At 40.2% G+C, this 72,089-nt stretch overlaps 2 protein-coding genes, 2 long non-coding RNA genes and 1 pseudogene across 10 annotated transcripts; 1 reads left to right on the top strand and 4 right to left on the bottom strand.

Annotated features, from left to right (window-relative positions):
* Positions 1-11,906: 11,906 nt before the first annotated feature.
* Positions 11,907-16,493, bottom strand: LOC148936787 (uncharacterized). Its single transcript, XM_089076440.1, has one exon. The coding sequence runs from the start codon at positions 13,649-13,651 to the stop codon at positions 12,812-12,814; it is 840 nt and encodes a 279-aa protein (XP_088932566.1). The 5' UTR covers positions 13,652-16,493; the 3' UTR covers positions 11,907-12,811.
* A 9,799-nt stretch (positions 16,494-26,292) lies between these two features.
* On the bottom strand, positions 26,293-29,149 carry LOC148936786 (uncharacterized). Its single transcript, XM_089076176.1, has 5 exons — positions 28,799-29,149; positions 28,473-28,614; positions 28,148-28,360; positions 27,435-27,580; positions 26,293-27,261 (listed from the first exon to the last, which is right to left on the bottom strand). The coding sequence occupies exons 1-5, from the start codon at positions 29,147-29,149 to the stop codon at positions 26,989-26,991; spliced, it is 1,125 nt and encodes a 374-aa protein (XP_088932302.1). The 3' UTR covers positions 26,293-26,988.
* A 13,455-nt stretch (positions 29,150-42,604) lies between these two features.
* On the top strand, positions 42,605-45,569 carry LOC105422733 (uncharacterized). Of its 6 annotated transcripts, none has more exons than XR_016139059.1 (5): positions 42,605-42,726; positions 43,397-43,621; positions 43,690-43,901; positions 44,006-44,204; positions 44,299-44,419. It is a non-coding gene; the product is annotated as an uncharacterized LOC105422733 (long non-coding RNA). The 6 variants fall into 6 exon arrangements; XR_967293.2 differs by having other exon boundaries at positions 42,639-43,191; positions 44,323-44,419; XR_016139056.1 differs by having other exon boundaries at positions 42,639-43,191.
* A 6,878-nt stretch (positions 45,570-52,447) lies between these two features.
* LOC105422745 (uncharacterized) lies at positions 52,448-52,924 on the bottom strand. Its single transcript, XR_016139054.1, has 2 exons — positions 52,838-52,924; positions 52,448-52,678 (listed from the first exon to the last, which is right to left on the bottom strand). It is a non-coding gene; the product is annotated as an uncharacterized LOC105422745 (long non-coding RNA).
* An 89-nt stretch (positions 52,925-53,013) lies between these two features.
* On the bottom strand, positions 53,014-56,717 carry LOC148936785 (uncharacterized; annotated as a pseudogene). The gene is made up of 6 exons (XR_016139053.1): positions 55,930-56,717; positions 55,516-55,715; positions 54,398-54,464; positions 53,922-53,994; positions 53,268-53,503; positions 53,014-53,153 (listed from the first exon to the last, which is right to left on the bottom strand). The product of XR_016139053.1 is annotated as an uncharacterized LOC148936785 (transcript).
* Positions 56,718-72,089: the final 15,372 nt, after the last annotated feature.

Raw genomic sequence — 72,089 nt, 5'->3', positions numbered from 1 at the left:
GTTAATAGAAAATCATAATATATTCTCGCAACAAAAAAATACAAGCGCTATCGGGACTGTGTTTGGGTCCCGCCAGAATAACGCGTGGGCGAGTCTGTCGCGTTTGTTTCTGCGCGTGCGCGCGCGAATTCTTGGAGCCGCTCTCTTCGCCTCTCACGAGCCCCGGCTCCTCCTCGGCGCGGGGGGTGAGTGTCGGTGGCGCGACCTGGGCCGGCGGCAGTCCTTCGGTCTGCGAGGCGGCTTCCGCGTAGAAGCGGCGAGTGTCGCAGCGCGACGGCTGATGCTGGACGTGGCTCTATGGCGCAAAGGCGCCACGGCCTGTCCTGTTGGGTGCTGAGCTCCAAACAGCGGCCAGGAGTCGGTGGTCGCTCGGGTGCTGTCGAGTTCGGGGAGGTCGAAGACCTCGGCATATCCTCCTCGTGCAGAGTCGGCGGCCAGGGCAGGCTATCCTCCGAGGAGGAAGCTGACCCAAACAGGTCCAGGAGCCGTTGCTTGAAGCGGCCGGACGGATGCCTGGATCGTCCGGAAGCTCGTTCCTTCTCGTCGGTACGCGGCGAAGGAGGTGCGCGCCCAGGCGGCGGCGTAGATGGCCGCGAAGTCGGCGGCGGCGAGCGTCGTGATGCTGGTGACTGCCGGATGATAGGCACCGTCGATCATCCCGGAGACGACGAGTCGTCGTGGGCGGCTCCTACAGAGGATGCACGCCGGCGGAGATCCTCATGCTGCGCAGCGTCTCCCCGAGTCGGTTGACGATCGGCGCGCGGAGACCGCGGCCTGGAGCAGGTCGCCCGAATACGGGCGGATTGGGCGGCGTCGCTGGCCGCGAGAGCCCTTCCCGGACGTGGTGGGTCTGCGACGTTCACGGCTGACAGGAGCACGTCCGTAGGAAAAGCCAGATGGATATGGCGACGTTCATGGCCATCAGATGTAAGGCCGGAAGGATATGGCGGCGTTCACGGCCGTCAGAGGTAAAGCCGGATGGATATGGCGGCGTTCACGGCCGTCAGAGGTAAGGCCGGATGACGGCGGTCACGGCCGTCAGAGGTAGGCCGAATGGATTGCCGCGGCGTTAACTGCCGCGGGGAGTACGACCGAAGGCTGGTCGGTAATTTCCAGCAGGGAAAACTGCCGTGTACAATAGCAATGAGGCCAGGGTTGGCCTCCAGAGGGCGTCATAGTGCAGCTCGGAGCCTTGATTGGCTGGAGGCGACTGAGGTCAAGAGCAGTGGTGGGCGCCGCTCTTATATAGTCCCGATGGGGCGTTTCGCACACGAGAGGATGATTCCCGGACTCGCCATATAGTGGCGCGAACCATTGTGCTGCGCGGGACCGTGCGCTAATGTGTGTCGTGGTGTGATCGTGTGGCAGCGACCGCCACACCCTAATGAAGCTACACACAATATAATTGAAAATCGATTGATAGAGTTAAGTAATTTAAAATAATTATACTTACCACTGAAGAGCTAAGCCATACATAATGTTGAAAAATGAATAAGACAGGAAACGTATCATCGAATGAAATTACAAAAAATAAAGTCAAATTTATAAAAGATATTACAAAAACGCCAAGTATTCTAGTCAAAATACCGTCCAAGTATACAGTGTATATAAGTGATAAACAAAACAAGTTATTTGATCGGAATAATATTTAAAAACATAAACAAGGTTAATAAAAATTACAATTTGTCGAGAACAGAGACGTACAAATGATGAAGGCATTCCGTATCTATCTGATTTAGTGTGTTATCTTTTTGTAATTTGATGAACAGCATTTCCGAAATCAAGCGTTTTTCGCAATCACGTTTCGTATCAAGTATTTTAATTCTGTCCCAAGAAAAATCGTGATTGGAGTCCAATCTATGATCTGTAATGACGGATTTAGTATTAGTATTCCTACGAATGTGACTACGATGTTCGCTCAATCTAGTCTTCAATTGTCTCTTGGTCTGCCCCACATAACATTATCCTCTCCAATCTATTCAAGCTAAAGAAGAACACTTTAGTACCGTGATTATTACTAATAGCTTGGACTTTCCTTACGATGACTGAGTTGAATGGCAACGTGAGTCATTTAGTTTTCTTGTCATTGTCCTTAGATTCATTGTCAATGTTTAGTATATCATCTTTCCTATGCAATAGAGTTTTTAACCTCCGAGCTATGCAGTTGAATATAAACTTGAGAGGATCGTTACTCAGCAATGTGGAAACTACAGATTCTAAATTTTTTTGTTGATATTGAGGGTGCAGCAAGGAGAAGGCTCTATCTACCTAAGCCGTAACTATGTCTCTCTTCTGGGATAAGATATGATAGATAGCTCAAATATCTCCCAGAAAAGGCTTATGGTACCAATCGAAGTGCATAACTCCATTTACAACTTGCATGGTAATCTCCAAAAAACCCAACTCCCTCCACCAATCTCACAAGTAAATTGTAGACGCGGGTGGGAAGAATTGAATGTCCCGAGAATATTTTTGATTTTATCATGAGGGACGGCTATATCATCAATCAAAGCTATATCATCAACATAGCGATAGTAAAAAGGTAAATCAATATCTGTGCTCCCAACCGCCTTCTCCTCGAGATCCCTCATCACTAAATCCGCTATAATTCAGAGATTAAAAACTGTATTGCATAGGAAAGATGATATACTAAACATTGACAATGAATCTAAGGACAATGACAAGAAAACTAAATGGCTCACGTTGCCATTCAACTCAATCATCGTAAGGAAAGTCCAAGCTATTAGTAATAATCACGGTACTAAAGTGTCCTTCTTTAGCTTGAATAGATTGGAGAGGATAATCCGAGCTCAGAAAGACAAGAACCTCTTGGAAACATGTAAAAATGTTATTTATAAAATCGAATGCGACAATTGCGAAAAATGTTATGTGGGGCAAACCAAGAGACAATTGAAGACTAGATTGAGCGAATATCGTAGTCACATTCGCAGGAATACTAATACTGAATCCATTACAGATCATAGATTGGACTCCAATCACGATTTTTCTTGAGACAGAGTTAAAATACTTGATACGGAACGTGACTGCAAAAAGTGCTTGATTTCGAAAATGCTGTTCATCAAATTACAAAAAAATAACACACTAAATCAGATAGATACGGAATGCCTTCATCATTCGTACGTCTCTGTTCTCGACAAATTGTAATTTTTATTCATCTTGTTTATATTTTTAATTATTGTTCCGATCAAATAACTTGTTTTGTTTACCATTTATATACACTGTTGGACGATCTTTTGACTAGCACACTTGGCGTTTTCGTAATAACTTTTATAAATTTGACTTTATTTTTTGTAATTTCATTCGACGATACGTTTCCTGTCTTATTCACTTTTCAACATTATGTATGGCTTAGCTCTTCAGTGAGTGTAACTATTTTAAATTACTTAACTCTATCGGTCGATTTTCAATTATATTGTGTGTGGCTTCATTAGGGATATGTAAAGTTTCCCTCACACGACATGGCAACCGGCGTGGGCGACACACCATTTACCTTACCACATTAGAGTGCAGTCTTAATCGATTGTTGTTCACTGAAAATGGCTCAAACTTGAGCCGAAACATTTGAAGATTCATTGAATAAAAATTATACAATTAATTGCGCACTTCTTACCCTCCTCATTGTCCCTTTGTTTTTATTATTTAATTTCGTGTAATTTAGTACTTTGTAATTTATTATTCGTGAATATTTCGATTTATTGATCACGTGCGTAAATCCGTAAAAGTGTTGATATGTGTTTATAAATAATTGATTATTGTGATTATGCATAATGTGTTTTTTTTCATTAAGTATTCTCATTCGCTGAATGATTAACTGATAGTGATTATTACTGATGAATCGATTCATTCATAAAGGCCTTATTTTATCGATCGAATGCGTCAGTAAACGTGTTAATAATGTGATACAATTTATAAGAAAAAGAAAATTTCTAATTTCTCTAATTGTATGTAATGTGCTGTTTAATTCGAGTAATTCTAAGTCACCAAATAATTAATCGGTAGCGGTTAATAGTGATGGACCGATAGATTTGGATTTTTATAAATCAATCAAGTGCGTGAGTATTGATAATTCAAGAAAGAAAAACTTTGATTTATTTGTGTGGATTCGTCGCATGGAAAAGAGTTGCTATCACGGCGAGTGAAATTATCTGTCCGTTTTTTGCAAGGTACGAAGACATCGAATGTTTATAAGTATGTGTATGCGTGTGCGTGTGCGTGCGTGTATGTATGTATGTATGCATACGTGCGAGTGCGAATGTGTTTGTGTATCGTAGCAAAACAGCTGATCGCAGCGTGCGCCCCGCGTAATCACCCGCGTCAGATGGTGAGTTGCGCCGTCCCTGCCTACCTTCTATACTCAGCCCTAATTGATAAAGTATTTCTGCTTATAATTTAAAAATTAAGCTTCGAATAAAATTTTGGTAAAGGAAAAATTGTCTTAGAATAAAGTCAAGAATACGCTTCTTTAAGGACAAACGATTATTCTGAATCACCCTGTATAATCTTCAAAGACATTACTATTTCACAACTTTTGAAGTTATACTTACATAATGATTTTAGATTTACTGACAGATTGGGGAAGTCCCAGTTGCGCACAGAATAAATGGACATAGTAAGTTGAATGGATCGAACACAGATCCAAACAGACATAATAAAGAACGGACACAAGGTGGTTGAAATCGGACACAGTGAAAATTGGACACAATGGCAATCGGACACAGTGGCAATCGGACACAGTGGCAATCGGACACAGTGGCAATCGGACACAGTGCCAATCGGACACAGTGCCAATCAGACACAGAAATGGATGCATGGATAGTTAAATAGATAAAAGAATCTGACAAAAAAATGCGGCGATTTGCCTAGCGAATCAAGATATTAAGCGTTAAAGTTGACTTTTTTGATTAGGAAATCTGTCAGTGACGTAATGCAGCAAACTGAGCATGCATGACTCTGTACGCATGATAGGGGGGGTTCGGGGGGCGAAGCCCCCTGGTCGGAGTCCAGGAGACGAAGCTCCTGGTGGGGGAGTTGGGGGGACTTCGTCCCCCCCACACTATCACAAAACTAATTACGAAAACAATACAAAATTATATTTGTAACAAAAAAGATCAGCGAAAACTTCACACTCAATCCTTGCGTTGGAGTCTTTGCCAATCTTTCTAGAATCTATCATTTTAGTATATGATAAACTCATTAATTTAATAAGGCGAAAGATTACGTCTTCACCTCCAAACCTTGCGTAGGAATCTTTGTCAATCTTTCTAGGATCGATCATTTTAGTAAGGCGAAAGATTGCATCTTGCACTTCGAATATAATAACACTTTTTTAAGAAAATTGTTACGATTGCAACTATCCGTGCATCCATTTCCTACTGTGTCCGATTGGCACTGTATCCGATTGCCACTGTGTCCGATTGCCACTGTGTCCGATTGCCACTGTGTCCGATTGCCACTGTGTCAGATTGCCACTGTGTCCGATTGTCATTGTTTCCGATTGTTACTGTGTCTGATTTCAACCATCTTGTGTCCATTCCTTATTGTGTCCGTTTAGACCTATGTCCGTTCCTTATTATGTCTGTTTGAATCTGTGTCCGATCCATTCAACCTGCTGTGTCCGATTTATTCTGTGCGCAACTGGGACTCACTCGACAGATTTAGTGTTGGAATTGCATGCGGTTGAAGTCTATTTCTTAAATTGTTTAAGAACATTGATGGCATGAAATGTTTATTGCAAATTCTGTAATCTTTATATTGTTGTTCTGTGTCTATAGAGCTTGTGACGCGGTCACCTCGCTCGACGCTCGGATCGGCTCGTCGGTGTCCGGGTTCGAGAGGAGGGGAGACTCAGGCGTACGCGACCACAAGTGGCGGCGTGAAAAAGATAGTTTATTTAGCGAAAGATAGATACAGTGTGCAGGGCCAGGAGATGTCGCAGTGTCGCTGGTAGCAAAGCGGAGACGCAATTGGTTGGCGCAAGGCGATGAGATGCGCAGGACAGGTGCGGTGTGCGGCAACGGTCGATTTACACGGCGTGATTATCACTAGGGGTCTTAGGATTACGGACTTATAACTAGCGTCCTTAATCTCTATCGCATGCACTTACTAGCTAGTGTCAGGCGGGACGGTTAGGTATTGCGGGCAGGGTCGAGTGCCACGTCGAGCCCTGCCTTCGCAACGGAAACCGGTGACACCCGGTGGAGCTGAGTGAAACCTCAGCCCGAGGAGCGGTGGCAGGAGTCGGAGAAACCCGACAGAGCTGAGTGAAACCTCAGCCCGTGGAGCGGTGACAGGAGTCGGTGAAACCCGACAGAGCTGAGTGAAACCTCAGCCCGTGGAGCGGTGACAGGAGTCGGTGAAACCCGACAGAGCTGAGTGAAACCTCAGCCCGTGGAGCGGTGACAGGAGTCGGTGAAACCCGACAGAGCTGAGTGAAACCTCAGCCCGTGGAGCGGTGACAGGAGTCGGTGAAACCCGACAGAGCTGAGTGAAACCTCAGCCCGTGGAGCGGTGACAGGAGTCGGTGAAACCCGACAGAGCTGAGTGAAACCTCAGCCCGTGGAGCGGTGACAGGAGTCGGTGAAACCCGACAGAGCCAAGCGAAACCTTGGCCCCGAGAGGTAGTAGGTACTGGTTAGGTATCAGGAGTCGGATCGCAGGATAGGATCTGGTCCCGATGTCTCGGCCGGCCGGGCTTATATACCCGGCCGACGTTCCCCCACTGCGCGCCGTCGGTCCAGTGGCGGGGAGTCGGTATCGCGTGGGGACATCGCGAGCGAGATAGCGTGAGCGAGACGGCGCGTGCGCCTTGCAGGCAAGCGAATGCGATAGCGCGAGTGGTGCACGTGCAAGCGGGATGGATAGTGCAGGATAGTAAGCCAAGCGTTTCTCTGTTATGTATATATGTATGTGTATATATATTTGCGTATGTATATATGTACATTCGTAACGGCCCTGCCGTTACAAGCTATTACAAAATTTCAATCATAACTTAGCTTTAAAGAGAAAAATGTGAAAATTATTATTTTTTAATTAAGATGTTTAGAAATAAAATATAGATATTGTAACTTAATCACATGTATTGTAATAAACATATGTAAAATACATACACATAATAAAACATACATGATATGTATACATAATGATACACACACACACACACACACACACACACACACACACACACACACACACACACACATATACAAGGTGTCCCATAACTCTTAATTAATATTTCAGGAATAAAAGAGGAATTTTGAATTAAAAATTTCTTTTCCAATTTTGGTTCAGACCATTATTTACTAAGTTATTAACGATTAGAGTTGATCAATCAGATTGCGCCCAGTCGGAGTACGCAGAAGCGTAGCGTGCTGTGAGGCCCCTCGTGTTTTTTGTACATTCTCCCGATTAACATTTTTTTTCTAATTTTTTATATTAATTAATAAATAAATGAAATGAAAAATTAATTAATCAATAAATGAGTAAATAAATAAATAATCTGGTTGAGCGCAATCTGATTGATCAACTTTAATCATTAATAACTGGATAAATAATGGTCTAAGTCAAAATTGGGAAAGGAGCTTTTTTAGTTCAAAATTCCATTTTCTTTCACTCCTTAAAATATTAATTAAGAGTTATGAGACACCCTGTATATATAATATTAATAAATTCTACCTTGCAAAATCTTTTAGAAATTTGAAAAAACTAATTCCCTTATTTTTAGTTGTATTATTTTTGTAACTTTTTACAGCGCATGTATGTCCACCCATTTTAATAATTCAGATATTTTTTTTTGATTGTTAATAAACAATCGCTATATCACAGTTAAACTGCGGTCATATTGTGGATTTCTCGTGTATGCGCACTGGAATTTTATAGCATTTCGGCTACTGTCGTAACTGGTTAAACTGATCATCATTGTGTCATTGATCCGGATTAATCTAGAGAAATTTAGAGAGTCTATTGATTGAGTGCCACTACTTTGTCCGATCAGAGATTTGATCATTTGTCGTAAACATCTTAGGACTGCGTTAGGATTAAGGGTCGGAGACAGCGTGGAGACTTCTCGCGACCGGCTGTAAATTACGAATTCGCTAATACATTATTATGGCTAAAATACAGAGAGAATTATAAAAAAAATCGTGATATTCGTAATCAGTAGAATCATTAGCAGGTCGCGACAGAGCCACTTTTTGGAAAAAAGATTAAAATAAAATTTTAAGTAACGTGCAGATCGTGTAGCTCCTCGCGGGTCAAATGCAGTTAGCCTATTTTGTTTATTATAAATTTTTGAAAGTCAAAATGCAAAATCTGGCTCTGTCGCGCCCTGCATAATTGTAAGGAATATATAAGGAATATATAAAAAAAAATTTCATGAGATAATATAGCTTCTTCAAAAAGAAAAAATGTTTTAGCGGATATTACTAGATTTATATATATAAGGATATTTCAGTGGTAACATACTGATAGCTTGACAAAGAAAGTTGCCAGTTTTGATGATGTTTTTATTTCGCATACACTTTGTATATGTATAATGTCCATGTAGCTACAAATAATATACCCCGCACATGGATATGACTATTGAAAGAAAATGTGAGACAAGAGGTTCATGTATGATAGAAGAACAAGGATAGCAATAGTTATTATCTGACATCTCTCAACAATCGTACACATAGTATGCACATAGTGCATTATAAATTATCAAATAAGATGTATATAAACATATTAGAATAAACATGTCTTGTATACAGGATGAGGCAGCTAACTTGCAGACTTCTAAGAACTTGTAAATTATATAAAAAATTGTTATATATTGTTACGTCCGAGCTCCGGAGGAAAGGAAAGGTCAATTTGTTTAAAAGAAAGAGTGAGCTCGCATGAGTGGACGCATGGAACTGCCTTTGTTCTCTCAGATCGTCGCTGAGATATGTGAGTCGAGCGCGCCTTTTGAGCACAAGGTAACGTCGATGACGCTATAACTCATGTCTGCGCTAGCCCGGTCGGTGGTCCGTTTTTGGGTCAGAGAATCGAATTTCTTTAATCCGGGACAGGACCTCACGCAATCCTTGGAGCGGGGGAATGGTCGAGATTTTATTCTAAATGAAATATACGAATTTTAATTTTAACATTAAATTTAATGTAACATAATAAACAAGTGTATCATAATCAATTAAAAATTACATTCGAGTAAACAAATATATCGTAATCAAAATAAAAATTACATTCGGGTAAAGATGATTATAAAAATAACTTATACATTCAATAATGCCATGATTTTTACATATCACGTTTCGATGTGTGTGTGTGTGTGTGTGTGTGTGTGTGTGTGTGTGTGTGTGTGTGTGTGTGTGTCCGGTGGGAGGAAGATCCCGTGGGATTATTAGTGGAGTTCGCGGATTCTTATGGTTGAGGGCGGGAAAATTCTATAGAAATATTGGACTAAATACGGGGACTAAATAGAGATAAAGAACTCCGGGGTATATGTGAGGATGATGTTATCAGGACGGTTGCGAGTTACATGATTCCGAAGTGCGATGAGGTTGATGGATTCGAGGCCTATTGTAAATGTCTCCCGGGGAAGAGTCTCAGTGGAGATAGGGAACTGTGCGAGGATATCGCGGAATGTAAATTCCTTTTTAAAGAGTACCGGCGGAACATCGCCAACGTATTCCACGCTCGACGTGGAACTAATGAAGAGGGAGTTTGTGGGCGAGATGGCAACGGAACGCGAAGCGTCGAGGTCCGCGAAATTGAAGGAGAGGAGACAGGTGATGGAGCACGAGACGTTGAGACTCGCGAGGGTGAAGGGGAGGTTCGGCAGAAAACGGGGGATGGAGTGCGAGGCATTGAAACTCGCGGCGGTGGTGTGTGAGATCTGTTCTCCGTTGGTGAAGCTCCGACGCGGTTGGTGGATTGGAGGAATTCCCGATAGGCCTCATCCAACAGGCTTCGCGCTCGGAATCTAGCTTCCCGCCGTTGCGGTCTAGTCGTCTTTCGATTAATTTTTTCCGTTGTTTACTATTAAGTGAATATAAGTTATGGATGTTAAGATATAATTTGGGTTGCGAAGATATGCTCGGAGGGAAACCGCAAGGAAATAAACAGTTCCACTTACTTTTGAATATGGTGACAGCTCAGATGCTGGAGATCCTGGCCCGTCGGAACACACTCACTCGGATTAACAAACACGAAGAACTTGTCTTCATTTCAAGAACTTGTCACTAGAAAGCTTCCGCGGTGAGGATCTTGGATGACAGAAACCTTGCAGTTGTCAAGATTGGAGAGCATAGGATGGTTACAGTAGATAGAGAGGTAGCAGAACCCAAAGACAGAGTGCACAGAGATAGAGGTTCCACAGAGGTTGCACAGAGACAGAGTGGTTGAGAGTCAGCGAGAGCGAGCCGCGGTCGATGTCGCGGCTTATGTAGGATCTTGGAAATACAAAGGAGGTTCTAGGGCGTGTTCCTTACGTCTAAGTGAAATTTTGGATTTTTGGGTTTAACGACTTTTCGGCGTATTAAATTTAACTTATCAACTAAGAGGGTACATATCTCGAAAAATATCTTTCGGCTTTTCCCGGTCAAGTTGAGTTTCCGCTCCCGACTTTTGGAAAAGGCGAAATAGAAATATATAAAAAAAAAGATTTCCGTTACGTGATGGAATTTCAACTGTTTATTACCCCGTTTTATGGGTCCGTTAGGAAAATTTCTTTTATTAGGTTTTCCCGTTCTGTTAGCGCCGAGACTATTTCAAGAAAGAGAAAAAAACGTTTAGTGGGCAATATAACTTTCGTCGAGAAACGAATTTTTCGAGATATTTCGAAGCTCTTCGCAATTGTTCGAAAAGAAGGAGAAATTGTGGAATACGCAGGACGTAACACCCCCCCGCCTTAGACAAATGTTGTGCAACATTTGCTATGAGATATTCTTATGAAAGTAAGTAATTCCTTCCTTTCGACTCACAATTGGTTTTATTTTACCATTAAGTTTAACGTTTGGATCTCTTTTTCCGCCATGTGATTGAAATTCTCTAAGGAAGAGGAAGGGAGAAGGGTTATCTTTCTTCGTCCTTCTTTTTATAACTTAGTTGTTTACGCGAAGAAAGGAAAACGGTTTTAAGAATTTTAGCGAATAGGTTTGTGATTTTTAATTGCGGAGCACTGAGGGGAAAAAAATCAATTGTTGGCATAGTAAATATGGAAGAGTGAATTAAAATAATCAATACGATATACCACGTGAATACCATCGGTTACGTATCGCTTGATCTATGGTTTAGATCTCTATTTTTTCGCACCCTTTGATAGTCTTTACTGTCAGAAAATGTTTTTCTCCCCTTTTTTTTTAATACGTCGGCCGTACTATAGCCACTAAATGCCACGCGTCATGACGCGTTAAATTGTCTCCTGTTTCGCCTCACCCCTTGCGACTCGTCTTTCTATGTGAGGTCCTTCCTTTTTTGTTAGGTTTGGTAGGCGACCATCGTTTACAGTTGTTCGGGCGGACAAGGGTTTGCAGTGTTATAACTCTCTGATATTTGTGAGAATTTTTTATATATCATTGCTGATTAGGGTGCCTGCAGTTGAATGAAAATATCAAAGCAATTCCGTATCGGAACAGGCACTCAGGTAGTATCAGTGTGGTAGAGAATAGATTGACGTTTTACTTTCTTTCCCCCATTGCCATGCTTAAAAAGAGGCTCTCTTTTTGGTTTGTATCAAAATAAAGGAAATTAATTAGAATTGTCAATGGTTAAACTTAAGACAGGAATTTATTACATAAAAGAGAAAAATAAAACATAAAAGAATATGGTAGGTATAAAATCGTAACGCTAAGTTAGTACAAAAAGAATAAGACGCAGTTAACTAAAACTAAATGTAAAAACGGGGGAATAATACATAGATTATATAATAAAAAAAAGAAAGAGGAAAAAAGACAATGGTTTCCAATTAGTAAACAAAATGAAGTAAAAAAAATTATTATATTATTACTTATTAACTAAAGGCTGATTATTAACCTTACTAATATTGTTATTATTACTATTACCTAAACGGCCGGAAAGGTATCTACCGTGACCTTTTCTTCGACGCGCGCATGACCCAGTCTCACGAGTGCGTCTCGCAGATTTATCGTTCCGAACCCGTTTTCGCGTCTTAATTTTAGTTTAATGAGTGCGACTTCGGCTCTTAGGTGATGGATGGTGTTGATCCATTCAATCTGTCTCTCCGCCAAGATTCGGCTTAAGGCCTTGGTTTTTGCTGGCCACATCTTTGCCGGTTTGGCAGGCCCGGTGTATGCCAGACCGCAAATCAGCGCCTGCCAATTCAGCATCCTGAATCTGTCCTCTAGGCGGTAGATGTCCCGGAATGGGCGCCAGATGAGGCGCCCCTCATCTCGGAGGGCGATTCGCGCCCACTTCTTTTGGTTCACCGTCGTGACAAGGCCCCGCTGCCATACCCCATAGTCCTCCACAGCGATGGGCTCGTCCTCTTTAATTAAGTGAGGCCAACAAATCAATTCCCGGGACTTCGGTCGCATTCGGAAGTTCAGTTCTTCTCGTAGATCTTGCAGGACCGGCTTTCCGGTTTTCAATCCCAAAATAACGGGGATACCCACCCATAAAACCTTGCATTTCAACGAGCTTCAAATAAGCTGGTTTGTATTAATACTTCTCAGCTCCATTTCTTCTTTTCTTTCTTCACTTCTATAAAATTGCAATGTCTATTAGATAATTGGATAATTAATAACAAGAAAAGGTTGGAGATAGCAAGGAGGAGTTGCACATTTTTTTTATTCCTTTAATTCAAATGAAAAAGTTGATTTTCCTTCGGGTGGAAGGGATAAACTTGATTTAATTCCTGTGTTGTAGTGGTTTGATTTTCGGGGATTTTATTATGCAGGTCAGGCTCTGGTGCACTGGCCTGTTCGGTCTTTTGAAATTTTTGTGTACCCAGATGTAATAAAAGATGAGTGATGGAATAGATAGCGCTTAGTAAGTGTAAAGACCATCCGTATACGGTGTGCAAGGCATAATCATGCACTACCGTGTCTATTATTAATTTGATGATCCTCCCGGTGAGATATATTCCAATTACTCCGGCGCTGATATTGCCGAAGATTAAGAATTTATTCCAGAATTTTTCCCATGTCGATATTGCTATTTTTGTTATGGATGCTTCATCTAATAAATTTGAGAAAAATCCTCCATTTAATGTGGTTGGATGCGCCATCATTCCTCTGGCAACCGTATTGAGTATTGCCGGTCGCTCAGCAGGAAACATTATGTGATCTCGCAGATCTTCGAGATCATTCTCGGTGTATATTCCGCTCGTGGCGAGCGATCCTGGGCTGATGTATTTCCACATGAGTTTAGTAGTAGGTTTCATAATGGTAATGTCTACTGATTTAGGCATAAGTCTGTACCACGAGTCTCTTAGGAGATACATAGTGGGTGCAAATGAATTACATGCTATTTGCGTTCTCTGTCGTAAAAGAACGTGGGTTTGAGGCGTTAAATAATAGGTATCGTTTTCTCTGGTTACAGGTAATTGTTCGTAACAATCGTCTATTCGGGTAAGTTTCACTTCGACAGGTACGCATTTTACAATATGAATAACTTCTCTGGCTAATAAAGCCATATATCCTAGCCCTTTTATTAAATGATAGGCGAAAATATTGGGTGATTGAGTGGCTATGGCCAAGGCGTTTTATAACATTTTTTGCTCTAATTCACATTGTTGTAAAAGAATATTTCTATATAGTTGATTTATTTGTGTGCGGATGTATTTTTCGACGTATACAAATTTTAAATTCGTGTAAGTGAAGATATCGAGATTTGAAACACGTGTTTGCTTTTTGAAGATTGCTATGCCGGGTGACGTTTCAAAAATTATTAATTTAGGATGTTCAATTCGGGTAAGTATGTAGCCGCATGTTGCATAATTTCCTTTGCTAGTTAAAGCAAAAGAGTATCTTAATGAGTAGACTACTGAGCGTTGTTCATTTGCGTTATCTATTATTTTATCTACATATCCGCTGTATAATATTCCGTAGTTATTGAATTTACAAGTGTCAGCGGGTACTGGATCCCAAAATTACCTCCCTCTATGCTGTGCAATGAGAGGTGCCAAGTTCGCAAGCCACCTCTGATCTAAGTTGCATCCGATTAGTGTTAATTTGTACGTCGGCTATATAATCTTGTAGAGAAATTTTTAAAGCGAGCACGATCACGTCTGACTATGTGCCGTACGGATCCGAATATACGCCTCCTTTACATGCACCGTTCTTTACATGTCCACGTGACTCTGATACTGGGCGAGTTGAAGTTTGATTAGCTCTTAATTTGGTAATATAAGTATCGCGTAACTGATAAGTTCCGTAGGCGTGCATATGTTGACATATTTCGCGTGTCGTTTCCTCTATATAGGAATATCTGCCGTTAAAAACGTCCATAATGTGAGAGAACATTCCGCATTTTCTAATTACTCTGTCAATTTCGATCTTGCATTGAATGACTTTTACTGCTTCGAATTCGTTTATTTGAAGGAGTTGTATATATGTTCTGCTTGAATTTACATTTTGCGGTGGAATATCGCATTCTTCAATATTTAATAGAGATAGTGTTGTTAAATTTGCTGACGGTGAACCACAATCGTACCCTATTATCCCATTAATTTTGTGTAACCAGGTTGTTAAAATTGCTATTATAATTATCCAACAACTTCGAAAATCCATCTGAAAATAGTTATATTTTTTTTTATTTTCTTAATTATTCGAGGCTAGTTTAATATGAGAAATTCGTAAGCGGTTGGGATGTACGATTCAACTATTTTTCTTTATTCTAATTTTTACGTTGTTTTTATTTAATATTTCTAAAACTTCGTGAGGTAATAAGAATATATAGTCTCCAGATTTAAAGACTTGAGGATTAATTCTTTCTTTTGTCGTAACGTTTTTTAGATTTGTGTTTTGCGTCGATGATGTTTTCACGTGCATTTCCTTGAATTTTGTAGAGTTGAGTGACTAAGTTTATTAAATAGTCGTCATAGCTGGCCAATTTGTCTTCTGATACTAAAAATTTATCTGAAGGTATTCTTGCAATTTTGTCAAATATTAATTTATACGGAGTATATTTTGTCGCTTCATGCACGCTGGTGTTAATTGAACATTGCTAAACCGACCCATCGGTCCCAATGTTTGCATATTGTTTAAGATATTCTCCTAGTGCGTGATGCCATCTCTCTAGCGATCCGTTAGATTGAAGATGAAAGGCGATTATATGAAATTTACGAATTCTGAAAAGTTTTGCAATTTTTCTCATCAAATCACTAATGAAATTCCTTCCTTGATCGATTAATATTGCTTTGGGTGCTCCGAATATATAAATGAATATATAAATGAATATATATGAATATAAATGAAATGAAAGCTTCTGCTTCGTTTCAGAAGTTTGATTCGGGAATTCCCATACTGAATTTGGTTAGTTGATCTTGTAATGTTAGTATATATTCGTTTCCTGATTCGGTTTTGGACAGAAGCCATGATATCCATTTCTACCTTGTCAAAGACAGATCCAGGAGTATCAGTAATCATCATAGGTTGCTTAGTTTTTACTCTAACTAATTTTTTCAATTGACATTGTAGACATTGCTGAATGTATCGTTGAACGTCAGGTTTTAAATTTTCCCAGTAATAATTATGTTTTATTTGATGATAAGTTTTAGTGACACCGCGATGTCCTCCGGTTGAAGATGAACAATGTATTTCTCCGATTATAACAGGACGAAACTCCTTGGAAGGATATTTTATTAGACCATTACAAATGATCAATTTAGTAGGCGAATCAAATAAGATTAACTGTATTTGCATTTTAATATCGCTCCAAGGTATGTTATTTACAAAGTCTGTCTTTGCAATGCTAACTGTTTCTAGTTGCAGCTCGTCAATTATTTTACGAAGATTTTTTTAAGGCTTTCGTAATTTGATTTAGTGTCATTGTCGGGCCTTCTCTTTGCCCTTCACTAATAGGCATGACAATATGGTAATAATTCTTATGTTTTATGGCTTGGGCTTTACTTAACTAGATCGTTAAACTTAGATAGTTCGTTTCATTCGAAGAGTTTTTGTGAATCAGAAAGGTCTCCCTGCAGTGTCAACAAAATATGCGACGTTGTCTTTTCATAAAAACAATAATTCGCGAGATTCGATAATGTTGGTTTTTAATAACTGATTGTCAATTACGGTAGGTTTAGATTTTTTTCGCTTATCACTTTCGTTTTCTTCATCGGTCTCTTCGTTTTGGTCGTCCTTGTTTAATGAATCGTCGACGCTTGGAGGTTTTGATCATCTCTGTTCGTTTGTTTTTTTCTTTTACTGTTTGACTACATGTTTGTATTTTATCAATTTTAGATAAGTCATGAATTAATGCGGTCTCTGTTATCTGTGTCTACATTGTAGACTCAACACTATTTACTCAGGAAGAAATAGATGAATCACCAACACAGGTAACAGAGACCGAATAAGTCATCAAATAATGCGACCTTGATTTTGTCATCGTCAGAAAGATATAATTCGAAATTCTCGTCTTCTTTCTTATCAGACTCTTCTAACATCTCGGCGATTTTTGCTACATCTTAAGATCATTAGAATTTAAGAGGATCCTAAAGCGGAGGATGAACTCCGACGGCCGTCCGTTAATGCCATCTAAACAGAATTAAAGAAATGTCGGTAACGATTGACAATTTAAAAAGTCGATATTATCGACAATTTAAAAATTAATTCTTATAATATTAATATTACCGACATGACTAATTTCGTTTACTCATATTAATTTTTATCTTATCATTTTACTAAATAAATGAAAACACATGTATATATTGTATACATGTATATATTGTTGACATGTTTGTCAATCAGTAGTCATTCTTCACGACGTTCGCTATGTCCAATATCCTTATAGGCCACGCACGCACGCACGCACGCACGCGCGCGCGCGCGCGCACACACACACACGCACACACACACACACACACACACATTACATATTAGATTTATATATGTAATTTTAGAAGGTGGTGTGTGTGTGTGTATGTGTGTGTGTGTGTGTGTGTGTGTATCTATCTATCCAATTGTTTACAAATAATGCATTAGTAATAATCGGTATCGTCCGGGCATATATTTTTGCCAGTAACATCAAATAGACGCTTCTGATTATAATTTTTATCAGTATCATCCAAATAGACACTTCTGATTTAATTATTCGAATCATACTAATAATGAATAATATGAAATATAGAATGGACTTCTTTATTCTCATGAAAATGCAATTGATATTTTTTTTCTTGTCTTTCTGATTATTTACAAATTATTTATTTGTAATAACCAGTACTGCCAGAACTGACGCTTCTGATATTTATTTTGCAAGTACTGTCAGAACAGACGCTTCTGATTATAATTTTTATTTTAGTACCGTTCAAATAGACGCTTCTGACATTGACGAAACACTTTTCACCATTGCACTAATTATAAGAATATAATTGTGGATAAAATAGTTATGAAAAGAGCACTTTCTTCCGAGCATGTACCTTCGTATCACGCTCTGTCTCGATTCTAATTGTTTTGACCATACCGCGGCGAGTTCACGTGTGCGAGGCATGCACACAAAAGACGAGACACGTACATATACGCTTGGCGCTCGGCAACGTTGGGTTGGCCGAAGAGAATAGAAATATCATCCTACTCTCTCGCACCGAAGCGTCGTGAATACAAAATAGGAATATCATTGTACTCTCTCGCGCTCGTGATGAGAAGGAAATATTATCGTACTTTTTCGCGCAGTATGTCGTGCGATAATCCATGTCTTTTGATTATCGTTCATTATTGCTAACGTAGTATAGCGAAAGAATTAAAAAGAATAAACAGACATTAATAATGCATGAAGAGAAACGAAAATCGTTATATATAATCGTATATAATTTTATAAAAATTATAATTGTGTAATAAATAAGAATGTGTATGAAATTATTTTCTCAGTATAAATATACAATATATGTTTCGAAAATCTTTAAGAAATTCACAATTTTGAGTAATTACTTATAAATTCGACAAGACATTTATTGAACGATAAATGAAATAATCAAATTATATTATTTCTTCTTTCTTTCTCTTTTTTGTTAGATATGCACGATGAAATTCATCCGTCAAGCTACAACGTATAAAGATATCATAGAGATCTCTACAAGTGAATGAAAGAGAGAGAGAGAGAGAGAGAGAGAGAGAGAGAAAGTAAGTGAGAAATCGCATAGGTGCATATTATCGCGTATGGTAAACACGTCGACGCAGCGAATGCCTTGCAGTAATCGCCTGCATCGGACGGTGAGTTGTGCCGTCCTTGCTTACCTTCCGTACGCGTCTCGTTATTCGCTAACTTTTTTCTTTTATAATTTAAAATGTAAGCGTCGTACAAAATTTTCGTAGAGGAAAAATCGTCTCAGAATTAATTCAGGAGTACGTCCTTGCAAGGACACGGGGTTATTCTGAATCACCCTGTATATTTAAAGTAAAAACACAAATTATATGTTGACTGTTTTTATTGAAAATACGGGATTATCGATACATTACAGCCGGCATCTTTGAATTGGCTTTACAGATTACAAAATCCTTTTGCAATTGAAACATAGCACAAAAAAGAAGTGCGGGATAGTCGATTTCGATAAAAAATTAAATTCACTTTATTCTAGCAAGCAAGCTTATTGAACGTTTTATCGATCCTATAGATCGTTTGTCTTTATCTTTCCTTTGCAATGCCATCTATTGCAAGATCTGTCAACTACAATTACTGCTCTACTTATCATTTTATTTCTGCGCCAAGCATATATATATACGCGTAAAATCATATACAATCTGTTCAAGTCTCAAACTTTTTTTCTAAGCTTTCAATCATAAATCCAAAAATATAGTATTGTATTTATTCATTTAATCCGAAGTGCGGAACGTATTTATTTTGTATATATGAGTTGTAGAATTTTTGTATTAAGGAAACGAAGATCTGATATAACATCTGTACGAGCTAAAATTACGTGAATTTTTTAATTTTTTTGTTATTTACTTGTTAAATCGATTGTTCCGCATATTCTTTTTGTGCGTATTTTAATTGCCTGAAAGGATTTTGCAATCTATCAAACCAATAAAAAGTTCTTTGGTGCACTGTAATGTGTCGGTAATTCTCGTCACTTTAGAATCCCCTTAATAGATCTTTATTAATTACTTTACATTCGGTTTCCTCGAAATCTACGCAGTTTCTGGATATTATGTCGTATTCATATTCTGCTAATTTTAATCTCCATCGGAGTATGCGCATATTTGCATCTTGTGCGTTTTTAAACCACAATAATGGTTTATGATTGATAACCAAGGTGAATTTTCGTCCATATAAATATGGCCGGAAGTGTTTGACGCAATATACTATGGCTTCTTTTTCATAGGTGTCATATTTTAACTCATTATCGGTTAATGTCCGCGTATGCGACTGGACGATCTTTGTTTATTTTTCCTTGTGATAAAATCCCGCCTGTGGCTATGCCTGAAGCGTCGGTAGTTAATATAAAAGGTTTGGAATAATCGAGATATTGTAATACAGGTTCTTCGCATAGTTTTTGCTTCAGTATTTCAAAAGATTCTTTCTGGTCAGTTGTCCATAAAATCTTACGTTATTTTTTAATAAATTCGTTAATAGTTTAGCGAGTTTCGAGAAATTCGAAATGAATCGTCTATAATATCCTGCTAAGCCGAGGAATTGTTTAATATTCTTTGATGTTTTTGGTCTTGGAAAGTTTCTTACGGCTTCCAGTTTTTCGGATTTGACTCTCTATCTTTGCTAATTACGTGTCCTAAATATGTTACCTCTGTTTTCAAAAATTCGCATTTGTCCGACTGTAATTTTAAATTAGCCTTACATAATCTTTCTGTTAGAATATTAAATTTCCTCTCATGTTCTTTTAAAGAGGATGCATAAATAACAATATCATCCATGTAAACGAACAACTCTTTACCCTGCAACCCTGTCAAGATTAAATCCATTAAGCGTTGGAAAGTTGCGGGAACATTTTTTAGTCCAAATGGTATTCTATCGAATTCATAATGTCCAAATGGAGTTGTGAAAGCCGTTTTATGACTATCTATAGGATCCATTTTTATTTGATGGAAACCTGAAGCCAAATCGCAAACTGAAAAATGTTGTATAACAGCTTTTCTTAGTTGATCCAAAATATCAACGATGTTAGGTAACGGATGCGTTTCCAATGGTTTTATCATTTAAAGCGCGAAAGTCTAAGATCATTCTCCAGCGTTTATTATCCTTGGAATCTTCCTTTTTAGGTATTATCCATATAGGCGTATTATACGGTGATTGTGAAACCTTTACTATGCCTCCTTCCAACAATTCTTCCTCTTGTCTGTTTATTTCGTCCTTATGAATTTGTGGAAATCTATATTGTCGAGTATTTATTGACCGGTCGTCTATGGTCATTTGATGTTGTAGCACGTGAGTTGCCGTTAGTTTCTCTCCAGGTATATAAAATCTATCCTGGCTATTTTTTATAAGGTTTTTTATGTTTTCCTTTTCCTGATCGTCTAAGTGTTCGAATGGTAATAACTGTACAATTTGGGTAAATCTATCCTTTGTCGTTTCTTTTGATATTACTAGGCATTTTTGCGAATTATTAATCATAGCACTATGGTTTAATTCTGTAAATTTTTCTTTGTGTTTCGATTTCCGTTTGCGCATAAATTTATTCAATATTTCTTGCGATTGGGTACATGCCAAAAAAAGAATTTTAATAATAAATAGTTTATTTTTCTTCTTAGTATGCAATTTTTTATTTATTTTTCTTAATTGAATTTTTTTAATAAGTTTCCTAAGAGTTATACGAAAGGTTTTTTCTTTATTAACTTTATTTTTCGAGGATTTTTTGATTATTGGAATTTCGAGGCTTTTGAATAGAGTAGGAGAGCTCTTGTTTTTTCTCTCCCCTGGAGTGGATTGTGTCGGATTATGTGGTGAAGTTTGGTAGTAACTTCTTCCCTCGCAACCGACAGAGTCGGAGCCTACTGGAGAGGTACGGAAACTCCACCCTGTTTCTCCGAGGTTTCCTGAAGGGGTTTGAAGGTTTCCCTCTCCAAGAATTTTTGGATTATTCAACATCCTAGGTTTTAATGATTCTTCTCTTGGACATCAGGATTAAAGTTTTTACTTTTCCTACCTCTCGTTTTATTTTTATTTTTAGTTTTTGAATTTTCCCCAACGTGAATTTTATTTGTTTGCTGGGCTTTATTTATTATATATTATTTTTAGTTTCCCTATGATTTCTATTCGTAATTTTATCTTTGTATAAATTCCCTTTTTCATTATCAATTACTTTTTCATTTTTTGGGTTATTAATTAATTTTATATCCTCTTTACGAAGATCCTTTGATTTATTTTCGGCGACTCCTTTGTCATTTGTAAACGAAAAGTATGCCGGTATGTGTTTAGGATACGCTTCGAGATTAATTTCATGACCGTCGAATATTTCGTCAAGGTCGGTACCTGAACTTCTCTTTCGTCGTCCAGAGTACTTACAGTATTTATATATGCTTTTCCGGAAACATTTTCAACTATACTTTCTCTAGAATAAATTCCGTGAGCTATTTTTAATTTGGATAAATATCCTATCTCTATTTCTGGGTTAGCAATCCTTATGTAAAAGGATGACTCTGACCGCGGGGGTGCTATAATAGTTTCCAGTGAAAAGAAAGAGACGTTTATCTCCGACACATTTAGGTATCCATTCGCATAGTCTATCTTAGAGGAGATCTGTTTAAAAAAATCATTGCCCAATATTCCGGCTTGTGGTATTGGAAAGTCATCTGATACTATATGAAAATTTACTAAAACTTCGAAAATGGTTAATTTAATTTCGCCAAGAGTGAAAACGGAGTAATTATTTATTCCGTTCAGTTTTAAGGTATTAGTATAATTTATGGTTACGCCCTTGGGTACAAAATTTCTTTTGACTATTTGACCCGGAATCAGTGTCTAACATGAGGGTTATATATGGAGCCGTTTTTGGGGCTAAATTTGAACGGTAGGCATGCAACTATGTTTGTCGAGATTTATCGTTACAGGCCGGGTAGCTCGCTCTTTACTGAGGTGCTGCCATTGATGGGCGTGAAATCCATTCGGACCCCTGTTGCACACTCGACTTCGAGGAGCCATTGGAGTTTATCGAACTTTTTACCGTTCTGCGATTATTATTTGCGATGCGTAACTCGCAGTTTTCGAGAAAATGCCCTTGCGTTTTGCAATATCGGCAAAACGGTGTGTTATTACTATTCGTATTTCGATCTATTCTGTAATCTTCAGCAGTGTACCCTGAATTATTACAATTTTGGCAAATAATTCTTAATTTATTTTCTGTGGCGCGTTGTTCGTTTTGTTTTTTCCAGCACTTATTAGCTGAATGTTCCTGTCTATCGCACCACTGGCAAATCAAGAGAGGCTTATTTTGATTAGTACTATGGCATGACTTCGCATTATGACTGGTTTTAGAACACAATTGACAGACGATTGTATTTTCTCGTATTACGTTAACAGTTCGACGTGATTGTGGATCGCGCATTCGACATTTACTAGCATCGTGATTACGTTTTTTACAAATCTGACAAATTAGTATTTCATAATTCTGTTGTGAATTTTGAATGATTTTCTACAGTTATTGGGTAAATGTTCATCTTTATAACAAATTTGGCAAGTCTCGCATTGTAAACTAATATTTTGCGCTTTTGCAATATTACCGCGCCGTAAATCTGACATTGCGCGTAATTCTCTTTCTATGCGTATCGCGTCGGCTATGGTTGCTTTAACATCCATTTGTGGATTTCTTAACATTCTTTGTTCGATTTCCGGCTTTATTCCTTGATAAAGCATTTACATATGTCTTTTTCTAATGAATCCTTAATATTTTGTTCGGGAAGAGAAGGTCCCGAACTTCGATATGTTTCGAGTATTTGCTTTTCCAAAATTTTGACTCTATTTGCGTATGTTATTACGTCTTCGTCGATCACTTGATAAATACATCCCAATTCCCCTTGTAGTTAATAGACATTTTTCGAAGTAAATTTGTTTTAAATATTTAAAAGTGAGTTGGGCAATACTGTTAAAGTCTTGATCCTGAATAGTGTTCGTGCGTACTTCTCCGATTATACGCGTTCTAATAATTTTAACAAATTGAGGCTCGGTCTCATCGGGAAGTATAGATTTCGCAATCCTCGATAAAATAATTCAATGGAATATTTTGGCCATCAAAATACGAAGGCATTTACGACATATTTTAGCGTAGCAAGCGGGTTTTGTTGAGACATCTTTGTGTTACGAATACCGAATTTAGGTTGTCGCAAAGGTTCGCCGTCGGAACTATCGGATTCGAGCCCACGCACTTCTAAGACTGTTTCTTCGACAATCTCACTATCATCAGGAAATTGAATTTGATGAAGTGTTGGTTTCAATGTTCCCGTGGGAGTTGAGGAGTTTATAGGAATTGAGGTTCTCGTTTTAGTTTTAGTTTCTCGTTTTAGTTTTACTTTGACTTTCTATAGCGGCTTGGTATTGGCTATTCATTACCGTTTTATCGGCTTTAGACCTCGTTGTATTCATTCCCACACTCAAAGATCGCACTTTGCAATCCCGGACGAGCCTCCAAAATTTCAATTCGTTCTGTTATCCGAGCTCTGGAAGAAAGGAAAGGTCAATTTGTTTAAAAGAAAGAATGAGCTCGGGTGGACGCACGGAACTGGCTTTGTTCTTTCAGATCGTCGCTGAGACAACGACCTGTGAGTCGAGCCTTTTGAGCATAGGGTAATGAGTCAATATCGATGATGCTATAACTCGTGCCTGCGCTAGCGCGATCGGTGGTCCGTTTTTGGATCAGAGAATCGAATCTCTTTAACCCGGGACAGGACCTCGCGCAATCCTTGGAGCGGGGGAATGGTCGAGGTTTTATTCTAAATGAAATATACGAATTTTAATTTTAACATTAAATTTAATGTAACATAATAAACAATTGTGTATCAATTAAAAATTACATTCGGGTAAACAAGTACATCGTAATCAAAATAAAAATTACATTCGGGTAAAGATGATTAAAAATAACTTATATATTCAATAATGTCATGATTTTTACATATCACGTTTCGATGTGTGCATACGTGCGTGCGTGCGTGCGTGCGTGCGTGTGTGTTTGTGTTGGAAACGAAAGGAAGATCCGGTAGGATTATTGGTGGAGTTCGCGGATTCTTATAGTTGAGGGTGGGAAGATTCTATAGAAATATCGGACGGGGACTAAATAGGGATAAGGAACTCCGGGGATATATATAGAGATGATGTTATCAGGACGGTTGCGAATTACATGACCCTGGAGTGCGGTGAAGTTGATGGATTCAGGATCTATTGTAAATGTCCCTCGGGGAAGAGTCTTGGTGGAGATAGGGAACTGCGCGAAGATGTCGCGGAACGTAAGTTTCTCCTCAAAGAGTACCGGCGGTATCGGTGAAACGTAGCCAACGAATTCCATGCTCGACGTGGAACTCGCTGGTGGAGGGGGAGTTTGTGGGCGAGATGGCGACGGAACGCGAAGCGTCGAGGCCCGCGAAATTGAGGGAAAGGAGACAGGTGATGGAGCGCGAGGCGTTGAGACTCGCGAGGGTGAAGGGGAGGTTCGGCAGAAAACGGGGGATAGAGTGCGAGGCGCCGAGACTCGCGAGGGTGAAGGGAAGGTTCGAAAATGGGGGGTGGAGTGCGAGGCGTTGGAACTCGCGGCGATGGTGTGTGAGATCTGTTCTTCATTGGTGAAGCTTCGACGGTTGATGGAGGAATTCTCGATAGGCCTGATCCAACAGGCTTCGCGCTCGGAACCTAGCTTCCCGCCGTTGCCGTCTAGTCGTCTTTCGATTAATTCTTCCGTTGTTCACTATTAAGTGAATTACGGATGTTAAAATATAATTTAGGTTGCGAAGATATGCTCGGAGGGAAACCGGAAGGAAATAAACAGTTCCACTTACTTTTGGATGTAGTGACAGCTCAAATGCTGAAGATCCTGGCTCACCGGAACACACTCACTCGGATTAACAACACGAAGAACTTATCTTCACTTCAAGAGCTTGTTACTAGGAAGTTTCCGCGTTGAGGATCTTGGATGGCAGATACCTTGCAGTTGCCAAGATTGGAGAGCACAGGATGATTGCAATAGACAAAGAAGTAGCAGAGCACAAAAACAGGGTGCACAGAGATAGAAGTTCTACAGAGGTTGCACAGAGACAGAATGATTGAGAGTCAGCGAGAGCGAGCCGCAGTCGGAGTCGCGACTTATGTAGGATCTTGGAGATACGGGAAAAATTCTAGGGCGTGTTCTCTACGTCTAATTGAAATTTTAGATTTTTGGGCTTTTCGGTGTATTAAATTTAACGTATCAACTAAGGTGATACATAAATAATCTCGAAAAATATCTCTCGGCTTTTCCCGATTGGTTAAGTTGAGTTCCCGCCCCCGATTTTTGGGAAAGAGGAAATAAAAATATATAAAAAAAAGATTTACAATTTCCGTTACGTGATGGAATTTCAACCGTTTATTATTCCGTTTTATGGGCCCGTTAGGAAAATTTTTTTATCAGATTTTCCCGTCTTGTTGGCGCTGAGACTATTTGTTCAAGAAAGAGAAAAAAAACGTTTAATGGGCAATATAACTTTCGCGAAACGAATATTTCGAGATATTTCGAAGCCTTTCGCAATTGTTCGAAAGGGAGAAATTGTGGAGTACGCAGGACGTAACAATATAAAAGTATGACTTCGAGGGAATCATTACATAGAGTACAAATTTTTTTTATAAATAAAGACATTTAAAAAAATTTCATAATTAATTTCATTTTTTAGATAAAAAAATATATTTTTGTTATATGTAATATGATATTTTTGTTATATGTAATATCTCTTGTTATCTTATATAAAAATATTAAAATATCGAAATGTCGAAAAATAGTTCAATAGTTTATGAGGTATTTTATATTTTAGTTTCACATATTCTGATATACAATATAAAACATCTCACAAATTATTCATTTTTTTTATAATTATATCTTAATACTTTTATGCATAAAATAATGAGACAAACCAATTGGTTACATAATTGCTTTAAAAAAGAATTATGCAGTAGACAAAATATAAGTACATATTTGTTTTTAGTTTTCTTTACATCAATCGATTTATCTTTTTATTGTATGCATAAAAGTATTAAAATACAATTATAATGAAATATGTGAGAATATGTGAGATTAAAGTATAAAATATCTCTTAAACTACTGATTTTTTGACATTTGTATTTTAATACTTTTATATTCAAAATAACTAGAGAAATCAGGGTGGGACCCGTTTGATCACATTGCGATTGATCATCAGCTACTCATAGCGTTTGAATAGAAGAAAACCTCTAAGCACCGGCCACTGTGAGTCAATCGCAACGTGATCAAATGGGACGCTCCCCCGTCACTTATAAAAAAAATGCATACACTATATAATGATTCTCTAGAAATCATGCAACTTTTATGTATAATACTTTTGCCTACAATTTATATTAGTGCAAGGATGGGTTATGATCAGTAACACCGAAACGAATTAGCGTAATTTGATAAGTTTATTCAACAGAATATCAGAAAGTGCGTACAAAAGAAATGCGTGTCCCATGACGCGTACCAAAACGAACTGAAGAAAGTTGAAAGACTTCTCCGAAAAAGGAGGGAGAAGCAACTTCGTGTGGCAGTACGACTTCTATCTCAGCCTAGATTCGCTTCCATAACGCAGCAATCGTATCAACACTACTCCTCGAGTCTTGGATTATCGATCGAGCATAATCAAAGCGCTATTGAGGCCCAGGATTTCCCAGGATGTACTTTCAATGTTTTGGACCAAGTACAGTCTTAGTGAGGAAATTGGCAGGCATGTCACCCGTGGGGATATGTTTGACCTTCAGTAACCCGCTTCCCAGGACCTCGCGAAGGTAATGATGACGAGTATCTATGTGCTTACTCCGATTGTGAAAAACAGCGTTTTCGGCCAATTTAATTGCATCGTTGTCGCAGTTGCACTCTAATGTTTGCAAGTTCATTAAATCCCAATTCCGTAAGCAATCGATGCAAATACATGGCCTCTTTGACTGATTCGCATATATTCAGATTCGATTGAGGACAGAGCCACTTTTCTCTGTTTCCTCAATTTCCAGGATGTGGGACATTTACCGAACTGAAAAATGAACCCGGTGTAGGATCTTTTATCCTCGGGACAATTAGCCCAATCGGCGTCCACGAAACTCTCCGTTTCTTCTAAACGTAAGTCCTATACACGAGGTACCGTATTTAAATACCTCAGGACCCTTTTTGCTGTCGTCCAATGTCGAGAATCGTGACGGTCGTTGTACTGGCTGAGGCGGCTGATTGCGTACGCGATGTCGGGTCTGGTGCCAGATACATGAGTGATTCGATAAGTTCATGAAACTATTCTGATTGATGCGCTTGGTTTCGTCTGTGTTTCCATCCAGTCTTGCACCTGGCTTCATAGGTGTAGAGACCTTTCGAATCTGTCATTCCGAAACGATGAAGCAAGTCTCGGATGTATCTTTCCTGACGCTACGTGATCTCGCTACGATTTTAGGTTAACTCGAAACAGTAACTCATGGCTCCAAGGTTTTTTATTTCGAATCTCTCTGACGAATTGAGCGCATTTTGAGATGTCGGACTCGCTTCTCGCAGCCAAGATATCGTTGACATATATATGATTAAAAGCAGTCGTTGTCCATTGCCTTTGAAGTAGATACATGGATCAGTTGATGTGAGTTTCAGTCCAAATTCTCGAAATTTTTCCAACAATTTGATGTTTCAACATCGCCCAGCCTGTCGTAACCCGTAAAGCACCTTGTTCACTCGACATACCTTATCTCCGTCTCTCAATTGGCGTAGCATATCGATTGCTTTTCCTCGAGTAATGCGATCCGTCGATTCCATTTCAATGATCATTTCCAGAGCTTCAATGAAGAATTTGGGAACCTCCATGTATACTCTTTTCTCCGTTGAGATATATAGTCGTAACATCGAGTTGATCCCTCATCTCGCTCTTGGCAGTGAGCGCCAACATGATGCGTATGAATCCCAACTGCGCTACAGGCGTGAAAGTATTGTACTCGATCCCAGATCGTTGCGAAAAACCCTTGGCGACTATATGATCCTTTCTACGATTGAGGGTTCCGTCTTGCTGGTATTTGTTTTGTAATTCTACGCGGCTCCCGATAGACCTTAGTATCTTTAGATTCGTCAACGATCATCCATGTATCATTTTTCAGACTCGACTTCGATAACTCGCGATAACTTTGCGATTGCTTTGTACCATTCATTCGCTTCCGGCTCGCGGATAGCTTGATCGGAATCTCTGCGAGACACCACTCTGCATCGTCTGCATCGTCGGTGTTGTCTTTCAGGATGCAATACTCCTTCCGCGGTCTCCCCGTGGAACTAGTGTGGACTATTCTCTGCCTCGTGCATGTTCGTTATTTGGGCTCACGATGCGTGTCACATCGCCGAGACCTATCTCGCGCTGAATGCCGCTCAGTATCGCTTGTATCGTCTCTATCTCTGTCTGTGATCTCGTTTTCCTTCTGCGCGGTAGATGAAAACATAAGCTCTCTACATTTTTCGCGTCTTTGATGAGATTACCATAGTCATGCCCTTATGGTCCCTTATGGGAAGCTCCTTTTCCGTCATGAAGATGTCTCTTCTCTCGTCGGGTAACCTATTCGGTACGCCTTTGACGTGTCCGAGTATCCCATGAGAACTCCCTTCTTTGAACGTGGGGCAAATTTTCCCAGGATTGCGATCACAAGTGTATATTTTGCATCCGAATTCTCGGAGATGATTGACGTCCAGTGCTTTTCCAGTCCATATCTCGAAGGCGGTTCTTCCGTTGAGGCTTCTTGGGCATAGGTTCCTCAAATAATTGGCGCTGTTAATCACTTCTCCCCAAAATGAAGTGGGAAGTAACGACTGCATCAGGAGGCACTTTGCCATTTCCACAAGCGTTCGGTAGCGTCTCTCGGCAATGCCGTTTTGTTCGACGTATGCATGGATGGGGCCCGTTTGATCATGTCGCAATTGACCACTAGCTACTCATAGCGTTTGAACAGAGGAAAATCTCTAGCCACCGGCCGCTGTAGTCAATTGCAACGTGGTCAAACGGGACGCTCCTGTATGCGTGACGGTCAATCTACGTCTGATTCCATTCGCGTTCAGGAATACATCGAATTCTTCGTTACAATATTCCCTTCCGTTATCAGTTTGGAGATATTTACTTTTCTTGTCGGTATAAGTCTCAGCAAAAACTCTAAAATTTTTGAACGCCTTTAGAACTTCGTCTTTTTTGCGGATAATACGTACCTCGCGCCAACGAGAGTACTAGTTTATGAACGTAACAAAAAAAACTTCTCCTTCCGTTCGACGCATGGGACTCAATACATCTAAATGGATTATCTCTAGTAAGTTAGAGTTTTTGATGGATTTTTGGGGGAAGGGGATTCGATGCATTTTTCCTCTGAAACAAATTTCGCATTCCAAATTATTTGAAATTATCCCGAGATTCATACTTTTTACAACTCCGTCTTTATTTCATAAGATCTCGAAAATTTAAATGACCCATTCGGCGATGCCATTTTTCTATAGTCGTAAACTCGTTTCTGTGTGTAAAAGCCATTTTTGCGCTGTTCCCTTGATACTCCTCGCGCAGATAATAAAGTCCGTCAATTCAATCGGCTATCAATATCACGTTCTCCTCTCGATCGATAATTTCGGCGCCCTTCCTATCGAACGTAATCTCGGTCGGTAATTTTTGCGACTGATATCAAATTTGTTCGTAAGTTCGGCACGTGAAGCGTGTCATTGAGCGTTACTGTCTTCGAGAGACCATCGAATCGTGACTTCACTAATACGGATCCTCTTAATTTTCGTGGACGAATCACTGGTAATATTGACTTTTCTTTGTTCTGTCTCTGTCATCTTGACGAAATTTGTATAGTCTTTGCACATATGAGCGGTGCACCCGCTATCCACACATCATCTTATATCTCGCGTAGCATTTCTCATTCCGAGCGCCTGCGATAAATAAGTAATTATCTTTTGATCGTGATCTTGTCTCGTTAGCTGCCCGCGTATTATCGACTCTTCGTATTGGCTCTGTACATTCCGCCGCTTTATGCCCCGTTTTTCGACAGCGATGATACTTATACTTAAATGGCTCGCTTTTTGTACGTCGTTATTTTTTCGAGTATGAAGTATTTTAGGTTTCGTCGTTTTTCTTTTCGCAATCAGATTTTGCGTCTCGTTATTCTCGCTTGACATTTGCGATTGATATTCTTCGAGTATTTTTACACGTAACATGTGTGGTGTTGGTAGCTCGTCACGCATTTCGATAGCGGAAATTTTTGAATCAAGCTGGCTGTACAATAACACTATCGTTAGCACCTCGTCATTAATATTGTGGCGGATTCGTCGCTTGATCACGTGAGAATATGAATGTGAAAGGAAGGAAGAGTTTAAGGTGGAGGCAGCAAGATATGTATTAATCTTCACACGATTTACTATAACGAACAAATATATTCTAGAAATATATTACAGTGGTATCACAGTAGTATCATAGCTGATCGACCGACTGACGGTTCTCTTCTAGGAATCGAGTGCGACTGTCGTCTTTTCTTCTAACGACGATTTCTCGTCATCTCCTCTCTCTCACATGGACATCCCTCATTGGCAGGCGTTGTCACGCGCTGATTGTCTGTTGTGTCTATCGATGTCGCCACATGTACTCCCCTCCCGAGTGACTATCGCAGATAGGCGCGAACTTAACTTTTTGAGTGCGCTGTGTTACGTGCCGCAACTCGGTATTCGAGAATCTTTTTTTTCTTACTCCTTTTGTAGAATAGATTGTCGAGTAGATTTTAAGTATCCCGATTAAAATAGTTTTGAACGTTCTTTTTTTTCTCTTTTCCTCAATAAATAGGACCCGACACATTTTCCAATATAGGCTCCAGACAGTTATCCCGACACACTTTCACTTTGTGACTGTTACAAAGTTTATCACTTTATTACTTTATTAGTCCTGTCCAAACAAATGATCTCAATACACATCAATACATTTTCCAATTCTCACGTTGTTTCTCTTTTAGGAAACCCTTTCAATCACCATGCTTTGTATCAAAACGCGTTGTATTATTGGTTATTACATTAACGAAAATACCATCTATCTCATCTTGAGCGAAGATCCCTCTTGAACATGAAGTTTAGTTCTCGTCAAAAACTCGAAGCGGAAACATTTCAATTCTCGTCAGTGTATCGTGTATGAAAATAAAGTTCAACCTTTAAGACAGTTCCCTTTTGATTTCTTAATTCCTTCACATTACGTCGCGACTCGCATGTAACAGCTGCCGAAAGTTATCTCGAGTGATCATCGTGGCTTTTGGTGCCGAGGATTGCTGTTCCTGGCTCATGATTGGTGTATCTTCCTCCGTTGGCAGGTAAGTTGGCTTCAGGCATTCGATGAATGTGTTAACATTCCGTCCGTTGATATGGATCATGTATAAATTCTCGTTAATATGCTTTATTATTTCGTGCGGGCCAGTGTACGGCGGCTGGAATGGTCTTTGCACCGTATCTCAGACAAAAACATGAGTGGTGTCTTCGAGTCTGCGATGCACGAAGGATATCATCCGAATGTGATAACTCATCGGCTGTGTCCTGAGATCTCGCAGGCATCTTTGTTATGCGAAGACGAACGTCTCAGTGTCGTTGATGAACTTCGTCTTCCAGCAATTCACCGGGTATCCTAAGGGGTGTGCCAAACAACAATTCTGCTGGTGAGCATTTAAGATCCTGCTTGTAACTAGTGCGTAGTCCTAGCATCACGATCTAGAGTGTATCTAACCAGTTGTATGCATTTCTTCTACAGGTGATGGCAGTTTTTAACGTGCGGTGTCAGCGTTGTATCAGTCCATTTGAGGCATGGTGAGGTTCTCGTCTTGGTGGACCCTAGCAGCTTGGAAAGTGCTTGGAAAAGGCTGCCTTCAAACTGTCGACCTTGATCTGTGGTGATGACAGTTCCGTAGCGAGCAACCCAGTTGTCCACAAATACTGCTACCACTGTCTGAGCGTTGATGTCGGGTAGCGGAATAGCTTCGGGCCATCTGGAAAATTTGTCGATTAAGATGAGACGATAACCTCTGGAAGTGAGCCGATAATATCAAAATGGATTTGCGTGATATCCAGGTGGACGTGATCAAACCGTTGTCCGGGACATCGAAGTTGGCGATGATGCAGTTGTGTCGATGAACCTTGACTCACTGGCAGGATATGCATTCTCGAGTCCAGCAGAGGGCGTCTTTTCGGATGCCAGGCCACACAAACTTCTCAGTAATTCGCCGTACTGTAACATGCTCGCTGGAATGGACCGGTCCATCTACGACGTCAAAGGCACAGTGTCGTAAAGAGGCGGGCAGATAAGGTCTCACGGTCCCTGCGAGAACGTTACACGCAATATTGGAGCCCTTGATTGCTATCTGCTGCCGGTCGAGCACGTCGTTGTCTAGAAGAAAACGGGAAGGAATGGGAGCTCCTCGTCCGTACGCTGAGCTTCCTCGATGGTCGCGTCTAATTTTGTCGGCATATCTACAGCGCAGAGAGCGAGAGAGCATCAGCCACGACATTGTTTTCACCCTGAACATGCTGGAACTCCGAACAAAAGGCGCGGAGAGGTCTGAACGCTGCTTCGCCGCGAGGATCAGTGGACGCTGATTGATTTTTATTGTAAAAGTTTGCCCATTTGCGCTGGAAGTACTTAACTACAGCGAAGACGGCCAGCAGTTCCCTGTCGTAAGTGCTGTACTGGGTTTCCGTGTCACTCAACTTCCTCGAGAAGAATCCGACAGGCCGTCAGATGTCATCGATGCGCTGCTCCAACATTGCGCTTATAGGTGTTGGAGCGTCTGTGGTGAGCGAGAGAGGGGCGGAGTGAGAGAAACGCCGGTCGGACAGCGTTCGCCAAGTTGGACTTGCAGGCTTCGAAGGCATCCTCAGTAACAGGGTTCCACTCTAGTGGAGGCGAACGGCAGGCGTAGAAGTGCGTCCATATACCTCTGGAAAGTCTGTAAGGCGTTCCGAAATCCCATGGCCATGATCTGGAACTCAAATAATTCGAAGGAGATCGTCACGGTCGTCTTGCAGATGTCTTCTGGCATGAGATCTGGTAGTAGGCTGACTCCAGGTGTTGCCGGCACAAGCCTGCAGCAGGTCCTCAATCACTGGCAGCGGGTAGCGATCGAGCTGGGTGCAGGCGTTGAGGCGGCGATAGTCCCTTATAGTTCGTCAATCGCCCTGCTTTTTCTTCACAAGATGGAATGAATTGGCCCACTGACTGGAGGACGGCCGAATGATGTTCCTGGAGAGAAGATTGCTGAACTCGGCCTTAGCGGCTGCGAGACGTTCATTCGAGAGTCGACGAGGCCGCTCGACTGATGCTGATCCTGAGATGACTATGTGGTGTGAACTGGCGTGCCGTCCAGAATGGGACCTTCGCAAGGAACGGCGATGTCCCTGAACTCCATCAAGAGCTCGTCGAACTGAGTCCTGTGGTGCTGGAGATAGCGGTCTGCTGAAGACTGCAAGAGAGATAATGTGAATGTCGACTTTGCAGAGCTCACCTTTCGCCGCGATGGAAGTCAGTCCACAAGGCATCGTTGCTTGAGGCCCGGCAGGAGTCCCGTGTGTGCCAGGAAGTCAGTTCCTAGAATGGCTATGTGGACGGCGATGATGAAGGTCCAGGGGAAATCCCGTCGAAGAGCCAGATTCAGCGAGATTTGTCGTCGGGATAGGTAGCAATTGGCGATCGATTCGCGTAAAGCATGAGACGTTCCGGAGAGAGCTTCTGCTTGACAGTGGATAGAGGCAACAACGACACGACGGAGTCAGAATGTATTAGAAGCTTTATTTCCGTCGTGCGATCATAAACATGGAGGTGATTTTCGCTGGAAGCGATGCTATCATTTACCGCCTGAACAAACGACAGCTAATTTTTCTGCCCGTCAGTTGATTGACTACTTGTGTGAAAAGAACACGGTAGAAGGTAACGTTGCGCGGCGGCACTCCAGCATTGGTGTAAGTGACAGATTCCGTTCCGCGGGGCTAGTGAGCGATGGCGTGAACGCGAGCGGTCTGCTCCGCAATTGCGCGGGTCTCTGCCAGCAGAGGAGTTGGGTAGCGGCAGTCGTCCGAGAATCTCAGTATTTAATGCGATAAGCTGAGACACTAATGAACGCAGTGCGGCAAACTCGGCCGTGATCGTATCAGGTCGGTATCGTGCGAAATGGAACTGCTGGCGCGCCTTGGTGGACCCACTTGGGGCAGAAGGTCACCGGCTACCATTACTAACGGTATCTACAATTTCATTGGCGATGACTCATCTAGATCCGATGCCTTTAGGATTTTAAGGAGACACTGTACGCTTACCGGTATCAAGTCCAACCATTTGATGCAGAGGATATCCTCTGATGTCTGTTGCTACCCAGCGTTCGCATATGTCGAAGGAGTTGGGATGGCTTTCCGAACTCGAGCTGCCTCAGCATTCGATGAAGTTGCTGGTCCGCGGAGTCGGCGAAACGGCCAAATATCTGCGCCTTCAAGTGAACATATTTGTCTCCGATTCCTGATGATATCCACCAATTCTTGGAGAGACTCGCTGTCAAGCATCGACAGGACTAGGCGATATCTCGTGTCGTCGGAGCGAATTCGATTGACGTTGAACACCGACTCAATTTGGTAGAACCAGACCTCCGAATTTCGTTTCCAGAATGGCGGCAATTTGCAATTATTCACCGGCTCGACATTGGCAAGCGGAACTGCGTGCGGCGGTAGCTGCGAGAAGAGCTGGTGATACTGCTGCTGCGAAATGTGCTGAGCGGTGGTTGGCGGTTATCATCGTTACCCATTGTTTGTATTTTCACAACGTGAGAGGAGCGACTTGGAAATTCGCGAACCGTCGCGTTTTTTGGTCGCCGATCAGATCAACGAGCGCGTATCGGTAACGAAAAAGACAAAAGAAGAAAAGAAGAAAAAAAATATAAGCTCGAGATCACCAATGTGAATAAGGTCACTAAGGACAGCGGAGAGAGACAGGCAATTGAAAATAAAATAACTAGATCATACTTAGTTGTTTTACGATTACTTTTACTTTTATTTTACCATGTTTGTACTTTACGGTTTTATGTGTACATTTTTATACAAAAAATAAATAATAATAGAAATATTTAAATTTTATAAAAAAAAATAATAGAACCCTAAAAAAAAGGATACCTATTATTGTCATAATTACTGATATTCTAATAAAATTTGCGCGCATGCGTTTATCGATTCAATGTTGAATCGGTAATGTTACGCGCTACTGTGACCCCGCGAATCATTGCACCGCATTGTACATAATACATATACAATTGGTTATTAAAAGGTTATTAAAAGATATATGTAATACTGTACTAATAAAATAATTTTCATTAGCTATAAAATTTATAAAACTTATAAAACTTATAAAACTATGTTTCATGATTTCACTTTCCACGCATCCAAGCTATACAATGGCTATACGTGAAAAGTTTCACGTGAAATGTCAGTGCATGAAAAATGAAAAGTGAAAAGTGAAAAATGAAAAGTGAAAAATTTCACATTAAGTTACATGCCCTAATATCACATGATATCATTCGAATATTCTACATTCATACTGAAAGTACTATGGTTATATGTACTATTACCTAATATACCAGAGAACATTCATATAACATCTTGATGGTATATCATTTCTCTTGTATATTCTTAAGCTCATCTTCAGAATATACTCTATCAGCACATGATACGAATATTCTGTATTTATACTGAATGTACTGTGATCATACCGAAGATACTAAAATTATTCATATAAAATCTGTGTAGTATCTGTGTAGTATCTGTGTAGTAGCATTTGTTGTATCCCAAGTAGCAAGATGACATCATTATAACAATGATTTAAGATTATTTTTCGTCAATCAACGTCAGTGTACTAAATGACGTAAAATAAAAACGTGACAAATAACATTTGTCACAAAATATTACCGTTATAAATATATCGTCATTTAATCGTCATTTTTAATGAATAAATAATAAAATAACATTATTAATTATTATCTTTCTTAATTAATTGTAATATATAAATAACGTAATATATAAATAAATAAGAAAAATATTCAACAATTTATAAACAATTTTCATCATAATTTCCGTAATGATAATTTTCATTAAATATAATATGTTCACAGATCTATATATGTAATTAAATTATCCACAAGAATTACATATGCAATCAAGATTTTAAAATTAAAACTATTTATATGACAATATAATAACATTCATTAACCAGATCTATCATATTTTATGTCAAAATTCTGTGTTCACTTATATCATTTCAATCACAAGTTTTATCTCATTATAGAAGTTAAGCAGCATCAAGCAAGATCCAAGTAGGATGGGTGACCGTTTTAAAAACATGCAATGATACAAAATAAAAAAATGTTTTATTACTTTCTCATTTTTTTTCATTTTTTTCACTTATTTTCCATAAGAGGTGTCACGTATATTATAGATTTTCACAATTTATATGACTGTCTGGGATATTCTTATGCATGCCCTACATGATATACTGTTTTTAAACCATTTTCATCCTATGGCCGTACTGCGGGATATTTTCCAATACATACTAGGGATTAGGTTAGTGAACGGAACGATCTAAATACATTCCACAATATATCGCAGTACGTTTCGAATATTTAGAGAATATCTCGAATATACTTGTATGATATCCCGTGGAACGTTTATTTTGAGAATAGACGAATGCTATTAGGGTAACGTCTTCGTATTTGCATGTATTTAGTGCTATTCTCTGAGAATAGATAATTTGGCGAAATCCAAATATTGCCGAAAAAATATAACCGTGAGAGTCATAATGATATAAGCGCCACAACATAAATCAAATTTTAATATAATAAAATTTTTATAATAAGAAAAAATAACTTCAAAGAAATTGCAAGCATTTGTAAGACATTAAACAGTAAATATAAATTTAAAAATAGATATGTAATATTTATATGTAATATTATTAATTATTATGCATTAGCGTCCTTTCTAATCTACAATTTTCTACAAATTTAATATTTAGTGAATACTACTTTTCTAAACAGTAAATGCCAATAATTTTAACTTGCATATTTTAAATACTATGTATTAAAATATATAAACAATATCAATGAGATACTGAAATTTATACTCTAAGAAAGTTTCTACTTTCATACTTACTGATTAATATTTTATGGTATTTAAAATTACCGCTGATTGAATTTCGATTTACTACCAGTAGGCCTATTCTCTAACTTCTTAATTCGATAGTTTCACTAGCTAAGGATGTCGTTACGCAGATTTAATGACACTATAATGAAAAATGATATTCTGTAATTTAACGTAATATAAATGTCGTTAAAAGTATAAAGTATCGAATCTTATCGTTAAAGTATCGAGGGATATCGGATCTCTCGATAAGCTATAACGACAACATAACTAGACGTATCAATCAATAGCAACGTTCCAAAGCGACTCCGAATAGTAGTACGGAAGTGTGCAAGTATAGTATAATTTTATAATTTAAATATATAAATATCATAAACTTATTCTAAACATATCAAATATTTAAAAAAACACGCAAAAAGTAATATTACAATAAAATATTTTAATTAAAAGCAATGTATTATCAAATGTGTTATAATATCTAAGGATATTAAAATAAATAAATAAATAGATATAGGTTATATTTTATTTATGAATTATATGCAATGTAAATCAAATGTTTTTCATAAAAAATTTTAGATAAAAAGTTAAGATTTTTTCTTATTTTTAAGGTAAAATGGTTGAAGGATATTTGGTATGGAATATATTATTTAAAAAAAATTTTTTTAATTATGTAAAAAAAAAGAAATTTGTAACGACACCCGACTCATCCCCTCATTGTTTAAAATAATATTAAGCGTTCCCGACCGATCAACCGTCGGGACATCGACACGGCGATCCTTCCGCGATCCCACCGTCGTAAAATCACGTCGAATATCAGACGAAGCAAAACGGAGATCACACGGCTTCACGTGCGCAGAGCGTGAATAAACACGCACCGGTTAGGCCACCGCCGCCGGCCCCGCTGCCGACCGCGCCACCGAACATCTTCGCGGAATAATCGAGCGCGTTTGGCGAATTATCGCGAATATTCCGGCGAGAGCATCCCCCGGAACTACCCCGACCCGAGTTCGGCCGACCAGTACCCGACTACTCCCGACCGACGGTCGACTCGGGTATATTAAGCGACTCCGGTGGATGATCGCTACCTATCACCGGCGAGACAGTAAGACGTAGTCCAGTACTGCTCTCGACACTTCCAGTCCTGTCCAACACAAAGCGATCTAGGGTGCTTCCTATCGCGCCAGGAGCTTCTAGTCGATCGCTCCTTTCATCCATAGCGCACAAGCTTTATCACAGATTGAGGGGCTTCTCAATCTGGGCTTTAAAAGCAAGCCCTTGTGCGCACCTTCCGCCGCTGATGGTCAAGAAGCAGGGAGCTTCCAAAGATCACAGCACAAAAACCTCAGACGGATAGTACGCACGACGAAACGCACGAACAGCTGATCCGTCATAACAGGCGCGCCGAAGACCCCTCGCACCGTCACGCCCGCGCCGCGCCTATCGTGAACGCGCAGAATTTACGGAACCGACCGCGAGCCGAATCTATTGTACGATTCCCGGAACTCGCGCCGGTTTTCACGGAACCGAAGGCGAAATTCCGGGACAAATACTTGTACATATTATACATACCAAAACTCAGTCAGTAAAACTGTAAATACATGAAATTAATGATAAATATAGATCTTTGTATATAGAATCAAAAAGGATCTCAATATTTTATTTCTCTTCAATAATCCTGACCACATCCGACCGACGCTATCCCGTGAAACACATCTTACCCGAGTAGAGACGTTTTAAATTTAAACAAATAATTTAAATAATTATATTTAATGACATTAAATTACATTAAATATAATTATTAATTATTATTATTATTAATAATAATTAATAATAATTATTATTAACAATTTATTATTATTATTATTATTATTATATTATTTATTATATTTAATAATTTAAAAAAATTATGTATTAATTTTCTATGTAACTCTATGTAACTTGTTGTATATAACACTAACAATGCTTTTAACATTCAAAATAAATAATTAATCATTGGCCAATTGAACTGCTAGTAATTAATATCAATTTCACATGTAATTTATCAATATTTTTTCATATATTACTTAAATTATTTATATATACTTACTCTGACATTGCACAGACTTTATTTATCTCTTCTATTATTTCCCACTTTACCACTTTACTGTAAGTTTATAATCTTATCATCGATAATTTATTTTCACATTCCTAAACTTATCGGAAAAGAATGTTAGAAAAGAGATTTGTTGTGCTGCTCCGGGTGCAACTGAGGAGATAGTGGCGGAAGGGGGGAAGGAGTCACATGATCTTTTAATAAACAGTTTTTATTTTAACACTCGGTGTTCGTTATTATCGAATCACTTGCGAACTGTCACACTTCATTAACAATACGTCGGTACTCGTACGTCCGTGCATCTGATTCTGAACCGCGCCTGATTACTTTCGTCGCTCTTTTATCGGTCTGCTGTTACGCGGCCTCGATGCGTCCTCGTGTCGAAAACGTTGTTTGGTGCGTCAGCGTTTCGACACGTGTTGTCAGAGTCAGCGTCCTTGCCGGTTGCAATCGGCGCGAGCGTGCATTATTCCTTATTATTTTTTATTTCATATTTTAATTATTTAATTCATAATTCTCGGGTTAATCAAAATCCTTGGGATCTAATCAGCGATGTTACGAAGTTGGGTTACTTTATTTAGGTTGCCTCGCAACAGATTTCATTGGTTGGATATTACAAAGAAAAAGTTATATGAAACCAAGTATACTCGTTACGATAACGATATCGAAACACATTTTGTATCGTTAGCTTGTGTTACAGAACAGCTTTGTCGTTATAGTGGCTGCGTTCTGTAACTCACTACCAGTACTGGCAGTACTGTAATGCCGTTCCGAAATTCATCCCAGTGTGCTGCGATAGCACTACCATAGAATAATGATGTCATAAATTTTGTCGTCACTTCCTGCTGCAGCTATTGTAGCTAAAAAGATACAGCAGTCACAGTACAAAATGGTGACATTCGAGAAAAAAGAGCCTTAAAGAGCCTTAAACCTACTCGATGCAGAAACAAATATTCAAATATTCAATATAAAATAATAATAAATAAAGAAAACGCACAAAATGCATTACGAGATAAAAATAAAGTTTGATATTTATATTATAGCGGATTCGATCATTCGCGCAACACAAGTTGTATAAACATTATTATATACGAAATTATTATTTTAATTGCTTTTCAGGAGAGATCATGCATCTACCTGATTTTTCATCCCTTTCTAAGATTGACCCTATTAATTCCAATATAAAAAAAAATGTATTCCGATGTAATCTAAAATAAATATATTTTAATAAAATTATAGAAACAGTTTATCATATCTACAAAGAATAAAAGATTATAAAAATATACCGAAAGTGAGTTTTAAATTCTTTGTTTATATATCGAGATACTACATCTTCTACAACTTTTAGGTATGACCCAGAGAACATTATGACGTCTTAAAGACGTCTAAAAGATGTCTTAAATATTATGAGACATCTTATATTATCTATTATTATTATTATTCTTATATTATCTATATTATCTTATATTATCTTACATTATCTTTATATATATTATTGAGACATCTTATTAAATTATAAAAAAATACGTCTTTAAGATGTTTTTAAGACGTCTTATGACCTGATTTATGACGCCTTTGAGATGTCTTAAAGACGTCTTATTTTTCAATAAATGACATTTTTAGACATCTTTCAAACATCTTATTTGAAATTTTTTGGACATTCTATAATGGCATAAAAATTATTTATATGAAAAGTATTGAGAAGAAGAAGAATATGATGCAGAATTTGGAATTACTAAATAAATTGGTACATCGTTGATATAATAGTTGATATAATAGTAGTTATACAACTTTGATTTATCTATTGTAATCAGAAATCAATTTTGTCATTAGAAAGTTATGTAGAATGTTGTATAGATATTAAATCGTTGATATACCGATTTATCAAGTAATTCCAGCTTCTTCCTCTTGTCAATACGTTTCCGAATAATTTCATCTTTGCGTTTTTGTATATTATAAAATATTGGAGTACTAGATAAACTGACTGCCAATATTTTTATAGGTTACATTATATCGAAATTGGTCACGTCATTTATTCCAATCAATAAATGTATAATCGCTTCTCGATAAATGTCACAGTTGGTAATGTAAATAACTATGTTTGGAACTGTCATTTAGAACGTTTAGAGAACGTTTTATATTGATGACAGATTGAGGTTATGGAATATATGTCTTAGAAAAGACGTCTTTAATACGTCAGAAAGACGTCTTTCTGATATAGTCTTAAAAACATCTTTAAAAAGACATCTTTAAGACATCTTTCTCAAGACGTCTTTAGACATGTCCAAAAGACGTATTTATGACTTCTTTTGGTAAAGTCTTAAAGACGTCTGTTATAAGACTCTTTAGTGTCGGTCCACAATAAGTGATTTAAGCTTTAAAAAGTAAGAAATTGACCAATTATAATCGAATATGAAAAGAATACTCGACTATGATTAGTCAATTTCTTACGGCTTAAAGATTAAATACTTATTGTAGACCGACACTTAGGCGTCTTTTAAACATGCGTGCTGTTTGGGAAAATTTGATCTACTTTTCTTTAATATTATTAACATTTCCTCCATTACATCAGAGTTACTATCAGATTCACTGTTACTTGATTCCATTATATATGCAATATTATTAATTATATAAACTTTTTCCATTTTCTTATATTATTATATGACAGCGTCATATGCAGTTATACGAAGATACGCAGTACTGTTCAATTCCGTTCCGTTTTCACAATTTCACAGTACAGCGATAGTGAACTAGTAAAAACGGAACGCTTGTATAGCACACTATAATGACGTCATGCTGGCAGTACTGCCAGTATGACGTCATTATAGTGTGCTATGCAAGCGTTCCGTTTTTACTAGTTCAGTAAGTTACGGAACACAACCAGTATCGTCAACGCAAGCGACGATTGTCGCTACGTAACGATAACGACATTGTCGTTAGTGTCGGTCCACAATAGGTGATTTAAGCTTTAAGAAGTAAGAAATTGACCAATTATAATCGAATATGAAAAGAATACTCGACTATGATTAGTCAATTTCTTATGGCTTAAAGATTAAATACTTATTGTGGACCGACACTTACGAAGTTAGAGAATAGGCATACAGCAGTAGCGGGATTCTGTAACTCGTTATATTTTTAACGACACAGAACGGTATGATAATAATATCGACTTTTGTCGTATGTAATGCGAAATCGGCTATGCGATTCTGTAACTCATCATAACGATATTTAACGTTACAAAACGTGATATCAAAACGTCCTTATTTAACGTTGTTGATTGCAAACCAAAAAGGAAGTCATATACGTATCTCTTGTGCAACGACCTTAAAGAAAAGTTTGTTAGTTTTGTTAAAATGATGAGTCGCCTTCGGGCCGTTGAGTGGATGGGATGAGTTTTATCCCTACAGTAATTTTTATTACGTCATCACGCATTCTCGGTTTTTGCTCATCACGCATTTTTTTTATCTTTGTTCATTACAACTTTCTTTTGGATTAATTATTTTTCGCATTGAATCGTGGCCTGTGTTGGTTGTTTGAAAGCCATTTTCCAGGAGTATCAATATCAATATCGTTAAAGTGATGTGCAAGTTTGCAATAGAAATCCGTATTACAATAAGTATGCAAGATTTTGATAAAAGAATTTAGTAAAATATATCATGTTACTTTGTCGTGATGTAATATTGTAATTACTACTATTGGACTTGTATAAATAAGTTGTTAATAACATTATAAAAGATTAAATGTCCGTTTGTTTATTTCTATTTGCAATTTATATATACTTATTTCGAGTATGTAGTTTATTTTTTCAGAAATTTTTTCAGAAAAGGAGAGAAAAAAAGATAAGCAAAGACAACATTAGCACAAGTGGATTATATAATCGATTATCTCGTTTAATATCCACATGCCATGGGGAAGTTTAAAAGTCTCCATGATAATGCAGATTTAAGAGGATCTTGGATGGAGGATCTTGGCAATTAGTGAAAGAGCTTAATAGGCAGAATATGACAAAAGATGGAAAAATCAAAGACGTGAAATCGTGGAAAGCGGTGAGCAAAATAAATTTTTTTAAATACAACAGTAATGTGTGATGTACAATACTATCGTTTTATTTTAGGAATAATTGGTTCAAAATTTCTTTTAAACATGGCGAGACAACAAAACCGCGATCTCTAAAAAAAATAGCAAAAATTCGAGCCAGTCAAGCTGCAACAGGAAACATTGGTGGTTCTTCTGAAATTAACTGAACGAGAACAAAAAATCTTAGGAATCATGGGATTCGATTACATCGAAGGAGTGCAATATCCTGATGCCTTCCCGGAGAAACAAATAATAACAATTTATTATATACAGTTTTTTTTTATTTTAAGATACCTAAAAATAATATTGAATACTGGATAACACATTGTTTGATTCTCAAATATCGATTTCAGCCAGAAGCAATGGAGTTGCTTCATCAGGGACAAGAAGATATTTTAGAGACTGTTCCTATCACAATCACGATACAAAATTCGAACGACAGCGATACAATTAATCTTACTGATTAGTATACTAAATTTGGTTACTATGTTAATATGCTAAATTTTGTTTAACATATACACTGCGTATATCATCATGAATTATAATATGAAGGTGTTTATTAGTATTATTAGTATTATTAGTATATTATTAGTATTATTTTGGAAATGACTTAATTAGCAGCATTGGTTACATTGTTTTATTTTAGATTCTGAAATAATATCGCATTCAGAAATTTCAGAAGAAGACGGAATTAATATTTCTGAAGCAGGTAAATATAGAAATAAGAGAATCACAGATAAGGGAATCACCGATAAAAGAATCACAAATGGGAAAAGCACAAACAGGAGAATCACACGCGACAATTTCGCAAACTTCTAACAGAATACAGAAATCTAAATACAGAATGCTAAAATCACAAGGCAGGATAAGTACTACTATCAATATTTATTTTCTTATAATATAAGAACTAAGTCTTGTCATCTATACAAAATTTATTTATAAAACCGTGAAAGATTGAGTACGCAGTTGTTAAATGCAAGAGAGGATTTTGCCATACTAGCCGAGCGACAAATTATGTGTATGGAGGTAACAGTTTCTATACTGCATTTCTTGAAGTATCATACGTTTTTTAAGTCTCGGTTTTTCCTCGGCTGTCATATTGGTTTTGTAATGTCATAGACGAGAAATAACATGCAGTAATATTCTTGTGTCCTAGTTTGATTTCTTATTTTTCTTCAAAAACATAATTTCATGATCTTGAAATTTATAAGATTTACCAGAAACTAAGACAATCTGTCATGTAAAAGTGTAAAATAATTCATGAAAAAGAATAATTCAATTTCATGAATAATTCAATTTTAACTATGCTTAAGTGGCCATGACAGCTAAACATGGCTAAATATTGACTTATTTCAGAAATTATTTTATACTTATACGGGCAGATTGAATAGATGCATCAGTTTCTAGTAAAGTTTATAAGTTTCAGAATCACAAAATTATTATGTTTTTAAAGGAAAAATAAAAAATAAAGCTATAGGACGCAAGAATATTACCGCATGTCATTTTTCGCTTATGACATCACAAAACCGATGTGGCGCGATAAGAGAATCGAGCCTTAAATGAAACACATTATTATTGTTAAATGTTTTGAATATATTCTTTTGTTATTTTTGTACAGATGTTCGCGAAAATAATGAAGAAAATAGCTGAAGAATGAAATGCAATACTGTGTTCTTTGATAGAAAATGAAAAGGCTTGAGAAAAAACTTACCTAGACTTGTCTCTGATCATAAAAGACTGTGTTGAAGTTTTAAAAGAAAAGTAAGCGAAGTATTATTATGTGATATTTTGTTTTAAGATTTAAAAAAATGTTATAAATAAAAGTGTCAAAGCTGTTTTGTTATTCTATAGAAGTGACATTTTTTTATTTTATATGTATCATTTTTCTACAAAAATAAAGATTTTTATTTTATGGCATTGTTGAATTATTTTGTTTACAAATTAAGTTGTAACGGAACGTCCCTGCGCGCTCGGATTTTTGTCGCTAGGCGCGAACGCGGGGACGTGCGCTCGGATTTTCGCTCGTCGGATGCCGGGTTCGTATCGGTATGCGCGTTGCCAGGCAACCAGGCCCGTGCGTGTGCGTTGCTAGGCAACCGCTGACGCTCGCCGTGACACGTGGGGCGGACGTCGCGGGAAAGTCCGAGAACGCTCCGACTTTCGAGATGAGATGGAGTGACAATACTGAGAACTCTCGGTATTGTCGGGAGGAGGAAAATCGGAGAACACTCTGATTTTCCTCAGACGGGAGATGCAAGAATATCGAGAACGCTCGGTATTCGTTGCGAGAGCGAGAAAGCTGAGAACACTCCGAATTCTCGAGAAAGGATAGAACAGGAATACGGAGAACGCTCGGTATTCGCTGAGAGAATCTTCTCTCGCTGTTCTGGTCGGAACGGTTGTCGGTGTTGGTCAGGTCGGAGGAGCGGATAGGACTGGTGTCTTGTCTTAAAATTCGTCGGATATTTATACCCCTATCCGCGCCACGTGTCACCGTTTAGTTTGTTAGTGTTTGTTAATGTAACAATAGCTGTCACGTTGTTGCTGCGTGACAGCTCGTCGGCGCGCGTGTGTCGGTCGGTCGCGGTCGGGAGTGTTCGGGCGGCCTCGGATGGCGCGGGCCGCATTTGCGCGCGCTAGTAACAGAGCATCTTTCGGATGCTTTGTTACATCTCCCCCCTTCGTTAACCTAATTGTTCTCATTTCGGGCATCACACCTCTCGCTTGTAATGGCACTCACCCTGCCTGTTGAAACGCAGTACAAATTTACGCGCTCCTACGCGCGCCTTGTACAAGCGTGAGATGTGAGCCGCGAAATAGGGCACTCTTACACAGATCCCGTCGGCTACAATCACCTCGATCGGCGGCGGTCCTGCGGGTCCGAACGAGGGCATCGTCGGTCGGTCGGTGGGCGGTGATGCTGCCTCGTCCGGGACGGGAGGAACGCCGCCGCTCTCGGTGGCCGCGGGTATGGCTCTCGATCGTTCGTCTGCGGACGAGCCGGCCGGTGTGACGCGGTGGTCCCGCGCTGCGACCGTGGCGGTGGAGACGGTTGGCTTTTCACAGGCGCTGGAATGGTGGTCCCGCGCTGCGACCGTGGCGGTGGATACGGTCGGATTTTTGTTGGAACGGTGGTCCCGCGCTGCGACCGTGGCGGTGGATACGGTCGGGTTTTTGTCGGCACGGTGGTCCCGCGCTGCGACCGTGGCGGTGGATACGGTCGGGTTTTTGTTGGCACGGTGGTCCCGCGCTGCGACCGTGGCGGTGGATACGGTCGGGTTTTTATTGGTACGGTGGTCCCGCGCTGCGACCGTGGCGGTGGATACGGTCGGGTTTTTGTTGGTGGTTTTGACAAAGGGTCGCGCTGACGTAAATCCCCCTTCGTCATCGGACAGGTCTGATAGGCTGCCGAAAAGTTCGGCTAATTTTGCCGCGCACCGGCTGGCCGGAGAGACGGTATACTTCTTACCTCCTCTGGGCGGTGGTGGTGGCGGCGTCTGGAGCAGACCTTGGAGCTTCCGCTCATTGCTCGCGGTGGATCGCTGCATCCTCGTGCCCACAGCCGGAACCACTCGTATCGGGTGGCGGACGGTGGTGATGCTCCGAACGGTCGGCTTGGCGGCTGGTTTGACCGTCGTAGTGGCGGGTCGGTAGCGATGCCCGGATTGCTCGGCGGTGGTTGCGAGTTCCCAGAGTATCTCGAACTCTGGATCGTAGCGTGTTGGAGTATGCCGTTGATCTGCCATGCTGATGCGGACTTTTCCTCGGATCGGAAATCCCGCATATTTATACCCCTTTCAGGGTATAAAAAATTTACCCCGCTCGGGGACGGCGTAGTTCGTGGCTTCGCGTGATTCGTCAGATTTTTCACGTTTTCTGGTAAACTTGCTTTGTTTAAACGGTCTTAGTTGTCGGTCTCGTCGGTTTCGTCGGTTTTGTTTACGTCGTTGTCCGGAGCCGGCTTTAAGTCATGTATATGTCGATGCCACTTTCCCCGGTCGTCGCGCAAGTTGAAAATTACCGGCGATATTATTTTGCGTACGGTTAACGGTCCGGTGTATGTCGGCGCTAATTTTGCCGCGACGGCCTCGTTTTTATTAGATAGGATGTGCACGCGTCTCCACACCTTGTCTCCAACGGCGGGTTTCCATGCGCGGTGTCGCATGTCGTAATATTTCGCCTGCCTCTGAAATGCCTGCGCGAGGTTGGCGTGGACGACCTCATATGCTTCCCGCAGGATGCGGCAATTCGTCTCGGGTGGCGATACGGTGATGTCGCGTTGATCCGCGGGGAGGGGGCTGTTTATTTCTCCCATAATTTAAAAACGCCGGGCTATACCCGGTGGCTTCATGCCACGCCGTGTTATAGGCGAACTGCAACGCCTCAAGGTTTCGGTCCCAACGACGATGATCGCGATTCACATATTGGCGGATCATGGTTTTGACGGTTTTGTTGGTTCGTTCCACCGGGTTGCATTGGGGCGTGTACGCGGGGGAGGTGCGGTGCGAAATATTAAACGTTTCTAACATCTTTCTAAATTGGCCGGAGATAAATTGTCGCCCGTTGTCGGAGACGAGGGTGCGTGGGCATCCGTGTCGGTAAATGATGCGATTTTCGACGGCTTGCGCGACGGCGGCGGCGGTGGCACGGCGGAGTGGTTGTAATTCCACCCATTTTGTGAAACGGTCCTGCATCACTAGCAGCCACGAATGTCCATTTACCGAGCGGGGCAACGGTCCTATTAGATCGATCGTTATCTGTTCCCACGGATAAGACACGGGGGCCGTGTGTAAAAAGCCGGCGGGTCGGTTTTGCAAGGATTTGTGCGCGAGGCAATTTTTACAATTTCGAACGTACCGGGCGGTGTCAGAAAACATGCCAGGCCAGTAGTATAATCGCGCAGCACGAGCGATCGTTTTGGCGATACCGAGGTGGCCGGCTGTCGGTTCATCATGCAACCGCCGCAGTATTTCGGTACGTTTTTCTCGCGGTATGCATTCCTTCCATTGTTCGTCGGCCGGGACCTCGCGAAAGTCGGTTGAATGTAAGAAATGGCGGTACAGCTTCCCGTTCTCGATCCGGTATTCGGGGAAATCGGCAGGTCTTTCCTTCACCCGGTGGAATTGCCGCTTATACCAAGGGCATGGGCTTCCTTGGCGAGTGGAATGAACGGGCGTCTATCGGGAAAGTGCGTCGGCCACGCGGTTCAACTGCCCCTTCCGATATTTGATATCGAAGGTGTATTGCTGGAACTCGAGCGCCCAGCGGCCTAATCGTCCCGTCGGAGACTCTAGGCGTTGCAGCCAGGAGGGCCTCGGTTATCACCGTAAATTCATAGCCCTCCAGATAGCCGCGCAGATGTCGGATTCCCCACACGACTGCTAAACATTCGAGCTCGGTCGCGCTATAATTTCGCTCGGCCCCGTTGAGCGTTCGGCTAGCGTATGCGACTACGCGTTCGCCCTCCTCCAGGTGTTGTGTCAGGACCGCCCCGAGTCCGTGAGTGCTTGCGTCGGTCTGTAGTATGAACCGCCGCTTAAAATCCGGGCAGGCGAGGACTGGGGCGGTAGTGAGTGCCTTTTTTAGTTCGCGGAATGATTTCTCTTCCGCTGCTCCCCATTGCCATTTGACGCCCTTTTTTGTTAAGGTGGTCAGCGGGGCGGCGGTGGTGGAAAAGTTCGGTATGAACCTTCTGTACCACGAGGCTACTCCCACGAATTGTCGAATCTGTTTGACATTGGTCGGTGCGGACCATTGGGCGATGGCTTTTATTTTGTCGGGATCGGTCTGAATGCCGCGGCGGTTAATTACATGACCGAGGTATTTAAGCTCGGTAAGGCAGAAATGGCACTTCTCGGGATTTAACCGGAGGCGGGCGTTGCGCAGTCGACGGAAAACTTCTGCGAGATGTGTTAGATGTGATTCGAAAGACGGGCTGGCGACGACGATGTCGTCTAGATATACGAATACGTTTGGTTCGAGTTCGGGACCGAGTATGCTATCGAGGAGGCGTTAAAATGTGGCCGGTGCAGAATGTAGCCCGAACGGCATGACTTTGCATCAGCCCTCGTCCGGGCACTGTGAACGCGGTTACCGGTCGGCTTTCGGGGGCGAGGGGTACCTGCCAATATCCCTGTTTGAGATCGAGGGTAGACAAATAGCGCGCGCCGCGAAGTTTGTCTAGTGTAGCGGCGATGTGTGGCAGCGGATACGCGTCTCGCTCGGTCACTTCGTTTACCTTGCGGAAATCGATGCAAAACCGTCGCTTGCCGTCTTTTTTCCGGACGATTACGACGGGGGAACTCCACGCGCTGGAGGAGGGCTCGATGATGCCTTCATCCTCCATCTGTTGTACTTCTTCGTCGATGATCTTTTGCATCGCGGGGTTTCGGGGGCGATATCGCTGTTTGATCGGTACGGGGGTTTTTACTCGGATGACATGTGTAATGCGGTCGGTGGGCTCTTTCACGCCCTTGAATTTGGCCATTTCGACATTCAGGAAGTCTGTTAATTCGCGTTCTTCTCGGGGCGTGCGGCGTGCCAGACCGGCGGTGACCGGCATAGGAGGGGTGATATTGTCCGGTGGTTGCGGAGGGAGGGAGTAGTGTCAAGCGGAGGCGGGCCCATAGGTTGATACCGATCAGGATCGTACTGTCTAGAGTCGGTAGGATCTGGAAGGGGTGGCGGATATCTTGATGGTGAGTGGTTAGAGGTAGCGTAATCTTCCCGTTAATATGGGCAAGTGCCCCATCGGCTAAATGGATCTGACTTTTGGCGGGGATAACTTCGCAACCGATTTCTTGAGCGTAGCGCGCGGTCTCAGCATTTATCATTGAGATTTCGGACCCTGTGTCTATGAGTGCGGAGAAGTTTCGCGTGCCGATTCGGACGCGGATGTGTGGTCGTGGCGTATATTCTACGTCCGCGAGTTTTCCGGCCGGGGTGTGTTGTTGGCGGCCCCAGCCGTCGGGGCGTTTCCCGGACGGGGATGGCATTCTTTCGTCAGTACCCCGTCTTTGCCGCATTGCGAGCAAAATTTTCGGGGAGGTCGTTTGCACGAGAAACGATCGTGACCTCGTTGCTTGCATCTCCAGCACGTGTTCTGGCGATCGTAGGGAATTGGTTGCGATGGCGTGGCCGTATTCACGCGTCGACATTCTCGTCCTTCTTTATCCTCTATTACGCGAGCTTTTTGTATCTCTTCGTATTCGTATTCGGCTTGGTCTGTAAGGTCGTGTAACGTAGTTCTTTCGTTAATCCGGACGAACATTTTATATTCGGCCCTCATGTTCTCGTAGAGTCGGTCTATTTTTTCGGGTGTCGAGTGATTTCCCGCTCGGCGCATTAATGTGAGCATATGCGTGACGTACTGCGCGAATGTTTCGTCGGGGCGCCTCCGGTCGCGAATTTCTTGTGCCAATTTTATCTGATAGCGACGCGGTAGGAAGTGACGGCGGAAATCGGTTAAGAAATCTTCCCAGCCCGACCATTCGTTCTCGTTATTGCGATACCAGGACAGTGCATTGCCTTTAAGTAACTCGGGCAGCCCTTCTAGCATAGTCTCGTTGGAATATCTATATTGTCTCTGTAATTCGGTAAGTCTTTCCAGAAAGGAGAGAGGATCGCGGCCGTCGAAGTGACACCCCCATTTCCGGATTTGATTCCGGTTTTGGCGTGACCCATTTCTGCCGAAGGTAAACCGGAAGGCGGTGGGGTGACTGGGGAGGTTTCGGTGTCGGTAGATGTTCCGGCTTTTACGGTAGGCATGATGTGCGGATGAGTGTTCGCGTACGTTCGTAATCGGCGGCGGAGGTCTTCGAGAGTCGCGGTTGTGTCGATACCGAATGACTGTGCTACACGAAGGGCGTCTGGTTTTGAGAGAGTTTGTACCCAGGCTGGCATCGGCTATCCCTTTTTTCTTATTTATTCTTTAAAACGGTCCCTGTTCGGGCGCCATGTAACGGAACGTCCCTGCGCGCTCGGATTTTCGCTCGTCGGATGCCGGGTTCGTATCGGTATGCGCGTTGCCAGGCAACCGGGCCCGTGCGTGTGCGTTGCTAGGCAACCGCTGACGCTCGCCGTGACACGTGGGGCGGACGTCGCGGGAAAGTCCGAGAACGCTCCGACTTTCGAGATGAGATGGAGTGACAATACTGAGAACTCTCGGTATTGTCGGGAGGAGGAAAATCGGAGAACACTCTGATTTTCCTCAGACGGGAGATGCAAGAATATCGAGAACGCTCGGTATTCGTTGCGAGAGCGAGAAAGTTGAGAACACTCCGAATTCTCGAGAAAGGATAGAACAGGAATACGGAGAATGCTCGGTATTCGCTGAGAGAATCTTCTCTCGCTGTTCTGGCGCTGGTCGGAACGGTTGTCGGTGTTGATCAGGTCGGAGGAGCGGATAGGACTGGTGTCTTGTCTTAAAATTCGTCGGGTATTTATACCCCTATCCGCGCCACGTGTCACCGTTTAGTTTGTTAGCGTTTGTTAATGTAACAATAGCTGTCACGTTGTTGCTGCGTGACAGCTCGTCGGCGCGCGTGTGTCGGTCGGTCGCGGTCGGGAGTGTTCGGGCGGCTTCGGATGGCGCGGGCCGCATTTGCGCGCGCTAGTAACAGAGCATCTTTCGGATGCTTTGTTACAAAGTTTTCTTTATTTTGGTATGTTGCACTGTCAGAAGTATTTCTACTCTGATACTTATCATTTTTATAGTATTATTTAAAGTATTATTATGTTTATGAACTGTCAAAAATATTACCCAAAAAGTAAAAAAAAATACAATGACTAAAACATTATTCTTGTTATTATTTTTATTATTCACGCACACACGTGTACACACATCGTTCTTCATCGTTCTTCATCTTCTTCATCTTCACGGAAATTGGGAATTCTTTCTCGCATAATTTGTCGCTGAATTCTTCGAGTCAAAACGCGTGATCCTCTTTGAACTACATCTTCATCGACATTTATGAGATCAGCATTTTCATTTTGATAATGATGAACTATTGGTTCTTGGAATTCCTCTAAAGATAAACGGTGTTAAACTCTCATATTATGAAATACTGCACAAGAATTTACTATTCGGCAGCAAATGCTGGTTCGTACATTAACATACGTTGATAGGAAAAGCATCTCCATATGGATTTAAAGACACTAAAGAAACGCTCAACAACATTTCTTACTTTGCATAGCTGCTCCGTGTTCAAATTGTCGGTGCCTTGGGGAAAAGCCAAAGGTATCATCAATCATGGTTCCAATGGATATCCAGCATCACCTGGCAAGAAATATCAATAATATAAATATTTTCGTTTAGATTGCAATGTATTTCAAAGTGCAAATGTTTTCATTCCACAAGACCCACCAATTAGCTAAATTCTCCGTTCTCCTCTGTTGTAATGAAATTACAACAGGCACGACGAATTGGGGATATGCTCCAGATGTATGCGTTTTGTGCACCTGAATATCTCGGATTAATGTTTCCAGAAAGCACTTTCATATCTGAGTCAACAATTTGAAAATATTATACATCCAAATCAATACATACATCTAAACAAAAGTTTAGCGACAAAACCGCAATATATAACAATATATTTAATAAACATTTGTATTTACAACTTGCACGTTCAGAGAATAATCACCATGATGATTAATGAAGGCCTCTTCATGTTCACGAGGGACTATAATATGAACAAAAGTGCAATCTATGGCATTTTTAAATCGTTGTTCAGCAACTGAAAACTTTTCACGTGCTCGCTGCCGATCCTCTTCGGAATTGGGAATTTCACCCATCTACGCAACAAGCGCTGATTGATTGCATCAGTCACGGCATGGATGCTACGACTTGTTGTCTGGCTAACATTAAATTGAAATTGATTGCCAACACTTCTTTGATAGCTTCCTTGAGCATAAAATTGTATAGCAATCAACACTTAAAATATTGCATTTTAATAAAATTCGACATCAAGAAAATTACATTTCAATAAATTTATATCTTAAATATTCTGTTCAGTGTTTTTCAATAGATATTTTGTAATTTAAATTAATTAAGTACGTAAAAATTAATGTAAAGTTCGACATTGGAAAGCATTACAATGATTTATTTCAACGTTGCCTTTATTTTTATTTTATTTACACTAAACCGGTAATTCGTTCGCCCTGTAAATCAGCTTGTATCGCATTTGTCAATAACAAGTTCTGGACTAAGGCGAAAATAGTTGATAAATTCATCTCGTGGAAGATGAAAAGAATTCTGAATCTCTCAGCCACCTTCTCTCTATACGCCGTTCTATTCTGTCTTGCAGCAACAACTCTCATACTAAATATTCGAAGGCCATATTCACTGTAAATTATAATCTTTATTTAAAAATATGTCAGAATATCTATGGCTACGGTCAACGTAACGCTACAAATCGCTTCAAAACATTTGTAGTAAGCCAGTTATAGTAAAACAATTATTATTTATTACAACTGAAAAGAACAGATCTTTACACACATCATGATCTATTGTGATAAAATATAATAAAGAAAATACTTATATACTTCTAATTCTCATACAGTTTTGAAAAAGATCGTAAGTAGTAATTAAAACATGACCATTTTTGTAACGAGAAATAAAAATTTAATTGGAATATAAAAAGAAATGAATCAATTTTATTTCGACAAGACATTACGTTCAATAGTTATAAAATATTAAGATATAGGTACATTTTAAATCTCTATAGAATTAATATACTTTTACTTACCGATTGTTTTGAATGGTACAATTATCATTCAAGTAACGTGATTTTTTTTGTCTTGACATACACCACTCTAATAGCACATGATATCATTCGAATATTCTACACTCGTACTAAAAGTATTGTGGTCATACATACTATTGCCTAATATACTAGAGAACATTCATATGACATTTTGATGGTATATCATTTCTCGTATATTTCTTAAGCTCATCTTCAGAATATACCGAATATATCCTAGCAATACATGATGTCATACGAATATTCTGTATTTATACTGAATGTACTGTGATCATATCGAATATACTAAGATTATTCGTATAAAATCTATGTATCCCAAGTAGCAAAATGACGTCATTATGACGATGATTTAAGATATTATAGATACTAAGATATTAAGATATTATTTTTTGCCAGTGTACTAAAAAACGATGTAAAATAAACATAACATTTGTCACGAAATATTACCATTATAAATATATCGTCATTTAATCGACATTTCTAATGAATAAATAATGAAATAACATTATTAATTATTATTTGTCTTAATTAACTGTAATATATAAATAAGAAAAATATTTCCTATATTTAATACAATTATTGACAAATTCATAAACAAATAAACAAAATATATTCAATAATTTATAAACAATTTAATAAAAATGATTCTCGTTAAACACAATAATATAAGTTCACGCATCTATATATGTAATTAAATTATCTACAAGAATTACATATGCAATCGAGATTTAAAAATTAAGACTATTTATATGACAATATAGTAACATTCATTAACTGGATTTATCATATTTTATGTCAAAATTCCGTGTTCACTTATATCATCATTTCAGTTGCAGGTTTCATCATTATAGAAATTAAGCAGCATCGAGCAGGCAAGTAGGATAAATGACCGTTTTAAAAACATGCAATGATACAAGATAAAAAATGTCTCTCATTTTTTTTTCATTTTTTTCACTTATTTTTCGTAAGAGATGTCACATATATTATATTATTTTCACGATCTATATGGCTATTTAGGATACCCTTATGCATGCCCTACATAATACTGTTTTTAAACCATTTTCATCCTATGGTCATACTGCAGACTATTTTTCAATACATACTAGAGATTATATTAGTGAACGATAGTAACGATCTAAGTACATTCCACAGTATATCGCAGTACATATTTCGAATGTTTGGAGAATATCTCGAATATATTTGTATATCCCGTGGAACGTTCTCAGAATGGACGAGTGCTATTAGGGTAAGGATACAAGATTTTTCATACACTATGGCTGCGTTCCAATATTCACTGCCTGTACTGAAAATCAATAATATATGTGACACCAAATATATTTTCAGTGAATATCGGAATGCAACCTACGAAAGCTTTTGATCATTTATAAACTGTCGTTATGCGATAACGGGGGATGACGGACCCTGCGCTATATAACAATTCACCGATATTTTTTGATATTAATAGTTAAAAATCGATAAAAATCGTTAAGATTCATTTATAGAATCGCATTTATTACAGTGACATCTTGTTATATAACGAATCAAAAACTGTCGTTATGAACACATAATAACAATATAATGAGTTACAGAATCCCGCTACAGAGCCGAGATTCTGTAACTTGCTTATTGACAACTATCGGTATCGTTCTTTGAATATATAGACATGAAAGAGGCATTGCCTATATTTCCTATAAACCGAAAGTGTGTCCAAAGTATATGCAAGAGAGAAAGATATACGAGTGATACTCATCATCGTCTTTGTACATGCGTCAAAATCGTAAGCAATAGCTTATTCACTGAAATTGATGAGAAACAATTATCTGCTGATATATTTGACCATAATTATTTATCAACGTTAACAGTTTCCATACTCCGTTCCATACTCAATCCAGTACGCATACGTCGACGATGTACTTAAATATATCAATGGATTTGTTGTAAGAAAGTTATTAGGACATATTTGTCACATTTGTGCAACTTTTGTCACTGCAAAATTGATTGACTCAATTTTGATTACTGTCAAAAACAAAGGTAATTTAATTTTTCCTTCGGATGATGTCATAAAATTAACACAATGCTCTGAAGCAGTTATTTGATCAAAATATAATATAATTCGCACTAGAAAAAATATTAAGACAATTGTGACTATGAAAGTGTTTAACGATGTTTATCATTCAATGTTTAATGACAGTGCAATGACAGAACACATTTTGCAGCAAGATGTGTTTGACAACCATAAAACGCAACTTATTAAAAGCATAATTGTAATTTACGTTAATTTGCGTTTATTCTATGAGGCTAAGTATGCTACCGATTCAATACACAGAGTGCATTCGTTTACGCAGTGTTTTGTGCATCCACTGCTTTCTCATCTGTTTGTCACGTGATCGAAATTTACCGAATGGATAACTGTGTGAATAACTGCACGGATCGTACTTTCCAATAGAAATTGAGCTGATTGTTTGAATGATAAGTAAAGAGACAATTTTATACATAAATTTATATTCGAATAATTAAAATGTAATAAAACTTTTTTATAGCACTAAGTAGTAGCACTAAGTAGTAATCTGTTGGTTTGCATTCTTTTTGACCATAGATCTTATATGTATGGACTGCTAATACAGATATGATTATGTCCGCGGGAGGTTGGAGAGAGAAATGTTTCTCTTTTTTTAAAAGTGTCCGGAAATACGTTTTGCGCATGCTTGACATATACTATACATTAATGCATTTTTATTGCTGTATACTTATGCAAGTTAAAGGAAAGTTTGAGGTTATTTGTACGTTATTTGCGGAGTATTATATTTGCGAAATACATGATAGGAATATCACATTATATTTCTAAAAAGAAATAATGGTTCGAAAGTGTGTTATTTGTAGAGTGAGTTATTCTGCAGAAAATAGTTGTTTCTTTTCATTCTTAAGTAATAATGAAATAGAACTTATTATAAAGTATATTAAACATATATCAAGCATATTTTAATAATTGTAGAAGTATTTGTGAAATTTTTTTATTTTACAAATAAATATTAGGTGTACAAAAAAGTTCTGAGCTTTAGATTTCATACAACCGAATAATTTAAAGTTTATATATCTTCCCACCCTTTTGCGGTTTTAAAGCGTTGACATTTGGCCTTCTAAAATGCCATACGGTTTGGCGTTTGATGCACATAACCTCAAAAATCAATAATGTTCACGATGGCAATAACAAAAGAGCATATTCGATTTTCCATCCACTTCGCGTTTCATCTGAAGAAAAATGTTGCTGAAACCACTGCAATGATTTGTGCTGCATATGGAGAGAACGCTGTAAGTCATATTACATGTAAAAGATGGTAACAAAAATTTCGCCAAGGAGATTTCAGTCTTGAAGATGAACCGCGTGCTGGACGCCCTCAAAAGATTGAAACGGACGAATTGCAAGCACTGCTGGATATAAACTCGGCGCAAACTGAAAAGGAGCTTGCAGAACAGCTTGGCGTTACGCAGCAAACCATTTCCGTACGTTTACATACGATGGGAAAGGTTCAGAAGGAAGGCAGATGGGTTTCGCATGAATTGTCCGAAGACAACAAAAATCGTCGGCGTGACACTGCACTCACTTTGCTTTCAAAGTTCCGGAAAAAAGATTTTCTGCACAAAATCATTATAGGTGAAAAGTGGATTCTTTATGATAACCCTAACCGTAGAAAATCATGGGTTGACCCTGATGAACCTTCGACATCGACGCCAAAGCCCAATATTCACGCCAAGAAGGTTTTGGCTCTGTATCTGATGGGATTGGAAAGGTGTGTTGTATTACGAGTTGTTACAACCGGATGAAACAATCACGGCAGACCGCTACCAACAACAATTGACCAATTTGAGCGATGCATTAGAAGAAAAGAGGCCATTTACTGGCCAAGGATGTCGTAAAATGATCTTGCTTCATGACAATGCGCGACCACATATTGCGAAAGCGACTCAGGATCATATCTTTGCGTTAGGCTGGGAACTTTTCCCGCACCCGGCGTATAGCCTAGACATGGCACCTTCCGATTATTACCTATTCCGGTCGCTGCAGCATTATTTGGCTGATACACATTTGAGATTTGAAGAGATACGAAAATGCATTGATGACTTTATCGCTTCGAAGCCGGTGAGCTTCTATCGTCAAGGATTCGCAAGCTACCCGAAAGATGGCAAAAGGTCGTTGATGCAAACGGGGAATATTTCGCTGATTAATATTTTTTTTGTTTGTTTTTGAATAAAGATTGAATTTTACAAAAAAAAAGCTCAGAACTTTTTTGTACACCTAATAAATTTTATAAATTTTGAGAACTTTAAATTATAAATTCAATCACATTTATTGAAAGATATTTATTAGATTCGGAAAAATAAACGAAGACCGACTCTGGCTTTGAACTCGGGATCTCTCGCCTACCACCAAGACTTAGTCTGCAGGACCGCGACGGCTCCTCTCTATTAGCTGTTTATATTTCGAATCTCTTTCATGATCGCTCGACGGTCGTCTAATTCTTACATTATATTCTTAATATATAATAATTCTTAGAAAAAAAATTATTTAATTGTTTCATTTGAAATTAAAAAAAAATTATATTTTATTATCCACTTTTCTAACAGATTTTATTACATTAGAACATTAGGTTCGCATTACTTAGAATTTTTAATATTTAAAGAAGAATAGATATATTTGTGAGCGATGGAAAAAGAAAGAAGAAGAAGCTTAAGTGCAATACGTATAAACAACATGAACCATCTATTTATAGAAAACCATTTATTAATCTCAAAACATTTATTGTTCAAAATAATTATAACTATTATATTTTTCCTAGAACTCGCATTTTTAAAAGGAAAATTATTTTTCTATAATTTCATTATTTAAAAAACGAGTGTATTATGTATTATGTATATAAAATAAAACAACATTAGAAACTATATATAAAACCAAAATTTAAGTATGCAGCAGGTATGCTATGTATGATTCATTAAATATTGTAATTTTTATTTTATTCTTTTTTTATTATTTTACAGAATTACCATAAAAAAAATAAAAACTTCGATATAGAATTACATATCCACATATTATTTTAAAACTTTTTCCACAAATTAATCTAAAAGTTTTATCTGATATGTTTTTTCATTTTTCTTATATATATATATATATATATATATATATATATAAATGTAAGAATATATATATATATATATAAAATACATGGGAGATTAGACAGAGAGATATACTTTTTAGTACCTCTTTCTCTGAAGATGTCCGGAAATATGTATTGCGCATGAGTTCGAAGCATACGGCGGATTAATATAATAATATGATCGAAATTTACCGAACTGCGTGAATAACTGCACGGATCGTACCTTCCAATAGAAATTGAGCCGATTGTTTGAATGACTTAGTTTACACCCAGCCGTTAAATCCCGATTCACTTTGGAATGAAGTAATATTTCTTAAGTGTAAACAGACTAATTTCGATCCATTTTAATCCTCTTTTCTTAGCGGAGTAAGATCAATCCGGTGTAAACGCTCCCTAAATCCACTTAATTTTGAAGTGACCGGGATTGGACAGCTAAGTGTAAACTAAGTCAATGATAAATAAAGAGACAATTTTATACATAAATTTATATTCGAATAATTAAAATATAATAAAACTTTTTTATTGTATAAAAGATAATATTTTATTGATATTAAATTTAATTGATATAAACAATGGTTATTATAAAAAATATTTAATCTAATAAATTTTACTTAAAGGTTAGATATTAATTTTTTGTGAATTATATCTTATTATTCTCATTTTTTTCTTATTTCTTTTTATTTTTATTCTTATTTTTTCTTATTTTATTCTTATTTTATTCTTATTTTTTATTCTTATTTTTTTTTACTTTTTTTAATTTTACCTTATTTTTATTTTAATTATATCTTATTATTCTTATTTTACTTGGATCAATTATTTATTTCTGACCCTTTTCGCTTTTTATTCTAATAAGATTCATTTTGGTGTTAGTTTACGCAGTAATACAAGCAGGTCATCTAAAGCAGGATTTTTGAGATAGCACAGATGAGATACGTTCCTGTGTAAACGAACGACGAACTGCGCTGTAGTCACTTTCGCAGACGGAGTAAACGAACGACATCTATGGTAGTGACTGCATAAACGAATGCACCCACAAAGATTATATTAGACGTAAGTTTACAAAATTGATTCATTTTAAACATCAATAAAAATTATTTTCTTGTATTATAATGGTATATATTAATGATATATATTAATCTATTTAACATTTCATTTCTATCTATTTAACATTTTTTTTACTATTACATTATCCCTATATAATATCATTTATGACACCTATTGTTCTTCACATCATACTATATATTGCTTGCTTATAGTATCTGTCAATTTCGATGCATGCGCAGAAAGATATACGAGTACCACTCGTATATCTTTCTCTCTCGCACATACTTTGGACACACTTTCAATGCCAATATTCCCTCTCCATGTTTATATACTCAAAGGTAGTGAATATCGGAATGCAACCTTGATCTCTGTTACGCAATCATTGCGCTCAATTCCGCCAATGATAAAGCTGGATGCACAATGAAAAACACAAGCTCACACACTTGACCGAAAAAAAGACCCGGTTGAGGAATTACTATATTAAATCGTTTGTATTTCGTTTGAAGAGTTTTGAAGTGCGATTGAAAAGATTTGTGAGTCATTCAGTCAATTGTAATTAATTATTTATTTTTTCACTATGTATTTAGTCGGATTAATTGGCCGGAGCTAAATGAAATAATGATTTTGTATGGAATTGTTTGTATTTCGTATGAAGAGTTATGAAATGTCATTAACGTTTATGAGTCGTCCAGATAATTGTAATTAAATATTTAAAAGTCATGTAATTGATCGAAATATAGATTTTAGTCCAGTTTCGTCAAATGATAGTCTATCGGTAGTCCTTCTAGTATTCCGAAACTTCTGGTTCTTTTCAATTATAATTTTTCTTTTCAATAATAGATGAGTTTTCCCGAGTTTTTCGGGCAGGATAAAAGTAGGTAAACAAGGGGGGCATCATACCTCCGCGGGGGAGAGGGGGGTGAAGGGGAGGGGAGTCATAGTATCCCCGGGAGGTTCGCATTCGGGGGAGGTGGATCTCCCTGGCGGTCACCGGAGTAATTTTTTTCTACTCGGTTGATAAGGATGTTCCCCCCCTTGGCGGTCGGGAGGTGATTTCCCCCTGGCGGTCGTGGGCCTAGCGATCGTGGGCCTGGCGGTTGGGCATGGTTTTTTCCCCTTTTTAGGGGACGTTTCTTTTCGGCGTCGCTCGCGAGGTTCGGCGGGGGGATGTCACGCGTCCTGTTTTTTAGGATGCCGTAGTTAGGCGCGCGTCCTGTCTAAGCATCTTCTATGGGGCCTAGCGCGTCCTGTTTTTTGTGGCGACAGGAAAGCGCGCGTCCTGTGTCTAGACGTCTTCTACGGGACCTAGCGCGTCCTGTTTTTCGTGGCGACAAGAAGGCGCGCATTCTATTTTTAGGATGTCACGGTTAGATGGCATCTTTACGAGGCTGGAAAGGATGCTGTCTTTTCGGGAGGTTTGGCGCGGTTTGGCGCATCTTCGACACTGCCTCAGAGTATATATCTAGTCGCGAGAGACATTTTTTTTCATTGTTAAGAACGTGATATATGGACGAATTCGCATTTATCGACGGTTCGTCTTTGAGAGAGGCGATGATCCGCCTTTATGTGCGTTCGATCATATCGTAACGCATCGCGATTTCGACAGCGATATCGGCGACGATCATTGCGTCGGTTATCGGTAGTGACGAGATTAGTTTAGAGTGTCACGAGACTATTGCGCCTAGTAACGACAAGGAGTGGATCGGTGAGAGAGGATGTTCACTGGTGGTCACGTATCACCTGCGACGAGAGATCGGTGCAGAGAGCTCGCGAGAGAAACTATGGATCGAAATGTTGCTTGCTCTGAGCAACAGAGCAGTGATCTACGAGAGAATAGCGAGAGAGAGAGAGAGAGAGAGAGAGAGAGAGAGAGAAATTCGAGTCAAATTCGTCGTTCCTACGGACGGTCGGGGTAACACCGTGTGGAAGTCGCAATATGGAGAAGAGTCGCGATCTTCTCGAGCGGGAGTTGAAGGGGGTGTGCGCCTATTGCGTTTGGGAAGGGGAGTGCGTTGAGTGTCTCGAAGTTTGAGAGACAGATGCGAGAATAGAATCGACTCTATGGTACTTATCGGAACGATAAATTCTCTGGTCTCTCGAATAGCACAGTTGGAGGGTGTGAGACTCGCTTTGAGGCGAGTTCACGTTTCAGTTACTCGGGTGCAGGGTACGACGGTTCGAAGGGATTCGAGTGGATGGATCTCGAGACGACCTTTGCGAATCGCGTACCAACAGGTGCGGTGATAAACATCGAGTACGTCGAACCCCAACGGTTTCTCGAGGACGCGAAAGACACAGTGCTCGAGCGAGTGCGTGTCGATCTCGATATGCACACGTGTTTGAAGGTCAACACCGCGTTTCACGGGGAATTCATCGCGAATAATAAGAGCGCTGTTAAGAACATTCGAACACGAGGAATCGTCAGCTATTCGATATGTCCGATCTACGAGAATGGTACAACAGAGACGTTAAGGATGTTATTTTGACGTCGCTGGAGGAATTTCAGGAACGCGACAGCAGTTGGGCGTTATTTCAGATATTAAATTTGATGATTAATGTGAACAAGTGTAATCCTATGCTGGATGTTGGATGTCACTTCCATTCTGGAGATAAGGAATAGAGAGCCGTGATCAACGTTCAAACGATAACGCATGCTTTGCGTGGGTGGTGATGGCCGCTCTGTATCCCTCGATCTACACTCGAAGAGACCTTCGTCATATCCTCATTATTCGACGGTATTGAATTTCGACGGTATCGACTTTCCTATGACGCTATAAAAAATCGCTAGATTCGAGCATCTTAACGATTTGTCTATCAATGTATTTGCCATTCGAGAGAAAAGGGAGAGGAACGGTATCGTGGTCGTTCCCTTGTTGCTCACGGGGAACAAGAAGTCTACGCACGTGAATTTGCTTTATCTGTCGAACGAGTGACGCGGCGATAACGTCGATCACTTCGTATGGATAAAGCACCTGTCTCGACTGTTAGCATCCCAAATAAACAGGCAAGGAGAAAAAGTACATATGCGATCGATAAGTATAAGAGAGACTATGCTCGTCGCGAGGTAAATTTTATATTAATCATAAATCATTTTTTCTTCAGATGTCTGCATTACTTTTACTCGAATAAGAAATTGGTCGCGCATAGCGTCGAGTGCGGAAGAGCGAACGACTGTGTTATTCTTCCGAGCGAGGTCGACAAGTGACTCTTCTTCCGCAATCACGATAGAAAGGAGAGATTACGATTCGTCGTGTACGCCGATCTGGAGTGCGTTTTAGAAAAGGGAGATCAACGGTTAGCGGGGAATCTCGACAACAGATTCGCCTATCAACATCACAAGGCGTTCAGCATGGGATATTATTTGCACAACGGAATCATATTCGCGTATAGATCTCGTCACGGCGACGACTGCGTCTCGTGGTTCGTCCAAGAGCTGCGCGCTCTCGCATGTCGCGTGAGGAAGGTTCTCTGCGCGAGCGTATCGATGTCGGAGCTCACCGTACGACGTTCGCGTGCGCGATCATTGTCATCTTACCGAACATTACAGAGAACCCGCGTATACGAGCTACAATTTGAACTATCAGAACGCATTCATTATTCCCGTATTCTTTCATAATCTACCCGGTTACGACGCGCATTTTATTATCAGAGATGTAGCGAACATTTTTGAGAATAAAGTCGACTTGTTACCTGACTAAAGAGAATTACATCGCGTTTTTGAAAACCATCAACAATTCGATATACGGAAAATGGAAAAATTGCGTTAAACTACGTTTCGTAGATTCGTTTAAGTTTCTCAATACCAGTCTAGAGAAATTAGTTTCGTATCTAAATCGGGAAAAATTGAGGATCGCGCGATTCTCCGGTCTCGTCGCGGAGGATTTCGAGTTGCTCACGCGCAAGGGCGTATTTCCGTACGAGTACGTTGATAAACGTACAGCGTTGATAAACTATTAGAGACCGAGTTATCGCCGATCGAAGCCTTTCACAGTTCTTTAACTGGCGAAACTGTGCGCTAGCGATTACGAGCACGCGCGAAGGATATGGGAGCGTTATCGCGTGAGGACTTTCGATGAGTACTGCGATCTATACTTGAAAACGGATGTGCTTCTCTTGGCGGATGTTTTTGAAAATTTTCGGAACATCTGTATGGAGAGTTACGGGTTGGATTCAGCGCATTATTTCACGTTACCGGGATACACGTGGGACGCTATGTTAAAATACACGAACGTTCGATTCGATCTGCTTATTGATATCGATATGGTGTCGTAGAGCGCGGTGTACGTAGCGGTTTGAGTCAATGCTCGAATAGATACGCGCGAGCTAACAATCAATACGAATCGTCGTATGACTCGTCTCGATCGTCGTCGTATCTCATGTACTACGACGTGAACAATCTCTACGGCTGGGCCATGAGCCCTTTACCGTACGCGGAATTTCAGTAGTCGAGGACATCGAGAGTTTCGACGTTATGTCCGTCCCACCTGACTCTGATATCGATTATATTCTAGAGATCGCTCTCGAGTATCCGCGATATCTTCACGATGGCCACGCGGATCTTCCGTTCTGCCCGATGCGCGAAAAACCGCCGGAAAAGCGAAACAAAAAGCTACTCACGCTCTACGACAAGTCGCGTTACGTGACGAACTATCGCAATCTTCAACAGTGTATGCGATACGGTTTACACGTGACGAAAGTGTATCGCGCGTTGCAATTCTCCTTGGCTACGCGCGTACATACATCGAACTCAATACGGAATGGAGAACTCGCGCGAACAACGAGTTCGAGAAAAATCTGTATAAGCTGATGAACAAGCGGTTTTCGACAAGATTATGGAGAACGTGCGCGATCACGTAGGCTCGTGATGCGTTGGAACGGAAGATACGGCGCGGAGGCGCTGATCGCGAAACCGAACTTCCACAGCAGGAGCGTCTTCGACGAGAATCTCATGGCCGTCGAGTTGTGCAAACTCGAAGTTAAGTTTAACAAACCGATCTATGTCGGTATGTGCATTCTAGAAATATCCAAGATGCATTTGTACAACTTTCATTAGGATTATATGATCCCGCTTTATCGCTCTAAATGCAAAATCATGTACATGGACACCGATAGCTTGATATATTTTTTGAAATGCCAGAACGTTTACGAAAATATGAAGCGGGATATCGCGAGATTCGACACCAGCGGTTACTTCGACGACAACACGTACGATATACCGTACGCGAACAAGAAGGACCGTTTTTTTTCTCGGCTTGATGAAGGACAAGAACAACGGAGCGATCATGACGGAGTTCATAGGGCTCAGGGCGAAGATATCTGAGAATTCTGGAAAAGAGTGATACGAAAAGAATAAAGGGCGTCAAGAGGAATATCGTCGCGAAAACAATAACGTTCAAGGATTTTGCGCGTTGCTTGGACGAATCATCGCAGCAATCGAGATGTCAGGCGTGCGTACGTTCGATACTGCACGAGGTTTACACCGTGTCCGAACTAAAGCCCTTGAGTCCTTACGATGACAAGCGACACGTAATATCCGACTCCATCGATACATTACCGTAGAGTCATTATAAGATATCGTTATCAGATACCAACATAGTATAAATACTTTTATCAATGTAGAATAAGTAATCGTTTCATGTAAGATATCTTTGTACTCTTTATTCATTACAATACAGCCCTTTTATGTATCCAAGAGTTATGTGTATTGTCCATTCCTAACCATTGGACGAAAACCCTATCATCCTTTCTACGTAGCACCTTCTCTACGAGATAGATATCGGAATTGGAAACTCGCAGTAACTCGTGTTCGTAGAATGCTCCACTGGCTCTCCGCGATAGTCTTTCAGCAAATACGGGATTCGTGCTTGGTGATTCGAAAAATCTCGGTCGTCCAGTTAGGCGTATATCCCTCCTCGAAAATTGTTTTGAATTTGCTGATGCGTACCGGATCGTTCACCTTGAACTTCGTGGGGGCTGCGATTTTCAAGTGACTGTATACCGTGGAGAGGAGTCTCTTGGCAACGGCGGGAGTTACGTTCGCCGGTCGCATTCCGATCGTTCGATGCACGCGGTTGTTATACTCCGAGATTAAACGCGGTAGAGCGTCGAGCCATCTGTATGATTGAGCGTGAAGAGTTTCCACATGTCGTTCTTGAGCGTGCGATAAATCGTTCCACCACCACCGCCTTCATCGTCGAGTCGTGACGTATCTGTCCGTAACCGCTTTTACGGAGGCGTTGCAGAACTTCTTGCCCTTGTCCGTTTGTAGATTTCGCGGATGTCGAGCGTCGTCGAAATACCAGGTGTATGCATAAGTTTTTTCCGGTTTAACTAAGAGATGTCGCCAGCGAAAAGTACGCAGCGTATTAATTTGACACATACATCATTTTGTTCGTCTGACATTTAAAACTACAAACACACACAAGTTGAGTCCGCCAAAAACTAGCGTCTTTGTTTTATCGTTCAGTGATCATGTCGAGTTTTGTGCCTGAAAAAGAACATTTGCGGCACGCATTGCTTTTTTTATTTAATCAAAAGAAAAAGGCTGTTGAAAGTCATCGTTTGCTGGTAGAAACATATGGTAAACACGCTCCATCGATTAGAACATGTGAGACATGGTTTCGACAATTTAAAAGTGATGATTTCAATGTGAAAGACAGTGAGCGCTCTGGTAGACCACAAAAATGCGAAGACGAGCAATTGCAGGAGTTATTGGATGATGACCCAACTCAAACTCAACGGCAATTAGCAGAAGCATTACATGTGTCACAAGAAACAATCAGCAGACGTTTACGAGCAATGGGAAAAATCAATAAACTCGGTAAATGGGTCCCACACGATTTGAATGAACGTCAAATGGAAAATCGCAAAGTCACTTGTGAAATGCTGCTTCAACGCCACGAAAGGAAATCATTTTTGTATCGAATTGTGACGGGTGACGAAAAATGAATTTATTTTGAAAACCCGAAGCGGAAAAAATCGTGGCTTTCATCTGGCGAAGCCGGTCCATCAACACCAAGGCCAAATCGCTTCGGCAAGAAGACCATGCTCTGTATCTGGTGGGACCAGAGCGGTATTGTGTATTATGAACTCTTGAAGCCCGGCGAAACCGTTAATACACAACGCTATCGCCAACAAATGATTAATTTAAACCACGCATTAATCGAAAGACGACCGGAATGGGCCAGAAGACATGGCAAAGTGATTTTTTTACACGACAATGCGCCGTCTCACACAGCAAAACCAGTGAAAGACACCTTGAAATCGCTTGGATGGGACATCCTTCCGCACCCGCCGTACTCCCCAGACCTGGCGCCATCTGACTATCACCTCTTCGCATCAATGGGGCACGCGCTCGCAGAGCAGCACTTCAGCAATTTCGAGGAAGTTGGAAAATGGCTCGACGAATGGTTTGCCGCAAAAGACAAGCAGTTTTTCTGGCATGGTATTCATAAATTACCTAAAAGATGGGCGAAATGTGTAGAAGCCGATGGCCAATATTTTGAATAAAAAAAATTAATTTCCCTTGAAAATTACGTGTCTTTTTTTACTAAAAAACCAGAAAAAACTTATGCATACACCTGGTATCTTGGACAACGTCGCGGCTACTTTGCTTCCACTCTTGCTCTTCAGCGGCACCGCCCACGCGTACTTGCTCAATACGTCGATAATTGTCATCACGTAGTTGTAACCTAACCTTTGTTTTGTCGCGCATACGGATGCATCTCGACGATATCGGCCTGCCACAGGTCGTCATAACCGCGCACCATGACGCGACGACGCGGGAAGTTTCTTCGCGCGAGTGCGTGAAGCTCCTCTTTTCGACGCTCATCGTTGATTTACAAGGAGGCGCGATTCGCGCTAGTTTTATTCGTGCTCGTCGTTTCGCGCATTCGCTCTTGTTCCTCGTTCCAAACATTAATCGCGTGTTTCATGGTATTCGGAATATCCGTTTTTAGCGCGACTACTAATTCGTCTATCTTTTCCCTAGTTACCATTTTATCTACGTTCAACGAGGCCAGCGTTTTGTCCAGCGTCTCTCTCATTATTTGCTTTGTCCGTCGCGAGTTTTCTCACGATTCTCAGATCTATCATGCTACGCGCGAGATTTTTCACGTTCGTCGAGATCCTCTCGCGGCTCATCGACAACGCGTCGAGCTCGTTTCGCAGGGATTCCTCTAGATTTTGCAATGATTCCTCTAGATTCCGCGTTCGTTTCTTCTGAGCATCGCCGAACGTCTCGACGACCCTTGGATCTCGCTCAAGTCTTTAACTCGCAGTTCGTCCCGTTTCTTGAGCGCTCGTTCCGTCGCATCATCTCTCCTATTCGTTTATCGAGATCGATGAGCGAGCCTCTCTCCTCTCCTTGATCGCAGGGATTCCTCCAGGTTTCGCGTCTATTTCTTCTGAGCGTCGACGACCTTTTGGATTTCGCTCAGGTTTCTCGCAATTCGTCCCGCTTCTCGAGCGCTCGTTCCATCGCGTCTCTTGTCTCTCCTATTCGTTTGTCGTGATCGATGAGCGAGGCCTTCCTCTTCTTTTCGAAGTGTCGCAGAATCCACTTCGGTTCTTATCGTAATACTGTAGGAAAATATTCCGAATCCGCTTGTTCATATCTTCCAGCTGTTTTCATAGCTCGTCCGTTAGAGCTTTCGACTCCTCGCTCCTTACGCGAAGCGCATCGTCGACGTAATCCTTGGTCGTCGCATCAGCGTCATCAATCGGCGCGTCCAGATGCCGTATCTTGCGTCTGTTGACGTCGTAGTCATCCGGATTCAGGCAAAGTGCGCTGCGACGCACGTACGCTCGTAGAGACTCGATTGTCGCGCTGCCTCTCTAGAGACTTCCCGAATTTGTTCACGAACATTAAGCCTTCGCGGATGACGAATCTATCACGCGCGATAATTTGCTCGTAATCTCGATCTGCGTATTCTACTTTAGAAACAATCTGGCTATGCGCGCCATAGATTTCTCCAATTCGCCGATCGACTTGGCCGTGCTCTCGTTCGTCTCCGACAGCAACGCTCGGGTACTCGCCGAGAGTTCGTTCGCGTAGCTTCTCGTCTCGGAGATCCTCGTCTCCGCGTCTCGAAACGCGCTATCCACGTAGCTCTTCCTCGCGGCATCGTTATTGGTTCTTGGTGCGGCTAAACGCCGTATGGTTCTGTTTCTCGCATCGTAGTAATCGTCGCTCAGAGCGAATTGTTACGCACGTAACGACATAGGGACTCTATCGAGCGTACTCTGTCGCCTCCGCCGAACGATTCCAACGATTTTCCGAGTTTGTTCATCAACATAACGGGAATACCGGCCGCCGCGAGCGCGCGCCGCGTTTTACTCGATCTCACGAAGCTCCTCGATTATCGACAGAATCTCGTTGTCATGAGCATCGTTGCTCGCTCGAGAGGTGTCGAGCAATCGAAGACGATCGACTAGCTCGTTGGGATTGTCCCAGTGAACGTATTTGATTCTTTTGTTCTTTTCTCACCCGCATAGTGGATGGAATAGAGTCGATCCTTCTTTTTCTCGCCTTACCAGTACCAATGCCAATTGTCTCTATCGAGCAAAAACGGCGCGATGATGTGCTTGTACTTTTGTTCCCTAGAACGAGCATAAGCGCGTTGTGACCAGATCGATGGACGTTCGTAATCAACAGTATACTCTTGTAGGTTTGCTTATCGTTTTCCGTATACACGACGTGGTCGGAGAGTCTCTTGAAGATCAACTCGTATAAGCCCGCAGTACCTAGATATCGCGCACGATCACACTGTCGTCGGTGGCCACGTCGAATCGCTTGTCGCCGAGCATTGAGCCGCTCTCGTCGAAGTACACTCCATAAACGTGATCGATCTCGCTCTATCTGTCCCCACTTAGAAGCGTGCCCATATATTTACGACCTAACGGTTCGATTGTCCATTGCGCGTTCGAGATCGATTCCTCTGATTCGCTTCTAGTCGCGGGACTAGCCGTCGCGATCGAGGACGATCTCGTCGAGAGTCGTCTCTTCGTCGGTCTCGACGGCAGCTTGTCGTCGATCTCGCATTTCCTCTTAGCGTCGACGAATGCGATCGAGTTGATTCCCTCAGTCGACTCTGTTGTGCGGGTCGTTTCGGGGATCGATCAAGGAGTCGGGAAAGAGGCGCTCACCACTTTGTTCGATACTAAATAAACTTTATTAAAAACTTGATACAGGTTGTCCTTTTTAATTCGGACCGCGACAGACGGCACGGCGGATCTCGACGAGTTCTCTCCTAGTATCGGTCTCCCGTTTTTATCCTGTTCCAGGCGGTCGATCCTTGCCGTGTCATCAAAATGTTCGTCAGCATTCGCGGTATATTTCTGGGTCGCGCGGCGGCTTTCCGCGTAAGGGCCGCCCAACCCCGTTGCTTCACGTGGTGCGGTTACGCAATAAATGCGCGATTAGCAAGGTAGCGTTGGTAATCGCTATCGCTTGATAAAATAATAATTCGTCGGTAAAGTATCGCTTGCCGCAATCCGCTTTGTCAGCGGTGGGCGTGATTGCGTTCTCGGCGCTCGCGACATCCCTCCCCCTTCGATGGAAGGTGATCTTACTTGCTAGTTTACATATGTTGTCGCGTAACTGTAATATAATCGTATGCTTATGACTAATATAACATAGCATCGTCGCGGTGCCTCTGTGCGGTCATCTCGTTTTTCTTTTGCTTTTTATTTTTGTTTTTGTTTGTGCGCCATGTTATTAATCCTATTATAGTTATTATTACTATGCAGGTGCCTGTTTCCATAGAGTATACAGTGTATTTATTTTTGAGTAAGTTATAATCGCTATCTTCTAGAGTTTCTCTTATTTCTTCTAGACTTACGCTTAACTTGGTTAAATCTACGAGATTCTTAATTATTTGTCGTAACGTGTCGGTTTTCGCTAGCTTATTTTTATCAGTGTCTTTATTTTTTATTTCTAATGTTATATTGTACTCGGGGAGGTAGTAAGGTTTTGGATATATTTTATCCCCTCAATTTTTCGTGCTTTTAATATTACGTTTGGTGTGATTAGTTTGCAATTATTTTTTAGTTTTATTTTTCCGGTTTTTTCTAATATAATTTTCTCTTTTATTTGCTTTTCGCACTTAATGCTAATTTCCTGCTTATATGCCGTGGAGTAAAGCCACGCTTGCTCCTTCGTCAATGCTATCCACAACGGTGTGTTAGATATCATATGATTCTTTTCGCAGTAATTGAGCTGTCCTGGTGTATATGTATATATTTGCACCTCGCATGGTACTGTTGTTTCCGCATAATATGTCGCGAAGTTCTGTTCGCATGTGTATGTGTTTGTTTCTCGTATGCAGCATTCTAACTCTACTTCCTCTAGTAATTTGTAGTGGTGATTCTCTTTATCTATAGCTAACAAAGGATGGTTTATTTTTATGTAGGCGAATACATTCGCATGATCGTGTACAGGTAACGGTATTGCTTTAACTAGTTTAAATGTATTTTATCATATT

The sequence above is a fragment of the Pogonomyrmex barbatus genome, unplaced genomic scaffold (genome assembly GCF_055798465.1).
Source record: "Pogonomyrmex barbatus isolate J1 unplaced genomic scaffold, ASM5579846v1 scaffold2, whole genome shotgun sequence".
Classification (NCBI taxonomy): domain Eukaryota; kingdom Metazoa; phylum Arthropoda; class Insecta; order Hymenoptera; family Formicidae; genus Pogonomyrmex; species Pogonomyrmex barbatus.
Note: the sequence above shows the minus strand (reverse complement) of the source record. Positions and strands in the feature narration are given on the sequence as shown.

What these genes read in the sequence shown, in the direction of transcription:
- LOC148936787 (XM_089076440.1), bottom strand. Translation starts at nt 13,651, where the DNA reads ATGGCTTTATTAGCCAGAGAAGTTATTCATATTGTAAAATGCGTACCT.
- LOC148936786 (XM_089076176.1), bottom strand. Translation starts at nt 29,149, where the DNA reads ATGGCAAAGTGCCTCCTGATGCAGTCGTTACTTCCCACTTCATTTTGG. An exon ending in GAGCCGGAAGCGAATGAATG is followed by an intron (nt 28,361 to 28,472) that starts GTACAAAGCAAT and finishes GGAGCCGCGTAG; the next exon opens with AATTACAAAACAAATACCAG. An exon ending in ATTTAAATACGGTACCTCGT is followed by an intron (nt 27,262 to 27,434) that starts GTATAGGACTTA and finishes CGAATCTGAATA; the next exon opens with TATGCGAATCAGTCAAAGAG.